The sequence below is a fragment of the Primulina huaijiensis genome, chromosome 15 (genome assembly GCF_012295235.1).
Source record: "Primulina huaijiensis isolate GDHJ02 chromosome 15, ASM1229523v2, whole genome shotgun sequence".
Lineage (NCBI taxonomy): Eukaryota > Viridiplantae > Streptophyta > Magnoliopsida > Lamiales > Gesneriaceae > Primulina > Primulina huaijiensis.
The window spans coordinates 24,948,070-25,002,911 of NC_133320.1; the positions used below are offsets into that span (position 1 = coordinate 24,948,070).

The following is a 54,842-nucleotide window of genomic DNA, read 5'->3' on the forward strand; positions in this document are numbered from 1 at the left end:
TATATATATTTTAAAACATTAGCCCATTCTGCAGGTTTTGGGGAAAAGAATCCATGACAGCAAATTTATGGGCAGCATGCATCGTCAACCTCAGGTGCTATATATTCTATTTTCGACTGGGGATAAATTTTTGTAAATTAAAATAATAAAAAAAGGTAATATTCTGTATAATTAATTATTCCCTAGTGCAATACATATATTCATCATGCTTGCATAAATGCAGACTCGAATTTATGTTAATAAGTATTTTATTTATTTATTTTGTGCTATGAAATACCTAAATTTTCTCCTTTTTGTTCTGATTATTATATTTTCGTGTGTGTTCCCTTCTTCTTTTTTTTCTCTCTTTTAACTCAATTTGACAAAATGAGGAGATGGCACTTGATTTTTATATTAAAAAACAATCAGATAATTATTATTATTGTAAATTATATATATGAAGATCCATAATTAGTATAGTTGTAGAGTAGTTGTCTCTTGGATTTATGCTTGATTTTGAAAATACAGTTAATTATTAATTTAATTGATTGAATTAAATGAATGAAAAACAGCAGCTATAATAATTATAAAATAATAATTAGAAAGGTCAATTTGAATGGGGTGCAATGTATATATCCCCCCCCCCCTCCCCCCCCCTTGAAAATCACATTTTTTGTTTAATGGTGATGATTTTGGTGTTCCAGTACTAAATATTTTTCTCAGTGAAAATCATGATTATGATGGTAACTTGAGTCACACAACAAGAAATACAAGTCCAAATACTTACGTTACTTCTTTTGTTTCATCACTAGGCATAAAAAAAATCGAGTTTTAGTGCGATTGGCTCTCGATAATAAATTTATTGCGATTCTAAATATTTATAGATTTTTCTATTTAAATAAATATAAACATTTTGAGTTGGTAGTCTGTCATAATTGCTAGAGCTGTCTGTTTCAATTTTTTTACTCTTTAGTTTAGATTTTGTATTCCTATCTCGAAATTGTTTTTAATGTACACAAAAAACTCATGTGAAACGGTTTCACGGGTCAATTTTGTGAAATAGATATTCTATATGGGATATCCACGAAAAAATAATACTTTTTATGTCGAATATATTAATCTTTATGGTAAATATGGACCTGAGTGATCCGTCTCACGAATAAAGATCCGTGAGATCGTCCTATGAAAGACCTACTATTTAATTTATATATGATTCACATGTGATGTATGATTTCATTGAACAAAGTCATAATGAATCTCATGTAACAGTTTAAACATTTATCAAGATTGAATTAAGGTTGTGGAAGACCCAATTCATTGAAGCCCAAAATTTCGAATACATATTTGTAAATATGGGCTAAAGCTTAGACCTCCAAATTTGAGTAGGCTCGACCCATTTAACTCAATTCTGTGTGTCTTGATATCAATTTCAAGTTGGTCAGAAACTCTTAATTTCGAGAATTAATTATAACAATCTCTCCTAAAAAAATCGAAATGTTCGTAAAAATATCAAAATAATATTTTGAAAAACTATATAAATATTCATAAAAATAATAAAAAGGAAAATTTAATATATCTTTACATAATATATATACATATATAAAGTTTTCTGTTAAATAAATGTTACATTATCGTCTAAAAATTTAGAAGTTTAAATTTTTTGAAATATTGATGAATTAGAGTAGTTGTTTATTATAATATGATATTGTTTATCACACGTGATAAATTTTTCACTCTGGGATTTGTTGATGATTAATTATTATTATTTTTTTAATAATAATTAATTTCCTTCGCCTTTCTTCCATAAATAAATAAATTAAAAAAACGTTCAGGTATTAGCCAGATCAAAATATATGCGCGGACACACGCACACAACCAAAGAAAGAATAAGCCCTGAAGCTCTTTCTTGAAGCAAGATCAGTCAAGCCTGCATAAAGAAAGACAGAGATGTCGGACGAGGAGCATCACTTCGAGTCGAAGGCGGACGCTGGTGCCTCCAAGACTTACCCTCAGCAAGCCGGAACCATACGTAAGAACGGCTATATAGTCATCAAAGCCAGGCCTTGTAAGGTTTTTATTTTTCTCTCTCAATTTTCGTCATAGATTCGATCATTTTGTCGAATTTGGTTCTGGGTATTTGTTAGTTTCTCCAGATCTTGATGGGTTGTTCGATTCTCAATCCAGGACGTGTATCGGGTTGTTTTCTCCTTTCTTCTTGTTTTCTCCTTTCTTCTCCTCTAGGTTAATTTTATTGTTATGTATGTTCGTTCCGTTCTTTTTCCAAATTTCTTGTTCAAATTTGTTTTTTTGAGTCGATAATGGATTGATATTTTGCTGAAAAATTGAAATCTTGATATAACTTCTTCGTAGATTTTGGAACTGATAAGTTTCATACTTTATTTGTTTAAGTTCATCTTAGTTAACGTTTTGTGTAACCTGATGTCAAAAATCATTGAAGTTCACAAGGAACAATTCAACATTGATGTATTAGTTATTGGATAATCGGTTGGGAAAAAAATTGGAAAAGAAAAGTGAATTTATGACGCATGGTCAGAACGTAACAGATTAAGGATTTATAAACCACGGATCCATATCCATTCTCTAGTGTTTTATTTCCTTTTCTGTGAGGCTTCCTTTTATATGTAAATCCAATTACTTGGAATGCCTTCTTCAATATGTTTAGACTCCGCTTCATACTTTTGTCGCTTGAATTTTTTTTCCTGATGTTTTGTTTCACCTTTATTTTGTGAGTGTCTGCTAGGACACATACCATGGGCTTAGACTTTCGCAAGGCGCATTAAAGTTCCTCTTGCTTATAGTAATATGTAAGCAGAAAAGTTTTGACAATCAGCATTACCGCTATATATCTCTAACTATTATAAAATCTCAAAAAAAAAAATTTGTTATGTATGCTGGCTGGAATTACATGGAAATGATCTTATACTTCTTTTTAATAAAATGAAATGTAGAGTAATAGTATGGACTTCTGCATAATGCTTTCTAACAAGATTCTCATTCATGTCAAGCTGTAGATATTTTTGTTCCTGGATGCAGATAAATTTTTTTTTGTCAATCAAATGTTTGTAGACACGGTGTCTTCCAAGATGCAATAATGCATGATATATGGTTCTTATGGAGTTTGTTCAAATGTATTTAGTTAATTTTTTAATTTATTCCAATTTCCATCAACACAATGAGTCTTCTCCTAGCATATTAATAATTAACTCTTCTTCGATCATGATGGCACATGAACTTGTCTTCGTGGCAAGAAATAGCATCACCATATCAGGTGAACTCTTCCCTCGGTTTGTGTTGGCATATATTGATAATATGGAAAACGAAAAACAATAAGTTGATATAAGAAATATTATTGGATTTTTCTGTCATATTCATCCAACCAACGTTGAAATCAAATAGTGGATAGCAAGCATCAGAACTTTTATCTTGATGTTTCGTATACAAAGAATGTAATATAAATAGAAATATTTATTCCACTGTCAAGGTAACTACAAATTCTAATGGATGTTGTATCCTAAATCTTTCTTATAATTTGCTTAAGGATTTAGTTTACTTGCCCTTACCTTTTTCTTAATTTCTCCCAGAAAACCTTGATGTTTGAATCTGATAATTTTGTCCCCATCATGTTTGATTAGGTCGTGGAGGTCTCGACTTCAAAAACTGGCAAGCATGGGCATGCAAAGTGTCACTTTGTGGCAATTGACATATTCAATGGCAAGAAGCTTGAGGATATTGTTCCATCCTCACACAACTGTGATGTAACGTGTCGTTGATTTATTTGTTTTATCCATGCCATGATTGTTTCTGACCTTTGATCAAAGCACTTTGCTGTTCTGTTCTATTACCATTAAATTTGACTTATTCTGCTCTTAAATGTTTTTTAGGTGCCTCATGTGAACCGTACTGATTATCAGCTTATTGACATTTCCGAAGATGGTTTTGTAAGTTGCTTCATTTTACACTATCCTATTCTGAAATAACTTGGCTTAACTATGGCAACACTGAAAAAATGTGGGTGATGCAAACTGGATGTTTACAATTGTTCAATACATTTGTCGACTATTTTCAATTATGCCTTTTTGAACCTTATCCCGCTATCAAAGTTTCTTGTCGGTATCCGAGCCTAGCATCCTACTGTCAGATTAGTTACTATATATTTCTTTTCTTTTTCTGCTTTTTATTTATTGCTTTCTCATTCCCATGGTAATTTATATTTTTGCTTTTTTATATTTAGTTTTAGTTCAGGTCATACAAATTTGTTTTATTAATGTGTTTCTGATAGTATTACTGTTGATATCATCTACTATATCCTTTTCTACTTTTATAAAGTACATCAATTTTGAATGAGAGAGATCCTTCAAATGCAACTCATGTTCTCAGTAATTTTTTTGACTAATTTTCTAGAGCTTAATTCCAAATCTGGTTGTTCGATGAGCCAAAATTGGAAACATCGTATATCTGTATACGGCATGTCAAGCGAGACACGTAGTTTACATCTCACATTTATTTTCAAGATTAGGCTTAGTTGGTATTTATCTAATGTTGAAATGCTTGAGCGGGTTGGTTTCCCTATCTTTTGATGTAGGTTTCCCTTCTGACTGAAAATGGAAACACAAAAGATGACTTGAAACTCCCTACCGATGAAAATCTGCTTGGCCAGGTTTGCTATTACTATCGACACGAACAATTTTCTATTATAAGCTAACGATATCAATTGCTTACATCAAGATTTGCTTGAAGTTGATCCTAAACGCATGATTTCCTATACTTTTTGAAAATTTCCGACGAAGTCTTTTTATTTTGGTGTTATATAATTTATAATGATGAATGATTGATTTTAAGACACGTTTAACTTTTAAAAAACACTGATTGTGGTTTTGATCGCATGTAGATTAAAGGTGGGTTCGAGGAAGGAAAAGATCTTGTGGTAACTGTCATGTCTGCAATGGGAGAAGAGCAGATTTGTGCTCTCAAAGACATTGGTCCTAAGAACTAAATGTCTTGTGACTGGCACTACTATTTATTGAGCAAGCTCAAAAATTCCATATCAATGGGTTTGCGCGTACTTCGTTTATTATTGTTTTTCGTTGGCTTGTCGATGATAAAACAGATATAGAACAGTGTTACCGTTGATCCCTCCTTTTTGGGAACTAAACTTTATTCGTGCTACTACATACACTTCACTGAATCGTTTCGTTTTAAATTCCAATTTGAGGTGTTTTTTCTTGAGATGGTAGTCGAGTTTATGTTTCTTTCATTTTTTTTTTAAAAAAAAACTTGGGGGTGGAAGGGACTCGATCCGAGTACTTACACTGGAAATGCCACCATTGGGCTACTGTCAGGTTTCTTGTTTTTTCGTTTGAACCATAGTACAATTGGGAGTGGAAATAGTCGAAGGAGAAATAAATTCCATATATCATGTTCATTGGTAAAACTAATAAATATGTAACATACAGTCCGATTATTCATCATCATATTTGCAATTAACAAAATTTGTATTGATTCAAACAAATCATGTATAATTAGATGTTTGGGCAAAGACATTATAAAAAAAAAAGTGCTTGTAAACAAATTCACAAAGTTTTATTATGAAAATATAGTCTCTACGTTTTATCTTAATTTAAAAACTATTTAATTAAATAATATTTTTTAGTAATCGGTCAACACATCACACCAATTTATCATTTATTTGACTGCAAAATCTCAGTCCAATAAATCAATCAGCATCGTTCACAATGGAAATCTAACGCAATCAAAGGTCCAGATCTTTTTTAGTCTGATCGCATCGAAAAACGAATATAATTATAATATATTATATATATAAAAAAATTAGTCCCCCTCCTCTCCGGTAGCGTTCGTACTTTGCTTACAGTTTCCTCTTCGTTCTTATTCGCGAACCGGCCGAACTGTCCCATCATCACACATCTTTGATCTTCGATTCGCCAGTGTTAACGTTAACTCATGGAGCTCGTGGGGAGGATGCCTCACGTGATTCGGCTTTGCGTCTGCTTCACCTTCTTCATCACCGTCGCTCGCGCCTTCTATCTCCCTGGCGTCGCTCCCAAAGATTTCTTCAAGGTATGAACCGATGATTGACGCACTTTTCACTGTGTATATGCTCCTCTGAGAGTTGACGATTAGAACTATTCGATGATTGTATGTTCGCTTGCTTGAGTTTTATTTTGAATTCTTCATCTTGCCTAATTGATATTTGACCAGGTATATGTATAAAGTAAATGGTGGGTTTTTGAAAGCTGGTGAAATACTGAGATTGAGTTAATTTTGTTACGAATTTGTTGGTTAAGGGCTTCACCATCAGATCTCTTGATTTTTCTTTCTTCTTTGAGTTATTGATAATGCATACCCGTTACTTTTATAGCAGATATACCATGACGAATTTTTATATAATCGAGAAATTTTTGGTTGATTTTGATTCCTATTTGTATAAGCACTGCCGCAACAATAATATGACCAGCCATGAAAAATTGCATTTCAAAATAGTAGTAAAACATTTTCTTGGCATGTTTTGTATTGTGAGTTTTGCAAGTTCCTTGTAAGATAGTAGCAGTTAGAAAATCAATGCAATAACATGGGAAAATTTCTATGTATCACCAAGCTAAATTTATTTGAAGCTTTGAAGTGAAGTTTTTTATTATTTGTGTGGAACTTTACACCTTAGTGCTTGAATCTAATTCAAAAAGACAAGCTTCTGCAAAGCATTTCTGATGTATATCTGATCTTCTATTTTTATAAAACTGCTTGCATTCTTCTTTTGACTACTTCCCCTGAGACACTCGGTAAGACCCAACGATCCTATCACCTACTTCAAATTTTAACCCAGTACTCTTCTAAACTTCCACTGAATGCATCATTTCTCATATCATGAGATCCCTGACACGAACCTGAAAGTTTTATTTCCTCATTAACTAAAAATCATCAAATTTTTACTTGTAACTGAATGACAAGTATTACGTTCGTTAGCTAAATACAGTTCTTGGTCAAATGAAAAGAAAGTTCTACGAGAAGTACCTTGTATCAAAAAGAAGTTATTTGAGAAGTAACTTTATTTTTTCACTCCAAAGTACTGACTCAAATGATTGTAGGCCTCTTAGATTTGGTAGCATCAAATAGTGCTTGTTTGTGTCATTTTTCTAACATTTTAAAATTTTTGGGCATGATGAAACATGTAGATTCAAATGGACCAGATTTATAATTAGTGACATAAATTTTTTAGATTTTTGCATGTGAATAGTATTTTAACAACGGTGCATGTTTTCCTTTGCAGTGTAATTTTTCTATGTTGATAACTCATTCTTTATTTTCTGTTCATTTTTAAGATTAATATAAGGAAGTGATGTGAATTTGTTTAGAAGATCAAAACTTCGTTATCCCTCAAATTTAAGTGATGTTCAAAGCTGCAATGTGAAGTAGGTGTTTATTTTGTTGGAAAAAACTGAAGAAGACATTTTAATGCTATGTAATAGACACTCTTTCTTTACCAAGTCGATGCTACAAACTATAATGTAGTGGAAATTCTTGTGAGTAAATAATATTCATGTTCACCTTCATCTTTCATAACCTAATTTTGAACAAATTGAATGTGTATTACACATCCATTACAATTGCATGTATACAGCTTCGGCTTTAATAATTTGGGTTTGCTATGACGATTCAATTTTCTGTTCTGTGTGGCAGGGTGATCCTCTGAAGGTGAAAGTACAGAAATTGGCGTCAGTGAAAACTCAACTTCCATATTCCTATTATTCTCTCCCTTATTGTACACCAAAGAAAATTGTGGACAGTGCGGAGAATCTAGGGGAAGTTCTTCGTGGGGATCGCATTGAGAACTCTCCCTATGAAGTATGTCTCTCTTTCAGTTCTCTTTCTTGTATTTGAATTTTCTAATCTCTTGGGCAATGAATGTTGTCTAATTTCTTTTTGCTTAATTTAAGATCAGTTATGCTGTCACCCAATTAAAATGTACTTCACAATACACTCCTTTTTGCAGTTTAAAATGCGAGAACCGCAAATGTGCACTGTTGTTTGCCATCATACCCTTAAAGCCAAAGATGTAAAGGAATTTAAAGAGAAGATCGATGATGAGTATCGGGTGAACATGTAAGCCACTTATTTGATGTATTTTATGCCTTTTAGACATTTTTCCGCACATTGCTCAATTTACTCGTATATTTTGACGCTTTGTTTGGCAGGATATTGGATAATCTCCCTCTAGTTATGCCCTACAAAAGATCTGATATGGATTCATTGGTGTATCAGCATGGTTTCCCTGTTGGAGTAAAAGTGCAGTATGGTGGAGTAAGTATTCCACCGACTGATCATTAAGAAGCCCCTTCGTATTGGGGAAGTCCATCAATTTAATCTATTTTTTGAATTATTTGTTCGCAGCAAAAGGAGCAAAAGTACTTTATCAACAACCATTTGGCATTCACTGTAAAGTATCACAAGGATGAAGAAACTGATGCTGCGAGAATCGTAGGATTTGAAGTCAAACCATTCAGGTAATATGCTGCTGCTGCTTGATGTTATACTTCAATTATCTCTTGGCCTATTATTGATCTTTGTTTTCACGGTGCTTACAGTGTTAAGCATGAATATGAGGGTAAATGGAATGATAACATAAGATTAACAAACTGTGATCCTCATGCAAAACGCATTGTAACTGGCAATGATTCCCCTCTAGAACTTGAAGATGATAAGGAAATTATTTTTACCTATGATGTGGAGTTTCAGGTACTGCTTTCTTTCTCATCGTTCATGTGAATATGTGATAAATATATGTTCAAAGGCATGATTGATGATGGTCGAGCTGCTGATTTAATTATTTTCCTTCTAGGAGAGTGAGATCAAATGGGCTTCTAGATGGGATACTTATCTTTATATGGCAGATGATCAAATCCATTGGTTCTCAATTGTCAACTCATTGATGATTGTTCTTTTCCTCTCGGGAATGGTGGCCATGATTATGCTGCGGACCCTCTACCGTGACATCTCCAAGTACAACCAATTGGAAACTCAAGAAGAAGCCCAAGAAGAAACTGGATGGAAATTAGTTCATGGGGATGTTTTCAGGCCTCCGATAAACTCAGATTTGCTGTGTGTTTATGTGGGCACTGGTGTTCAGTGTTTTGGGATGATTCTAGTGACGATGATCTTTGCTGCACTTGGATTTCTTTCTCCTTCAAACCGGGGGGGTTTGATGACAGCTTTGCTATTTCTTTGGGTTTTCATGGGCTTGTTTGCTGGCTACACCTCCGCTCGTCTCTACAAAATGTTCAAGGGAACGGAATGGAAGAAAATTACTCTTAAAACTGCTTTCCTGTTCCCTGGAGTGGTGTTTTCCGTATTCTTTGTCTTGAATGCTCTAATTTGGGGAGAGGAATCATCCGGAGCAGTCCCATTTGGGACCATGTTTGCATTAGTCCTCTTGTGGTTTTGTATCTCTGTCCCACTTGTTTTTGTTGGTAGTTATGTAGGGTTCAAGAAACCCGCTATCGAGGATCCGGTAAAAACCAACAAAATTCCAAGGCAAATACCTGATCAGGCATGGTTCATGAACCCAGTCTTCGCTATATTAATAGGAGGCATACTCCCATTTGGCGCAGTATTTATCGAGCTGTTCTTCATCCTCACGTCAATCTGGTTACATCAATTTTACTACATCTTCGGATTCCTCTTCCTGGTATTCATCATCCTTATTGTGACCTGTGCCGAGATCACTATAGTGCTTTGCTATTTCCAGCTCTGCAGCGAAGACTACTTGTGGTGGTGGAGATCGTACTTGACCTCAGGTTCATCTGCATTCTATCTCTTCCTTTATGCAGCATTCTACTTCTTCACAAAGCTCAACATCACAAAACCAGTATCAGGTGCTCTCTATTTCGGGTATATGCTCATTGGTTCATATGCATTTTTCGTGCTCACCGGTACGATTGGATTCTATGCATGTTTCTTGTTCACTAGGCTTATCTACTCATCTGTCAAGATTGACTGAAAAGTTGGAGCATTTGAAAGCCAGTTTGAAGTACCATTTACATCTCAAGGAACATGCAAATTACACTCTACAACAAGTTCGAGTTTATTTTCTGCAATGTACGAGTCATGGGAGTCTTTTTAAGTGATATTTTTAGTTTTTCTTGATTGATAAACAATGCATGGTGGCATCTAGGACTATTAGGGTGATATCTTATAAGTTACCAGAATCCATGTTAGAAATTTCAATGGCCAGACTACGAGCAGAAATATGTTTCCTGTTAGCCTTGTTCAGTACATTTGTTACGAATATAAATGCAGAATTATGAGAGGATATCTCATCAATTTGTGAAAGAATCGAGCTAGAGCCAAGACACGAGATACGACTAAGCACGACAATCAAACAGTACAGAAAGAAACAAACATAAATTTTTAGATGCTCAATCTCCCAGCCATGTCAATCAAGATCACCCACAATTACATTTCAAGCCTCATCGCAAAATGTCTACCAACTGCTGAAGGTGGTTAGATTCAGCAAACTTGGATATACTCTCTAACTTTATCTGTATGATTGGCGATATCACCAGTTCCTGCAATCACAGTTCTTGTTTCTTGAAGGTAAAAACACAACAATTCGGACCAATCATGTCAACTAAGCTTACTTCCAAATTGCAATTAAATTTCTTGCTTCACAGCAAAGCGAAACTGTGTCGTTTCCTAATATAGGCGGGTAAAAAATAATTTTCATCGATCCTGGATTCAATCTGCCTTCGAGTCCTGGAGGCATTATTTCACCCGTTCCAATAAGACTAATGGGACAATGGGTACTCCATCGTTTCCACAACACTGAATGCACCACCTTTCTTGCAAAACATATAAATCAAATGACATTAACACAAAATTTTACAATATCATTATTTGTTTAAGTTGATCAAATGATACTAAAAAATAACACAGATTTGTGTTAAAATTTGAATATTTATGTTCAATTTAGAATGTAAGTTTTATTCCTTACAAAATGTAATAACTCGAGAGGAGTTTCTGATATTTTATTGTTCTATTAGCGTAAAAAGATATATAATTTTTATTATAGTCTTATTTCTAGAAAATAGAATAGATTAGCATAAGCACACACATTGTATATGTATATCGTAATACATAAACATTATATTTTTATTTTTTTAATAATTGATTTAGATTTGATTTTTTTTACCTGATAAAGATTTCTAAGTACTCGATTTAGTGAAGATTTGTTTCTTTAAGATGGTGGAGCTAGTTAAGGGAAAAAAAAAAAAAGGAAATATAGTGAAAATATTGAATCATTAATGTCCTTTATTCCTCTATATATATATATATATATCCTTTATTCTTAATTTTCTTGAATCCAGAAGGGGTGCCCTCTTTTTACAAGGAACCGAGGCTACAACCCAAATCCCGGTTTTTGGAGAGAATCGGGGTTATGAACCCCGGCTCTTCGAGGGGCCGTTAAATTACCCTTATCCTTATCATTAGAACTCCATCGTCAACTTCAGAGAGGAAACAAGAAACTGAAGACAGGTGACAAATCTCTGATCAAGATTCTTCGTTCAGGTTCGTCGAATGTTTTTCAGTAATACTTATTTCGAATTATCCCTTCAATTTGAGCTGCCTTTTTTCCCCTCATTCGATTATGTGAGCAAATATTTGTACCGTGAACGTATGTAGTATCTTTTTGGCATTTATTGATGGGGATTTACTTGGCTGATTGGAAGGTGGGGATTTGTTAACCTCATATCTATTGAAGATTTCAGAATACACAATTTGAATTCTATTTGTTTCTGATTTCAGGTATGAGTTTTGGATATGTACATTTCCAGTTGAGTAGTCCTGCTCTTGTGCATTGTGAAGGGAGGAATGCACTTGAAAGAGTTGATATTCTAAAGCACAACTCACAGCAAGGCCTCAGTTTGCTCGAATCTTTGAAGGTACAGTTCGCTCCCTGTATGATCTAGTTAAACTGCTTATTAAACCTTTACTAAAATTCTATTTAACCATTTACTTTTTTATTTTTATATGTTAATTGTAAAGCATTTTGAAATGTTATTCACTTAAAGAATGGTTGTGCTTCACTGCTTCTCTTTGAATCTTCCCGTCTTTTTCAGCTTTTTAAGAATCCAAAATTTAGCCACTCGATCCCATTGACTTATAAAGTATGTGTCTGTCAAACATATTTCTTGAAGTCACTGTATGGTAATTGGGTGAAATCATGGGTTAGCTTTAATATGTTGCTTGCAGAACAGTTGCGGTGGACTTACTCTCCAATTCAAGCTTGGAATTTCCTCACGGCACCTGAATCATTTCCAAGCTGTGGTCACTAAATGCGATTATCCTCAAAATACAGATTTTCCTCGTTATTATTCCAAAAAAGAGAAGAAACCATTTCCTATTCCCATAATTGAGTTAAGACGAGCTGCTAGGCAGAGGTTTAAAAACAAGGACCAACGTAGTGGAATTCCTCCTCCCAAAAGAGGATTGGTGGTTCAAAGACTAATTCCTCTTGCTTACAGCGTCATGAATGCGAGAATAAAACTTATCAACAATCTCAAGAAGCTTTTGAAAGTGGTGCCTGTCCATGCTTGCAAGTATTCTTCATCCATTGCCATGCTATTTTATTACTTGTTAGAATTGCGTATGTTATTCTCCAACACCTTTTGGGTTTTCGTTTTCATGTATCTTGAACTAAATCCTACTCCTTCATTTGCCATTTTCCCTATATCATGCAAGTAACAAGCGACTGTAATTGTTGGTAAAATAACGATACCAAATATTCTAAGACCTATCAATTCTATGATCGATTTTGTGATGTAGCAATGCTTGCAGGTGGTGTGGTGAAATTCATGTGGGTGCTGTCGGGCATCCTTTCAAATCTTGTACAGGACCACAATCTTCTGCTCGTAAAGGGCATCATGAGTGGGGGGAAACAGTTCTTGAGGACATATTGATACCTGTTGATGCCTACCACTTGTATGATCGTCTTGGAAAGAGGATTCCTCACGAGGAAAGATTTTCTGTTCCAAGAATACCTGCAGTTGTGGAGCTCTGCATACAAGCAGGAGTCGACTTGCCCGAATATCCAACTAAAAGGAGAAGAAAACCTATCATACGCATTGGCAAAAAGGAATTCGTCGATGCAGATGAAAGTGAACTACCAGATCCCGACCCAGAAGTTCCAAAAACCCCAATAGTGGATGAAATACCAGACTCTGCGATCTTACCACCATCCAGCAAAGAAGAAACAATTTTGCTTGCGGTGGAAACTCTTCAAGCATGGGAAGAAATGAGGGAGGGAGCTAAGCGGCTAATGAAGATGTACCCAGTACGGGCATGTGGTTATTGTCCTGAAGTTCATGTTGGTCCGACGGGACACAAAGCACAGAACTGTGGTGCTCACAAGCACCAACAGCGTAATGGGCAACATGGATGGCAAGCATCAGTTCTTGATGATTTGATACCCCCCAAATTTGTTTGGCATGTTCCTGATGTTGAAAAACCACTGCAACGGGAGCTTAGAAACTTTTACGGACAGGCCCCTGCAGTGGTAGAAATTTGTGCACAGGCTGGTGCTGATGTGCCCGATCAGTACAAAGCTACAATGAGATTGGATATCGGGATTCCAACAGATGTTAGAGAAGCTGAAATGGTTGTTTAGTGTCCTTGTTCATTCCCTTTTCCATTGCTGAGGTTTTTGTAGGTAACTCTGGTGCTTTGAATTAGTTTATATTATACAAAAATCAATAGACAGAAGTAAGTCTTCAATTTGAATTTTTATATGGGAGATCCCTTTATAGTGGGATTTAAATCTTTGCACTTGAAGATCAGGCATCTCCAACTAATGACGGTCCGAATTTGGTGAAGTTAAATCTCAAAAGCATACACAGTACATAAAAATATCCAGGTATATAGGAAAATTTTCAAAAGAGGTTGAGGCCCGTGTTCATTTTGATAGCTCTACCTATAGTCTATGACATTGTGATTTGTGAATGAATTTGGACCCCAGTTTTGTCAGGCGCAAAATTTATGAGATAATAATGTGATCTAGAATGCCGATGATCAATGCAGGGTAGGGTGATATCATATATTTCGATTGAAGTTGTATAGTAACATAATTTTCATGTAATAGTTCAATTTTAGTATTTTAATGTAATTCCTTTTTAACTTCTTTCAAACCGTCACCATGAAATCTACCAGTGCAAATGCAAAAACAGATACATTCAATAAAAAGGCGGCCTCTTAATTAAATCTTTTCAAATAAATACAGATTTTGTCGCTGAGATATAAGAAAATATTTTCTCTTTACTTATATCATACATGGTATAAACGAATATATCTACTACAAATTGAATACTTTCATTATTTGTGAGCAAAAAGAACATGCTTTATAGGCATTATTAAAAGAGTTTTAAAGGATATAAAAATGATGTTCCATTATCCATAGTAATTCCTCCCATTCCCCTTAAAAATAGTGGGCAATGGAGTAATTTTTCGCATATCTTAACATTGGAAGTTAACATTAAATGACTGATCCAAATGTTAAGTTTGTATCATATTGTCGAGGATAAATAATCCACGTGTAAAATAGAAAAATCGAAAAAGTTGTTAACGACTATTCTTCTGTCTTATTAACAATATGATCTCTTTGGTGTGATCGATATCAAATTATATTTCAATTTTCTATTTTCAATAAAGAGAGAGAACCACCACCATTTATTAACTTCCAATTTTAAAAAGAAATGTTTCATCTTTGCACACATGCAATGCTCCTGCCTGCCACTGGCTGGGTAATGATTAAATTTACTCATTTTCAACACAAGGATACCATTTTTCTATTCAATGATGAAAATTTAAAAAAAGATGACTCTTTTATATGATATATCTGATCTATAATTATATTACAACGAAAGATATTATTTTTGACATTAAAAGATATTTTTCATAAATCGGATGAATCTGATATATTGTGAGACTCATATATATGAGTTTTTCTGATTTTGAATTTTGTGGAAACAATAATAATGAAAATAAACATTTCTTGAAATTTTATAATGAAACCATGAAAGTAAATATATTCCCATTATGTAAGCTGTGTGTGTGTGTGTGTATNACCAAAGCCGTGTTTTGGCCGACAAATTAGGGAATCCAAGTCATACCGCAACTTGACACTTAGGTTTTATAATTATAAATATCAAATTTTTTTATTTGTTATTACCATTTCCATATTCAAGGACAATTGACAAGAAGGTAATAAATCTTCTTCCTCTCTGTCGCATCAACGAGTTCGATCTCGGTTTTTATTTTTTTCTTTTTGAATTGTCGGACTTTTTTCCTCTTTATGTGCTGCGATTCTTGTATTCGATCTTACTATCCCGGTGGGATCTGTGCTTTACATTCATTCCGTTTAGGGTTCGAATTTTCAGATATGTTTGTCTTCCGAAGTATGTGTGTGTGAGGAATATGTTTAATTACCGGGAAAATCTTGATTTCTTTCTTGTATTGTCATCCTGATCGAGAAATTCCGTCCTCTTGGATTGGTTTTTGTTATTTGATGTCTATCGAGAAATTCTATTGTTATTTAATGTCTGTTGTTGAGATCATACGTATTGTTCTATGAGTATTTATTTCTTATTTCCTGTTTGCAGGTTATAATTTTGTTGCTTGTTAGAGATGTTAGAACAATTACTGATATTTACAAGAGGAGGTTTAATCCTCTGGACGTATAAAGAGTTTGGAAATGCTCTTAGAGGGTCACCCATTGACACCTTAATAAGATCCTGCCTTTTGGAGGAACGATCTGGAGTGGCATCATATAATTATGACGCACCTGGTGCCTCATACACCCTTAAGTGGGCATTTCACAATGAACTTGGGCTTGTATTTGTTGCTGTGTATCAAAGGATTCTCCACCTCTTGTATGTGGATGATTTGCTTTCTATGGTTAAACAAGAGTTCTCGGAGATTTATGATCCGAAACGAACTTCATACTATGACTTCGATGACGTATTTCAGCAGCTTAAGAAGGAAGCTGAGGCTCTTGCCGAGGAAATGAAGAAATCAAAGCAGGTTGGGAAGCCTGCTAATAATACTCTTGGTAAGAAGCAAGGACAGGTACAAAATGGCATTATTGGTGGAGGCAATAAAAAAAAGAATGGAGATGAATCTGGAAGTGATGGTGGAGATGGTGACAAGATCAAAGGTCGCCAATTGGAAAATGGAAACTCTAAAAAAAAACATGTTGGGAAAGGGGAAATACCAGCGAAGATTAATGCCACAGGTAAAGAAAATGGGACTTCCAACACGGGGGCTTTTGATGTAAATAAGTTGCAGAAGCTTAGGTCCAAAGGTGGAAAGAAAACAGATAATGTTGTAAGTAAGGGTTCCAAAATCGAACCAGCAAAGAAGATAACCAAAAAGAACAGAGTCTGGGATGATTCACCTCCCGAACCAAAGTTGGATTTTACAGATCCAGTGAGTGAGAATGGGGAAGAGATTGCATCTGCTGTAGCTACAGATCAAGGTGATAGCATGATGGACAAAGAAGAAATTTTCAGTAGTGACAGTGAGACCGAGGAGGAGGACACAGGGAAGGATAACAATGCTAAAATGGGAAAGAAAGGCTGGTTCTCATCCATGTTTCAGAGGTATATTCTCTATCTTGCATGCAAGCAAGGATAAAAATATCTATTTTCCTGAACTTTTACTGGTACATTACAAAGGAGAAATGTTGTCGGGGTCTTTTTTTGTACTTATTATCAATACAAATTCATTTAATTTAAAATGTGGATCTTTTTTCCTGTGTCATGTTGGTGCGCATATGGTGCACGCATGTAAGTGGTAATTGTACCTATGAAATTTAAACATTGAATATTTGGACTAAAGGTCTAGAAATTGATGTCATTTTTCTATCCGATGGCCATCGTTTCTTTGATGTGATGGCTTGGCCTATCAGCACCAGTTGTCAAATCAATGTCTCTGAACATTGACCTTGCAGAGAGCTGCTTAATTTAGCATAGGGAGGATTTTGTATTCGGGGCTTATTAATGATGTCTTCAGTCATTGCTGTCCTGTCTTGTGGCATTTTGTAATGTATCGCGAGTCACGACATTTACTGTTGCTTCATTGTGATGGGGTTGGCAAATATCATCTGAATATCTGTTGTGGGTTCAGTATTGCAGGAAAAGCAAATTTGGAGAAATCTGATCTGGAACCTGCTCTTAAGGCTCTCAAGGACAGGCTTATGACCAAGAATGTGGTATGTTAGATTTCTTGACCTGTCTAGTTGTCTCCCCTTATTTCTGGTCCTGGAAGGTTGAACCACTGCTCCATGAAAATGTTCTTGCTAATAATTTCCATTGCTCGACATAAATGCGTATCATTCTATTCATTTGCTTGAGTTCTCTTGTGTTCATAATGTGTTGTTTATTTTTCCTGTTTATTTAAAATGATTGCTTGAGCAGGCAGAGGAAATAGCTGAAAAACTTTGTGAATCGGTGGCTGCAAGCCTTGAGGGGAAGAAGCTAGCCTCTTTTACTAGAATTTCATCAACTGTGCAGGTACTTGAACAACCCTCATCCTCTACAAAATCCAAAAGTTGGTCATAAAGGAAACCATTTTCCTCAGGGAACAAATTTGGCTTCTAATTTTTTTAAGCTAAATTACCTTCTAACTTCGGAATCTGAACTTCAGATTCATGTTCCTTTAATAGCAAGTTTGCTATTTGAAAATCAACCTAATGATATTAATGATGTACACCAGGCAGCTATGGAAGAAGCCCTTGTTCGCATTTTAACTCCCAGGCGCTCCATAGACATTTTGAGAGATGTTCATGCTGCTAAGGAACGAGGGAAACCATATGTTGTCGTTTTTGTCGGGGTTAATGGAGTTGGAAAGTCCACCAATCTTGCGAAGGTTAGGCTTTTTATCAAAGAAATAAAATTAGTATCAGATGAGCTCCATGCATTTTTTCCATATTTTGATCAATATGCTTTTGTGCAGGTTGCATATTGGCTTCAGCAACATAAAATCAGTGTGATGATGGCTGCTTGTGACACATTCAGATCAGGAGCTGTTGAGCAGCTGCGTACACATGCTCGTAGGCTCCAGGTAGAACACAAGTGTTGGTGACCTACATTTGTTTGAGATGTTATTCTTGATGAAATAGCATTTACACGAAGACTAAATGATCTGCACTTAATCTTTCCAGATCCCAATATTCGAGAAGGGTTATGAGAAAGATCCTGCAATTGTTGCAAAAGAAGCAATTCAAGAGGCCCTACGAAATGGCTCAGATGTTGTTTTGGTGGATACAGCTGGAAGAATGCAGGTAAATAGCTCATTTGATGGTTATTATGTGCATCTTGTTACCTCCTCCTCTTGCATCGCTGTAACTTTTCGAAGCACGAACAAAGCTTGAGCACTGTTATAAATAGATATTTGTTACACTGGTTTTACATTGAGTGAAGGCCAGGAAATGTAATGGAGTCTAGTCTTCTGTGTCATATATGTGCCCTGCCAAATATGTGTTACTTGACGGTGTTATAATTAAAAAATGTCATGCAGGACAATGAACCATTAATGCGAGCATTGTCAAAGCTTATCTACGTTAACACTCCAGATCTCATTTTGTTTGTTGGTGAGGCACTTGTGGGGAACGATGCCGTTGATCAATTGACAAAGTTCAATCAGGTTGATTGGAATTCTACTCCCCCTTCAACCCTTGTCTTTTTTCTACTTGCATATAAATTATTTTTCTGATGGAACTTCAATTTCAGAAACTAGGGGACCTTTCACCCTCTCCTAATCCAAGATTGATCGATGGAATCCTCCTTACCAAGTTTGATACCATTGACGACAAGGTAGCAACCTTAATTTTACCCTTTTCATCTTCCCCCATTATTCCATTTTCCTTGGCCAACACTTCTTCGTGTTATACATAAAATAAAATTGCAATTTATCTAGTTCGTAAATTTTTATTATTGTTGGTTGTCATAAATGGTGCAAGGTGGGAGCTGCGCTGTCCATGGTTTACGTTTCTGGAGCACCTGTGATGTTTGTTGGGTGCGGTCAGTCGTATACCGACCTGAAGAAGCTGAATGTGAAGTCAATTGTGAAGACCCTTCTGAAATGACAAAGTTGTCCGATGCATTTTGTGTGAAGCTATTGAATTATGTTGCTCTGACTTGGTTTATTTTCACTTTCCCATCCATGATCTCACTACTTTGTTAGTAAAGGTGAATTATGTCGGTGCATGTGTAAGTCGGGGGGAGGTCCGGGTTCCCAAATACTATTCTATGTCGTGGTCAAATCTAACATACATATAAATATACCACTTCAATTGTGAATTTCCTTATATGTCTTTGTTCATTTAAGTTGGTCAATTAAATTATTAGGTTATTTTAAGGATTTTTTTTGTAATTCATTGTCCATCTTAAATGAATTTGAACATTATTACAAATTCTTCTTTCTTTTCTAATTTTATGCCAAAAAAATTATTTGTTTACATTTTTTTTATTTAAATTAGCAGATTAAATTAATATGTCTTTTTAAGGGTTTTTTTGTGATTCATTGTCCATCTTATATAGATTTGGACATTAATACACATTTTTTTTTCTTTTCTAAATTTTATGTAAAAAAGTATTTATTTACATTTCTTAGTCAATTTTTTGTGATTCATTGTCCATCTTAGATATATTTCTTAGTCAATTTTTGTGATTCATTGTCCACCTTAGATATATTTGGACATTAATACACATTCTTCTTTTTTTCCTAAATTTTATGTAAAAAAAATTATTTGTTTACATTTCTTAGTCAATTTTTTCACAAGTTGATTTGTAAATATGAACTAATAAAATTATATATTTTTAATATATCACTTATATTTCTTAATCAATTTTTTCACAAGTTGATTTGTAAATATGAACTAATAAAATCATATATTTCTAATATACCACTTCAATTGTGAATTTTCTTATATGTCCTTGTTCATTTAAGTTGGTCAATTAAATTATTAAGTTATCTTAAGGGTTTTTTTTTGTAATTCATTGTTCATCTTAAATGAATTTAGACATTAATATACATTTCTCTTTATTTCTTAAATTTTATGCCAAAAAAGTATTTTTTTACATTTTCTTGTTCATTTAAGTTAGCAAATTAAATTAATATGTCTTTTTAAGGTTTTTTTTTTTATTCATTGTCCATCTTAGATAGATTTGGACATTAACTCAAATTTTTTTTTATTTTCTAAATTTTATGTAAAAAAATTATTTATTTACATTTGTTAGTCAATTTTTGTAATTCATCGTCCATCTTAGATATATTTAAACATTAATACACATTCTTCTTCTTTTTTCCCTAAATTTTAAACTAAATTTATGATATAATCTTGAAAAAAAATTTAATCAATATAATCCTTATAATAAATATGAATTATATTGATAGTTTATTATCATTTGTTATATATTACAATTTTACATATAAAATTTTTCAACTGAGTATTACATATTATTTTATTTATATATGTTTTTTACTATATATATTTATTTGAGTGGTATTATGTTAAAATTTTATTTCTCTTAAATTATTAATCATCAATATTAATTTATAAATGATTGATTCTGATATAAAATTAATTATCTATAATATGTATTCTAAAAAAACATAGAAATTAAATAAAATCCGCAATGTGTTAAAAGCTAGCAAAAGCAAAAGTGATATTTACCTTAATAACAAGTTTAATGATGTTATTTTAACATTATTATGATAATTTAGTAAATTAAGAGAATTTTATTTGACGTTTGTCTATGTGTACTCTATTTAAGTAAATTTTAGTTTTGATTTTGGTAAAATTCACTGTTCTGTTAATTTTATTTTTATTGTTTTTTTCATTTTGAATGATATTTGAATGAAAAATATTTTTGTTGATTTATCATTTAAGAGAGTTGTATTATTATGTCGCGGATTGAAAAATATCATATAAATAAGTGAATATATATGATTTATTGTCATGATGTATTTTTATGTATTGTGTTTTGATATATTTAGATTGATAAATACTTATAAACATGATGGTATTCAAACGACTTTAAACATTATATAATTCTCGTGATTATATTTTTCATTATTAATCACCTACGTGCATCGCACGTGTACATTCCTAGTTTATTAAAATATGGCAGTGTCTGACCAAAATATGCTGAATAACTTCATTTCAATTTTGTTAATACTTCATACATGTTGAATGTATTTCATATAACTACATAAATAATGAAATCCTAACAAAAATATATTTTATTATTAAATGAATCTAATAATTTGAGTATGTTGAATTTATCATCTTAACATACCTTAATGATTGTTTCAAATAAAATTTTCTTATTAAAATTTCATTAATAATTTTGTTCTATGAATTATAATCGAAGGTTTTTTGGCATGGATGTATAAATTTCGAGGTAATAATGTGTTATCGTTTTAACACAAATAATCTCCTTTTTATAGCATTCAGCGTAATAACTACTATAAACTTATAACTTTTTGGTCAATTTTGTAACAGCCTAATAATACAGCTTCTCCCTAAAATAACCTACTACCAATCTTCAATAAATTTTTAAAAAATTTTCGTCATACACCCAGGATGGATCCAAATGGTATATCTTGGTCATGCACATTGACACTCGTCAATAAAAACTTTATTATACACACTTTTTGTTCACGGTGAATAAACCATTTAGGCATATGTTTTTTTAGTTGATACGGTGAACAAATAATTTAGCCATATGTTTTTTTAATTGGTAAAATCATGTGACAGTCCACTCATTCAGAGAACAGGGAAATCAACCCAATATATTTTAAAGCCATAAATACTCGCACGAAATATATCAAACCACCAAATCAAGCGAGGAATCAAAATTAGCGCATGAAATCTTCGGCATCATTTTCTACTCCATCCCCCACTACATTCATTCTTCTGCTGCCATTTTCTACTCCATCCCCCACTACATTCATTCTTCTGCTGCCATGTGTTTAATTAATTTCAATCATGAATTTAATTTAAATTTTTGGATGAATTGCATGCATGGCAACTTGGAAAGAATATAGGAAATAGAATAGAAAACGGAGAAGGTTAGACTGCATTAATTAGACCTCTCCATTGCTGTTTCTTACTCCTTTTACGAGCTCTGCGCCTTTTCTTCATAAGCTTTTCACATGCCAAAGATTCAGCTGCGGATTTGCATTTAGTGGCTCGACCAATCCTATGGTTTTCATTACCCTTCTGAGCTCTTCGCATTTTGGACTCCTCATTCTTGTGTTTTCTTCCCCCAAGGTGTTCATTTAACTGTCGTTCACTAAAGGTATTGACTTTACAAACAGCACAGCTCCACTCCACTTTAGCTTTCTTCTTCATGAAAGCATCCAATGTTTCAGCTTCTCTTTTTGATCCAGAAGTATTGACATCAGGTTTGGGCTACCACGAAAGAAAAAAACATCAGAAGCATAAAGACGACCTTTGATGGAGCAACTATCGAAACTCCAAGGAAACAAAAGTTTCCCATTTTCAAAAGCATATTATGCCTCCTAACACTTGCCCTTAAAATAAATTTCAATTTCACTAGGTCTCATAATCCTAGTTTGTACCATCTGATTCCAAAACCTATTGGGAAGCATTTCCCATTACCAGACAATAATGTGTTGAGGAACTTCTCACACATTCTGACCCCTTCTGTTTCAGGATTAACAAGTTCCAATCGTAAGTGTTAATTCAGGGCATGCTTGTGCATCTTACAACCCTATTTGCTTATAATGAATCGATTTTATAAATAAAACATTCACCTCAGAGACCAATAGTTGTCTCCGAGTACCCAAGTCATAGCTGATTGCTTTGTAGATATAGCTCATCAACAGAACTATACATGTGCCCGATCGGCACAGGACAAACCATAGTTCCCTAGTGCAAGTCCCACGGGCTATCCCTTTTGGGTCCTGCAATCACACCCCTCTTGATAGCCCATTGAGCCCACTCACATAAGACATAACTCCCCACTTCAAATAACAGCCCTCTTGATAGCCCATGGAGCCCAATCACAGACCCAAAAAAGGTAGGCATATGAGTCTTACACCTAGTTTCCAGTTGCTGATCAATTGCACCAGAATTGTACTTTTGTTTTTAATTTTCAATTCATAGTCAGCTTGGTCATCGCTCGTAATCACCTATCCACCTTTGAACTTTCGTTTCAGTAACACTTTCCTCTCACTAACATGGTTAGGGGTCTGTGAACACCCTGCCTATGCAAGGGCGTGATTTTAGGACAAAAGAAGAATAGTGCAAATGAAAAGCCGTTATAAAATAACTAACAGCAGTTAAACAGGAAAATGAAAATTAAAGCCTAAAGATCAACACAGCTGCTGATAGAGATTAATCCACACCATGCATGCTCCCAAAACTGAAACTATGTAGGTACATGACATGGTACTAAAAATAGATAATTTCCCAATAACAACTACTTTGTGGTTTTGGGACTGCCTCATATTGTCTCTCGATGATGCCAACGAGATTCAGACATCCGACATGCCAACTTACTTGTGGTGGAGCAGTAAGATGTCAGGGATTAGGCCAGGATAGAAGCACAGAGGGTGGGCGCACACACACACACACACATATAGGTAATTGTAAAAAGAAGAGATTCAGATCACATTCCAAGTAACATGTATCAGTTTGCATGGCATATGGAACATCCCTGGATTAGAATTGTGCACTGAGATGATTTGATATCTAATTAAGAGACTAAGAAAAGGTAAGAGACCATAGAAAATAAAAGGTCACAAGTGTCCTGGCGATAGCATTCAGCATCAATACATTTGTTAAACCAAATTCATTGTTTTGCCAGAGTATTGAAGTCAAATGAACTACAGTTTCAATTTAAGAAGCTGTTAATATCATAAACCTCTTTTAAAAAAAAAAATTTCCTGAACAGGGAGACCTTGTTCTTAAGAAAGTTGAAAGGAATAGATTGCAGTTATTTATGAGATCGATTCACTTGACATGGTAAGCTAAAACCTTGAAATTAAACCTCTTTTCCTCCAGGAACGTGGATTTAACACCCTCAAGATCAAAAAATCAGAATCTCATGACACACAAAACAAAACAGACATCAAGGAATACATACTGACCAGCAAAATAATTTTATCTTCTTTGTTATCCTCATGCAAGGCAGGCTTAACTTCTGAAACTTTCAAATATGAAGTTCCTCTCTGGAATGGCAAAGTATCTATTCTTCCAGTTTCACACATTCCATTCAACCTCTCTCTCTCCTCGAGTAACTTTGCAATCATATCCACTAAAACCCACCTTTCCTCTACTCTAGTCACAGAACAAGGAAGCCTCATCAGTGACTCAAACAATAAAGTCCGTAATGAGGAGAATGGAAATCCATTGCTGCCTCTTTGAAGAACAGACTCCTTCTCCATCATCAGCACCCTACTCACCTCAGCTTCTAGAACATGCCTTATTGCAATATCCGACCGGATCATCTCTTCTCTGATTCGTTCCTTTTCAATTTCTCTTTCAGTTATCACTCGCATGTCAAGATCGTGAGGTGGAGGGTGATGATATTGAAAGTGTTCCTGCTGACTCCAGCCTATTTCTGGTCTCAAATAACCAGCTGAAAATTTTCAAACAAAACATTGATAAACTAAATCCTGGATATGAGGCCGATGAAATCAATACCTGATTTCTAATTTACCAAGTGACATGAAACACAAAATAATCAAATACAATTAGAAATGCCAAATACAATCCTATTACAGAAACGAATGGAAAGTAAAAACTAATCACATCGCAAACCTAATGTATTAATAATTAATCCGTTGGTCTGAATGCGAGATTTGTGAAAAAACTTCAATACAAACTTATCATATCTGTAATAGTTTTGAAAAAGTATTATCATACCAACTCATAAAGATTCAAAAAATAGTCCCCATATTGATATGATCAAATCATAAGATTTCCCACCACGAATTTTGATCTATGTCTCAAGCACTCTATTCTAGCCATGAGATGTCCTTAGTTACATTCCATCCAATATGGAGGACCACTTTCAAGTTCCAAATTCCAATCATATCTAACAGAAATTGCCACAGTAATAGTACACCAAAGATCATCCTTATATCATTTAGTTAATTCAGATGGGGTGTGAAAGCAACAGTTGGAAAAATGGCACCCATGCCTTGTATTTTCATTAAATGAGGTTTCGCAAACTTGATTATCCAAAGCACATTATACTAATTTGCAAACCACTTCAAACTTATCCCAAGACAATTTTGAGAAATGATAATAACATTAAGGTAGGGTAAATAACACACCACATTCCCATAAGATTTGGCATGGTTACAAACAACCAAAAGTCTCGATAATTACTGAAACCATTCCCACAACAAACAGGTAAAAACAACAATAATTGAGAGTGGCCAGATATCACTTTATACTCACATTATCTACCAAGAAAATAAAGTTTATGCCAAACAAACTCAAAAAATCATTTAGACAAGTTCGAGCATGTAACTGGTTCTGTTCTACCCTATCTCCACCAATCTTCTGCCACGGTCCACCATAAACACAACAACACTGCCTCTAATGTCCAAGGTAAAGAAGGAAGTCCCACCCAAAGGTGAATTAGCTCACTCCACCACTACCGGAACAGAGTACCACAAATATGTGGCCATAGAAGTGGTGTTTGTTGCTCATGCTGAATCACCGAGGAAATAGTTGCAGAAGTGTGATAGATTGGGTGATGAGTAATTTTTGGTGTGATAATTAACAGCAGGTAATATAAATTCAGGACTTTGATGGTGCCATTTGTTAAGTGAGAGATTAGGAGGTCTTTTGCGGCAACATCAATTACCACTTAGCAAAGGGAATTTTGAGACAAAATGCCACAAAAAATTTACTGATGGTGGTACATTTTGTTGTTAATGGCAAGTTATAAAGGATAACTGTTGGACAGAAAAATAACTTGAGCAGTTGGGCCAATGAACTCATTCTTGATATTCATCTGTTTTTTTCAATTAAATTGTTTCAATTATACTTACACTTCTTCACATTCATTTGGAATCAGATGGAAAACCAGATGCAGTTTATGTATTTATCGTTTCTACTACTGCTACTTTACGACGATGTATATTTTTAGATAGCAGATTCTTTTATTTTTCTGATCTAGATTATCGAGATTTCATTTTTGGTATTTTGTGTTGTTAAGGAATCCGCTATGGCCGACAGATTTTTTTCTTCACTTTTATTTTCTTTCTTACCATAATAAGTGTTCTAGTTTGAGGCGCAATTTATGTCCTAGTTTAGAGCTGCTATCTATTTGTAAGTTTGTTCGATGCTACGTTTCGGGTGCTCTGCCCAAAGGATAGATCCAAGGGCCCCTTTTTTTTTGCAGCGAGATCATCACATGAAAATCTCAATCAAATTTTAAAAGAGGAAAATATATGACCTTCCTTAGGCACGCTTATTTTCTTCTACGCTTTGGAGCCTTTTTTCCTCTTAAAATTCCCACTCAGCCATACGCTTGGTGGCGCCTCTCGACTTAAGGATATGTAGTTTTATTCATTTAATGATTAATGATGAGCTAAATAACTATATCAGAAACTCCACCCGCTCCCACAATTTGTAAATTGACAGAAAGATCTTCATTAATTCAGTATAAAATCAAATAATTGATCTATACATCACTTCAAAAATAAAAAGCAGTAAAGATTGAGTATTGCGTAAGACAAAATAAAATTCAAATACAGATGACATGTGCACGGACCTTGAGGCTTAAGTTCTCCATAATAGCCGTAATTGGAGAACTGAGGAATGGACATCGTCTCTTGTTTACCAATCGCGGAATAATCTGCTCCTATGGTTGTTCCTGCAAAATCAAATTGGAGAAATATGAGATTTCATCCATCATTTGTGACTGAATAGGGTAATTTCGAATTAAACCGATTTTGTTAGAAAATTTAGTCATAACATCGTAGAAAAACCCAAAAAAAAAAAGGCAAATAAACGAATATGTTGAGAGTGTACGCACCTTGCAGCGCTAACTCAGTAACATGGCTGCGGTTGGAGTATCTTGGCGTGAGCCGAGATATATTTAGGCCGATTGGTGGAGGATAATTCGAATGCATCATCAATTATCGGAGATTCTGACGAAATCTATCAAAATATGAATTTGAGCGAGAGAGAATGTGAAAGGTTGACTCGCAAATAGGTATGGCAACTTTCCCACGAGTCTGGGGTCCTGCGAGAAAACTCGAAATAAAAATAAGGATATCCGATTTTTTCGGATTTGAGTTCGGACTTGGAGGTTTCTTCAAATCTCCGGTCTAGTTCGAGAAAGATATGAGATTATTATTTTCATTTTCGAAATTTCCGAATCTGTCTCGAAAATAATATCAATAATAAAATAATAATATTATTAGTATTAATAATAATATTTTTTTAAAATAATAAATAATAATATTATTATTAATATTGATTTTATATTAATATTAATATTATCTCTAATAATAATAGATAATAATAAGTTTTGATTTGAGAAAATCTCCGAATCCGTCGTCGTCTTGCCATATTAATATTTTTTAAACTGGGATGGGGGCGGGGATGAGAAGTTGATCCCCGCTTTTTCGGGTTCCGGGAATCCCCAACCCCGAACCCGAAAAAGCGGAGATGGGGGCGTGTATAGTAGGGATGGAATTCGGGGATGAGGACGAGAATGGCAAATCCGTCTCCGCCTCGACCCATTGTCATCCTTACTCGCAAATCGACGCAAACTGATAAGTAAATAAAAGTAAAATAAATAAATAAAACGATCTCTTTTCCTATTCGAAAAGATCGACGCGTAAATTCGTACTACACTTTTATTTCCACAAGTACTCTCGTTTTTTAGACTTTATCTTCAGAAACCAACTTGATAAAGTAAATATTCTTGTTGGTACGTTTCCGTTATTAATTTATTAAAAATTATCTAGATATAGATAATTACTCTTGTTGATTTGTTTCCATATGCGTGTTTCCTGAACAAAAATTTGTTAGTATTGATTATTTTATAACTTTTATTTGATTTTTTGTCCTTTTCTTATTTATTAGATATTATTTGGTTCCATTTATAGAAAATGCTTTACCTTTTTGACTTTTGCATTGTATGTGCATATGCACTCTTTACGGATTAATCATAAATAAAATTGACACCTTAAGTCCTCAACCATTATTTATTCATTTTAATTTCATTTATCCATGATTAAATTGAAAATGGTGCCGTATAATGTCGATCAAAATTTATTGATGAAAAAGTTGAAAATAGCTTCACAAAAATTTGAATATATATTTATTTTTATTAAACCCTGAAAATATTGTTTATACATACAATTTATGCAATCCTAACAAATTCAATGTTCAAATTTTATATTTTTCTCTAGCATGTATCCACCCAAAATTTTGACACCATATAATGTTTTTGGGAAAAAACACTCTTGCATTGAATTCGAGTTCGTATGCTATGATGTGACCCAAAATACGCTAGTCACATAAATATGAACATGAAATATTCTTATTTATTTTGAAAATTTTGTGGCCTACGCGTGTAGAGTGTAGCATTCAGCCAAACAACTTAGTAAGGACGTCTGGTTGTAGTTTAAGAACAGAAGAAATCCGACCCAGTTGTGGGGTTAAATCTCCCATGACCCAATCCATATATAGCATGTATAGTGCATTTCTGCCCTCTAACAGCTCCAACGCTTTTCGGGCATGGAAAATGGATGCAACCCAATCTTCTAAAATCCCTACCAACATCACACGAAGTCATTTTGGGAAAATATACTCGTTCCAAACAATCCGCCAGATGTTCCGTACCAAATGATGCATTCATATGTTATTCCATGTATTCAATTAAAAGACACATGGTAAATAAATTGACACATGCATGAGTTAACATATCATGATACTAGCAGTTGTGTGAAGAGAAGAATAAATCACTGAATATGATCAAATATATTGATGATTATAAAAATTGATTCAAGAAAACACTTACTTAAATCAAATTCTTGACCGGTTGACCAAAAAATTAAACAGTCTGAAATCAAAAATTCAATGAACTGGATCCTGCCATCCCCGTAATTTCTCATTAATGACACTCGAGAAATTTCGTTGGGAAATAGAAAACCATAAGTAGTCTACGACATGAAAAATGGTAAGTAAGCTACAAAAACATCAAATTCAAATGCTCTAATTTTACAGCATAGAAAGTCAAAAGAAAGATGTGCAGAAATTTATTCTAAGAAAGTTGTTCGAGTTCCAAATACAACCAAATCGTCCAAGTACCTTGGGGTCCTCTGAAATTTTTGTTGCTTGAGATATGGTCTGTACACTACAAACTATTATACAACAATAAAACAAAATCGATGTGTACAAGTAATATTAAGTGACTATTATGTTGCATGCCACTGAATATACAAAACATCATTTGAAGCATGTGCTATACTAAAAGCTAAGCACTGGTTTACACGTAGATGCAGCAGTTGTGCCTTGCTATGCTGTGAAACTAGGCATGTGCCTAGTGCACTTTAAATAACTATGTTTCTAATTGAACAACATGGTTTTCTTGCTGTCAAAAAACAGCATGTACTAAATAGAGGAAAAAAATTCTGGAGCTAAAGCAGCCATACGAGTTATCTATGCCGATACTCGTAAATACTATGTGAATTCTAACACTTACATTATGTACAGGCAATTATGCATTTTGGGGAAGGCACGATCAAATGGATCCATGAAGAGCAAAATTTCTGCAACTAGAGAAATTCTCTGAGAAACTGAAAGGATCAGGCGTTGGCCAACATAAGGATCGGTTCCAAGCTTACACAATAAATGCTGAATATAAAACTGGAGATTATTTTGACAATGACGGGACTCTGAAAAGGAAAAGAAAAACAATTTAAAACTGGAAATTAAGTTGAACTAACTCGCCAATAAAGATGCTCAAATTTGGGCATTACAGCATTCTTTTTAATTTCTTTTAGGAATACACAGCATCGAAGGCATGCTCAGAAGCCAAAGCCTAGTTCATTATGTTACTAACAGAGGTTGGTCAACGTTAAATAGCTGCAGACTAAAAAATCCTGATTAATTGAAGTAGATCTTGAAATACCATTCCTACAAATTCTTCTAAATATTCTGAGATTAAAGATGGATGGATGTGCTTATCAGCCAAATCTTAATTCTTGTGTTTTGCTTCATTTATTTTGTCTAGAACAGGCTTTTAGACCTGAAACTTTTGTTTTATAGAACTAACTTGCTTATCCCTTGTTCAAGATTCAGATGATTGACCGTCACAGCATCCCCAGACATTATAAAATATATTAGCTTGGCTAACTTCAGGTACATACAGCTGGATTCTTCTGAAGAAGAATGGAATCTCAAGTTGTTCTCAGCCGCTTGCCAATTAAGACAGAATGGCCCAGGCCTTGAAATTTCATATTCAAGCAGAACATTCAGGTTGTTTCAAGCTCGTTGAGTCTATAACTTGAACTAAGAAGTAGTTAAGCATATCTCTTGCCATAAAATACAGTAATTTTGGGCATAGACATGGTCTTAGAACTCTTTCTAGTGAATAAAATAAGTCGCGAGTCACAAAACATATATATGAGGAGTTATGAGGAAACAGTCTGCAGGAGGAGTATTTGTAAAAGTATGGAGCACCAGCATGTTTTGTGTGAAAGAGAATTGAGTAAAGTTGGAAACATCAGTGGAAAATACATCAAATTTATGGCCTACTTGTTTTTGAAACCCAAATCCACCAGTAAACTAAAGTCTAAAAGAAAATCAAAAGGTTATCAATGACACAACTCAATCCAATAAAGCAAAATATTTGCATAAATAACAATGAGCCAACATAGCAACGAAGGCAAGAAAAACTTCAAACAGACACACGATCAACCATTACCATCTCCTAGTGACCCATCGCACATCCTTCGTGTCAAACGCAGGATTAAGCTACTAACAATGCTATCAACAGTCTTGTCAATATTTCCTTTTGATGATAGAGCTTTAAGTGTGGCTTCATAGAACCAGAAAATAACATTAGACAAATTACAGGTTATAACAAATATTTTTCAACCGTTCTATCGAAGAAAAAAGATATTATAAGATCACATGCCATGAAAACTAAACTCACATGAGTTAGAAATGCCATTGAGCAAGCTGTTCCTCTCTAGGCAAGCAATGGTATCAGATTAACCTAGGCAAATAGTTATTTAGTCTTTCCACTGACATATTAATCGCTTGGTTTGAATTGGAAGTTAATGTTAGAATAGAGTGAAAACATTAAATTTAGATATTTTCCCAGAAATGTAGTATGGGTATCAAAAAACTGGTGAAAATTAATATACTTCAAATCACTGTGGTTTTGAGCAAGGATAGTTCATACTAACTAGAAAATGAAAAGTTTGTGGATGTTCCAAAATGAAAATTGGATTATTCTTTTTTAGAAAACTGTATAGTGGGTTTCTACATTCCTGTTAACTGTCGCATTTTCAAGATTTGGAAGAAAAGATGATGAACTTCTCTATGGTTTCTCAAGGATTGTTAATTTTATAAAACAAGAAGACATAAGTAAATAAAATGAAGTAGAATGTGATAATCTCCTCTAAAACTGATATGCCACCTTCTCATCCCAGAAACTACCTAATGCACAAAAAGAAACAGGTGTGACTATTGAGCACGTCTACTTCACATCCTTGGCACTTGGAATACCTTTTTCTTTTGCCAAATATAGGAAGGCCATTCACCAGCACTGCTGGTATTTTAAGTATAGCTTTGGCATGCTTATAGGAGGAAGGAAAATAATGAAAAATTGTACCAAGAATAAAGTCAACAGCTTGGCGAGACAAATTCTTAAAATTTCCCTCCTCTACCTGCAAAACATATGGAAGCCTGAATAAAACGTCAAAAGTGATGAACTATGAGTGGTGAAATAATAAATTTTATCAACTTTAATTTGATGAAACCATGGTGGGAAGAAAGGATAAAGCAACACACTCTGGCCACAGAGGAATTCTCACAAAGCTCCACAAGAAAATCTACTGAAGCTCTCAGTTGCTNATATTTTTTTAAAATAATAAATAATAATATTATTATTAATATTGATTTTATATTAATATTAATATTATCTCTAATAATAATAGATAATAATAAGTTTTGATTTGAGAAAATCTCCGAATCCGTCGTCGTCTTGCCATATTAATATTTTTTAAACTGGGATGGGGGCGGGGATGAGAAGTTGATCCCCGCTTTTTCGGGTTCCGGGAATCCCCAACCCCGAACCCGAAAAAGCGGAGATGGGGGCGTGTATAGTAGGGATGGAATTCGGGGATGAGGACGAGAATGGCAAATCCGTCTCCGCCTCGACCCATTGTCATCCTTACTCGCAAATCGACGCAAACTGATAAGTAAATAAAAGTAAAATAAATAAATAAAACGATCTCTTTTCCTATTCGAAAAGATCGACGCGTAAATTCGTACTACACTTTTATTTCCACAAGTACTCTCGTTTTTTAGACTTTATCTTCAGAAACCAACTTGATAAAGTAAATATTCTTGTTGGTACGTTTCCGTTATTAATTTATTAAAAATTATCTAGATATAGATAATTACTCTTGTTGATTTGTTTCCATATGCGTGTTTCCTGAACAAAAATTTGTTAGTATTGATTATTTTATAACTTTTATTTGATTTTTTGTCCTTTTCTTATTTATTAGATATTATTTGGTTCCATTTATAGAAAATGCTTTACCTTTTTGACTTTTGCATTGTATGTGCATATGCACTCTTTACGGATTAATCATAAATAAAATTGACACCTTAAGTCCTCAACCATTATTTATTCATTTTAATTTCATTTATCCATGATTAAATTGAAAATGGTGCCGTATAATGTCGATCAAAATTTATTGATGAAAAAGTTGAAAATAGCTTCACAAAAATTTGAATATATATTTATTTTTATTAAACCCTGAAAATATTGTTTATACATACAATTTATGCAATCCTAACAAATTCAATGTTCAAATTTTATATTTTTCTCTAGCATGTATCCACCCAAAATTTTGACACCATATAATGTTTTTGGGAAAAAACACTCTTGCATTGAATTCGAGTTCGTATGCTATGATGTGACCCAAAATACGCTAGTCACATAAATATGAACATGAAATATTCTTATTTATTTTGAAAATTTTGTGGCCTACGCGTGTAGAGTGTAGCATTCAGCCAAACAACTTAGTAAGGACGTCTGGTTGTAGTTTAAGAACAGAAGAAATCCGACCCAGTTGTGGGGTTAAATCTCCCATGACCCAATCCATATATAGCATGTATAGTGCATTTCTGCCCTCTAACAGCTCCAACGCTTTTCGGGCATGGAAAATGGATGCAACCCAATCTTCTAAAATCCCTACCAACATCACACGAAGTCATTTTGGGAAAATATACTCGTTCCAAACAATCCGCCAGATGTTCCGTACCAAATGATGCATTCATATGTTATTCCATGTATTCAATTAAAAGACACATGGTAAATAAATTGACACATGCATGAGTTAACATATCATGATACTAGCAGTTGTGTGAAGAGAAGAATAAATCACTGAATATGATCAAATATATTGATGATTATAAAAATTGATTCAAGAAAACACTTACTTAAATCAAATTCTTGACCGGTTGACCAAAAAATTAAACAGTCTGAAATCAAAAATTCAATGAACTGGATCCTGCCATCCCCGTAATTTCTCATTAATGACACTCGAGAAATTTCGTTGGGAAATAGAAAACCATAAGTAGTCTACGACATGAAAAATGGTAAGTAAGCTACAAAAACATCAAATTCAAATGCTCTAATTTTACAGCATAGAAAGTCAAAAGAAAGATGTGCAGAAATTTATTCTAAGAAAGTTGTTCGAGTTCCAAATACAACCAAATCGTCCAAGTACCTTGGGGTCCTCTGAAATTTTTGTTGCTTGAGATATGGTCTGTACACTACAAACTATTATACAACAATAAAACAAAATCGATGTGTACAAGTAATATTAAGTGACTATTATGTTGCATGCCACTGAATATACAAAACATCATTTGAAGCATGTGCTATACTAAAAGCTAAGCACTGGTTTACACGTAGATGCAGCAGTTGTGCCTTGCTATGCTGTGAAACTAGGCATGTGCCTAGTGCACTTTAAATAACTATGTTTCTAATTGAACAACATGGTTTTCTTGCTGTCAAAAAACAGCATGTACTAAATAGAGGAAAAAAATTCTGGAGCTAAAGCAGCCATACGAGTTATCTATGCCGATACTCGTAAATACTATGTGAATTCTAACACTTACATTATGTACAGGCAATTATGCATTTTGGGGAAGGCACGATCAAATGGATCCATGAAGAGCAAAATTTCTGCAACTAGAGAAATTCTCTGAGAAACTGAAAGGATCAGGCGTTGGCCAACATAAGGATCGGTTCCAAGCTTACACAATAAATGCTGAATATAAAACTGGAGATTATTTTGACAATGACGGGACTCTGAAAAGGAAAAGAAAAACAATTTAAAACTGGAAATTAAGTTGAACTAACTCGCCAATAAAGATGCTCAAATTTGGGCATTACAGCATTCTTTTTAATTTCTTTTAGGAATACACAGCATCGAAGGCATGCTCAGAAGCCAAAGCCTAGTTCATTATGTTACTAACAGAGGTTGGTCAACGTTAAATAGCTGCAGACTAAAAAATCCTGATTAATTGAAGTAGATCTTGAAATACCATTCCTACAAATTCTTCTAAATATTCTGAGATTAAAGATGGATGGATGTGCTTATCAGCCAAATCTTAATTCTTGTGTTTTGCTTCATTTATTTTGTCTAGAACAGGCTTTTAGACCTGAAACTTTTGTTTTATAGAACTAACTTGCTTATCCCTTGTTCAAGATTCAGATGATTGACCGTCACAGCATCCCCAGACATTATAAAATATATTAGCTTGGCTAACTTCAGGTACATACAGCTGGATTCTTCTGAAGAAGAATGGAATCTCAAGTTGTTCTCAGCCGCTTGCCAATTAAGACAGAATGGCCCAGGCCTTGAAATTTCATATTCAAGCAGAACATTCAGGTTGTTTCAAGCTCGTTGAGTCTATAACTTGAACTAAGAAGTAGTTAAGCATATCTCTTGCCATAAAATACAGTAATTTTGGGCATAGACATGGTCTTAGAACTCTTTCTAGTGAATAAAATAAGTCGCGAGTCACAAAACATATATATGAGGAGTTATGAGGAAACAGTCTGCAGGAGGAGTATTTGTAAAAGTATGGAGCACCAGCATGTTTTGTGTGAAAGAGAATTGAGTAAAGTTGGAAACATCAGTGGAAAATACATCAAATTTATGGCCTACTTGTTTTTGAAACCCAAATCCACCAGTAAACTAAAGTCTAAAAGAAAATCAAAAGGTTATCAATGACACAACTCAATCCAATAAAGCAAAATATTTGCATAAATAACAATGAGCCAACATAGCAACGAAGGCAAGAAAAACTTCAAACAGACACACGATCAACCATTACCATCTCCTAGTGACCCATCGCACATCCTTCGTGTCAAACGCAGGATTAAGCTACTAACAATGCTATCAACAGTCTTGTCAATATTTCCTTTTGATGATAGAGCTTTAAGTGTGGCTTCATAGAACCAGAAAATAACATTAGACAAATTACAGGTTATAACAAATATTTTTCAACCGTTCTATCGAAGAAAAAAGATATTATAAGATCACATGCCATGAAAACTAAACTCACATGAGTTAGAAATGCCATTGAGCAAGCTGTTCCTCTCTAGGCAAGCAATGGTATCAGATTAACCTAGGCAAATAGTTATTTAGTCTTTCCACTGACATATTAATCGCTTGGTTTGAATTGGAAGTTAATGTTAGAATAGAGTGAAAACATTAAATTTAGATATTTTCCCAGAAATGTAGTATGGGTATCAAAAAACTGGTGAAAATTAATATACTTCAAATCACTGTGGTTTTGAGCAAGGATAGTTCATACTAACTAGAAAATGAAAAGTTTGTGGATGTTCCAAAATGAAAATTGGATTATTCTTTTTTAGAAAACTGTATAGTGGGTTTCTACATTCCTGTTAACTGTCGCATTTTCAAGATTTGGAAGAAAAGATGATGAACTTCTCTATGGTTTCTCAAGGATTGTTAATTTTATAAAACAAGAAGACATAAGTAAATAAAATGAAGTAGAATGTGATAATCTCCTCTAAAACTGATATGCCACCTTCTCATCCCAGAAACTACCTAATGCACAAAAAGAAACAGGTGTGACTATTGAGCACGTCTACTTCACATCCTTGGCACTTGGAATACCTTTTTCTTTTGCCAAATATAGGAAGGCCATTCACCAGCACTGCTGGTATTTTAAGTATAGCTTTGGCATGCTTATAGGAGGAAGGAAAATAATGAAAAATTGTACCAAGAATAAAGTCAACAGCTTGGCGAGACAAATTCTTAAAATTTCCCTCCTCTACCTGCAAAACATATGGAAGCCTGAATAAAACGTCAAAAGTGATGAACTATGAGTGGTGAAATAATAAATTTTATCAACTTTAATTTGATGAAACCATGGTGGGAAGAAAGGATAAAGCAACACACTCTGGCCACAGAGGAATTCTCACAAAGCTCCACAAGAAAATCTACTGAAGCTCTCAGTTGCTCCATTTTATTTTCACTGAAAAAATCTGTCAAGGACAATAATCAAGCAGTAAGGCACAATAAACTCAAACTAGAAACAAAATTTCACCTGTGTCAAAGAAGAAAAACATCAACCAACTTGCACTTCCGTCACTATGATAAACCATGTTTTCCTTTTAATTCTTCCACACACCCACAGATGTCAGAGATATTTTACGTGCATCTCGACATGATCTTGGAGTTCAAACATATTTCTGAGAGCCACCTCAAATTTATGGACGTGAAATGTTTGGCCTGTTTACTGATGCTGATACATGGATATTCTAGTATGATTCGTACTGTATTTGGAAGCAACAAGAAACTTTTAGGTAAAAAAAATTATAGGAATGAGAATTACTCGTGTTGCACTTATTGTGCTAGTCTCATTCACAGCATCATGGAAAAACAAGCTTCTCCTATTTTTAGCCAAATTCACGTTTCTTTCATGAAATCTACGTTTAACTTTAACATACTTGTCTTAAGTCACCTGAGCGATTGCTCATTTTTAACTTCCCCTTTTCCAAAGGTGACCTTGATAATTAAATTAAAAAAGGTTCAAATCCAATTTATCAGCAATATTTCAATGGTCAAAACACAACTTAGTTCCGGTACTTGAATAAATTAATGAAGAAGTTTCACCTGAGATGCATGATATCTCTGATGAGCAATCATCTCTTTTCCTCTTCCGTTCACTTAATCTCACTGCAATTAGAACCCAAAATGAACTGTTTTTATAACTCTAAGAAATAAAATCGCTACCTGGTTAAAAAACAAGAATAAAGACAAACACTTCAAGGTTCTAGTTGAAAGGTTTCAAATCGATGGATTTGATGTAATTTATAAACAATAGGGGAGGAACAACCCTGTCTAAGAAATCTCCGCTGAAGTACAACACCGAATCTCTTCTGATCAGATCCAGCTCCATTTGTAGTATCCTTAGGACTACTATCCCCCAAATCATCGAAGAAATAGCATTTGCACATCATGTTTTCCGGAAAGACGTCATGATGCATCCAATCTAATGTTAAAAACTAATTTAGTGTTATGAAAGTATCGTCAACAAATAAAAAATCTCAGAACTCCATCATAATATTATTTTCTGCCTTCAAATGTTTCAGCATTCGTTTTATGAAAATTCAAAAATAGTAACACAAAAGTACATTAAGAGACATTTGAGAAGTATACATCATAAAACAACAAGAACACTGCTCGATTTTCACAGTCGCATATTATTCCTAGAGAGAGAGAAAGAGACAAATAGAGAGCTAACCTTCAGCAAGTTTGAGATCTTCCTTAAGCCTCATAATTTCCTCTTTCCACTGTTTAGACTAAACTTTTCCAAAAAGAAAAAAAGAGTGATCACTCGCACCACACATAAAGATAGTTTACAAAAAACAAAAAGAAAATTGAGAGTGGCAACCTTTCGTTTCCATTTGATTGCGTCTGATTCAGAGACATTGCTGCAAGAAGTTTGAGACTGAACTTTATTAGCAGTAGCAACAGAAGAAGGATGGCGCCGGGAATTGAGAATGGCGATTGCCATAGCGAGTTTCATACGGGGATTAAAATCGCATTTATCTTGCTTCGGCGGATTATCCATCTTCCTTACTGAGATGAGATAGTTCACATCGCGGGAATGATTTGAAAAAGTGGCGGCCAATAAATTTATATGCGAGCACGTGTTATGTTCAATGGGCCACATCAATGGCCCATAGAATTATTCATGGTGGCCCTTTGGGCTTCAAATGTTCTGTATCGGTGGGCGACTTAAATTTGAGAGGATGATCTTTTAAACAAATGTGGAGTAATTTAAGGCCTACAGGAAATAACCACGGTCAAATTGTCAATCCATGTACATTATCCTCCCTGTGTAAATCTTTTCAATCTATTTAATAATTTTTAAACAATTGAACAAGCGATTGAAATAAAAATTATTTGTCACATCTTTTTTTAATAAATTTAATTTAAATGTATAAATAAAGATGGAGAAATATGCTAGAAACTCAAAATAGAACATAGAAATGGAAAACCCGGTAGACATGAGTTGTAAAACATAGGAAAGAGTAGACGACAAATTTACCATAATTCCTGTAGTACGATGTTTTCATGTGTTCATTTTAAATGATAAAAAAAACAATTGATACTTGACATAAAATATAGACCGCGTGTATAAAAGACAGATAACTCCCAGCAATTAAATAGTCCTTACAAGAAAATGGAACAAACGTATCTCTCTCATATAAAATGGTGCAAAGTCGAATTATTATCCCGATTTACCGTCATTTAACAAGTCAAAAAACTAATTAAATAAACAACTAATGAAAAACAAAACAAAACAACTCGAGAGAACCAAAATCTATCATATTCCAAGTTTTCCCCACTAATGAACACACAACTATGGCCTGAATAAAAAGTACAGAGCCCATCACCCAACACCCATCACCTCATTCTCCATGGCTCCACACCAACTTGTCAAGAAATGACATTGTTGACACGCATAGCATGGCATAATTCACAGACCAAAAACCGCAGCAATGGAAGAGAAAAATGAGCACATTCATTTTACGAGGTTACAGATAACTCCTGCAGGATGAGTGAGCACTAAAATAGGCTCTCACACGCAGCAATAACAGGTGCCTGTGAATCCATTATCTTCGTACCAATCCGATCGGAGCTAACAGCCTTTATTGTAGCCATAAATATGGCTTTTTGGAAAAAATTATCACCAACCTTTGTGAGAATCTCTTTCAGCGATTTGAAGTCCAATCCGCCGGCTATAATTAGTTTCCCAATAATTTCACCAAAATTAGCCGGGGCTTTGGGTAAATCAATTGCGAGGTCATCCAGTAGAACCGCATATGCAAGACATCCAGTAGCAATATCGATCTCGTTGATAACCTTCTTTGCCAGCAAGTGTTCCAAAAGTTTTGAGACAAGTTCAACACAAGGTGGGCTTTTCTCCAAACCTTGGGAGATGGCCTCTCTGACTACCTCAGAATGATATGAAGGTGACTGCAATTCCTCCACACATTGCAAGGCTTCATCCAAAAGTTTGATGCTAAAATATTCCTCTAGAATCGAGGTTATTTTCCTCTTAAGCTCACCTGGATTCAACCTTGCAACCGGGGCCAATGGCTTGTCAGTAACTGGAACAGTAGTTGCCTTTGGAACCTGAGCCTGACCATATGAGGTAGGCACTTGAGAAGCTGATTCTGTGGAATATCCACTATAGTTGGCTGCCCGAGGAAGTGCACTACCGCTACCTTGCAAGAGGGCACTTGCTCTGCCACTCATTAAACCACCACCACCTTGAGGTAGAAACCGCTGGTTAACCGAAGGCGATTTACCTATTAGTGGCGGTTGAACACGACCAGCATTCTGAATGTTCGAACCATCACCTCTTGGCATAGATCGAGATCTCGAAACTTCCCAATTGTCATTATCCATGCCAGGCATTCCAGGCATTTTCCTTGTTCCAGGCATGCCAGGCATCATACCACCTGAACCAGGCAGGTTCATGGGGAAGCCACTGGGACTGATATTCCCTTGAGGGACAGAAGCAATTACCCGACTATTTCTAATGCTAGCAGTAGCACCTGGACGTAGCCCCAAATTCTTCTCAGCTTCTGTATGGATCTCCGTGATGGTTTTGACTTTCACCTAATAAGTCAGAACAGAAAACCAGATAACAATATTTCGAAGGATAAAACATGGAGAACGGTAGTAAAAATAAGATAATGGGTTACCTCTTCCCGCCTTGGAACCCAATTATTAGCCCGCAGATCTAGCACATTACGAACCATAAACCTCATTCTTGTAGCCAACCGAGGATTTGTTGACAGTTCCTTCAAGCGATTGAAATACATGTCATTGATACGCTTAGATTTAGGATTTTCATCAAGCTGATTACCAATGGTGTTAAAGAACTGACATATGGCTTCAACATTCTCCTCTTCTGGACAACTCTTGGTATCAGATCCCAAGAGTTCCTGTGAAAAAGCCCAAAGCTATCAGACCAAGTAGTTGCTGATAAAATACAAATAAATTGAAGCACAAAAGAAATATAGAGGTAAAAGAGATGATATACAATAACATAGGTAAATGGGTAAAAATTAATAGAAAATCATGGAAACATATATAAAGATATGAAGTGATGCATAGACACAGAAAGAGGGAAGAGGGGGGGTGTTCACACACACACACACACACACACAGAGAGAGAGAGAGAACCAGAACAATATGATGAACAATCTTCTCAGGGATCATCTTCTGCTTTAAAAGTTCACCAATTAGACGGATGTTTCCAAGGGTTCGAAGTTTGATTAACCTTTCTTTATCTCTTCGCTCTAGCTCCTGTTCAGGAGAAGTCATCTGCTGGAGTTCTTCCCTTAATTTGTCAGCACCTTCGAATGCCTCCTGGCAGATATTTAAGAGAACTCGCTTAAATGTAATTTCTCTACCACCAGGCTCGTCTGATGGAAATGGAGGAAGCTTTTCATTCAGATCCGAGCACAACAATGCATACATAGGGCAAAATGTGGGCTCCAGCACAGCCTTGTCAAATATCAAGGAGATAACTCCCTGCAGTAGAAAAAAGAATATAGGCTGAAAAGTGTGAAAATGAATAAAATTTGAGATAGGGAGTAGAGCACTTGTACCAAGAAAACTAGAATATTTTTATAAAACCTACTTCTATATTAAATTTGCAACGTCGTGTACCTTCAAAATATCAGCTGTTGTAATCCCAGAATCAATCAGTTGGCCCTTCAGAACATCGAACTTCTCGGGCGTCAACTTGTTCAGTATGCTGCAAGAAACTCATGACATTAAGCAGCATGTTTTGAAGTACTCTATATTGGAACTCAGGTGCAGAAAGATATCACCAGTGCAACTATCCAGTCACCAATAAATCACAAAATTTCTGCCACTTTCACCATGTGAACATAATATAATGCCAGTGGCGGTAGCAGAAATTTGAAACCCTAAATACAATAATGTCGAGTGATGCACACACAACAGTAAACACACCAGTAAATATTAAGGACGTGAAGAACTAAAACCAGCACAAGCCTCCAAATAAAAAAAAAAATAAAAAAACTAATATAATACTCAAATATAGTCACTTTGTTTGAATCAAAATTTAGCGGAAGTGAACAGTAGTACCCCTTCGCTGTTTTCAAAACAGTGTCCTTTTCAGAAAGATTCCCTCTTCGAACAGACCAAGGTACCTCAGCCTTAACTAAAGTAGGTGCAACCTGTTACACAGCACAATCATTTTTAGTAGCAAAAACAACATGATGATGAGTCAATAACCACAAGCTATTATAAACAATGGCAAATCACCAAATATGCACAATTTCGAAACTCTTACAAGGCTAGATAGCTAGGGCAATCAGAATTTTAGGTTGTAGATTGGATTTTACACTCACATGCACCTTGAACCTTAACACACATGAAACAGTGAAAGAATAGCCTATCATAATTGAAATAGGTTCTCAAAACAGACATAATGATATATCATGCAGGACAAAACCAAAACAAAAAAAAAATGGATTACCCCTTGGTTGGAAGAAATTTGTAATGTTCCAAACTGCATGCTCAGCTGCTCTTGCTTATTGTATAGGTTTATATCCTGTAGCCTAGGGTCAATCTGTCCAAATTCTCTGTCTCTTATTGCTTCCCGAGATCTCTCCTCTGTAGGCACAGTAGATTTTGCAGAACGATCACGCCAGTCACGAGTGTCCGGCTTAGAATAGTTACTCTGAACCATATTTTGAAGCTACAAAAGGAAGGTACTTCCTGTTACATTGTTATTAAAATAAGACAAAACCCCAAAGACAAAATATTGAACAGTTGATGGCCTAAATCAACTCTAACCTTAATCAACTCTAACAACCTGTACACCGTTCTAGATACATTAATGTCCAACCGATAGGGTAACAGGATGTATAGAGTCAACTAAAGTGAGAAATAAATTATCACGTTTTCAGTAAGACATGAACTTACATAAAATATTGAACAGTTGATGGCCTAAATCAGCTCTAACCTTAATCAACTCAAACAAACTATACACCATTCTAGATACATTAATGTCCAACCGATAGGGTAACAGGACGTATAGAGTCAACTTTACTAAAGTGAGAAATAAACTACCATGTTTATGGTAAGACATGAACTTACATTGTTTTCTCCATGACCCCAGCTTGGCTCTATACCAAAAAATTCGGTTTCAACCTCTTGTTTGACTCTTAAAATATCTGCAGGGATGTCGACCACCTACGAAAAGGTAATCAAGTCATGGCAAATTGACGCAGTGACGGCCAACAGCCAGGAAAGTATAAGAGAGAATTCAAAAGGCCGGATGACTTCAATGCAACGCACATGACAAGGGCGGGCAATTCGAACTAGCTGGTTTCAAATCGGTAAAATAGGTGATAACTCAAAAAATATAATATAATTACAGTATAACCTCTATAAATTAATTGCATACGGACATTCTAAGTACTTCTAACTTAAAAATCGTTGATTAATGGATAAATTGCCAATTCATTATGTTATCTGAGTAAACTTACCATATAACAAAGTATCTGTAGATTCAGCTAAGAAATCATTTATATTTCACTAAATAAATCAAAAAACATGAACTAACCCACTAAAGAGTTATAAAGCTATAAAAAAAATTGTGAGTAAACCAAAATATTTACAGATAAAATAACAAAATTAATAGATTTTTTGTCAGTAAAAGAACAAGGCACAAAAACCTAAATACGCAAGATAATATGACAAAAAATCACTAGAAGTGAAAAGCAGATTACCTCCCTTAGCTGCAACAGCTGGTCTCTGGTGTAGCGGATACGCTCACGGCCTTCAAACTGAGACTCGCCAGTCTTAGTGGTCGATTGCACAAAAGCAAGCAAAAAACAACTTAAAAAATGGATTAATGATTTAAATTAAAATCAGATTTCACTGGAATCGTTGAAATCTTCGAATTTAGGCAGAGATTTGCTCAAAAAGTATTTTCACAAATACCAAAAGACTACAGAAATACAAGGACTGTAAATTATTCTAAAACCGAACTATGATTATTGGGGATAATTTAAACTCTTCCAATACCTGAGATAATGACCCATATAATCATGCACATATATAGTTAAAAGGGTGATTTTATACAAATTATAATCACCATAGATTACAAAAAGCCAAACAAAAGACTGGATATCTTGTAAATACAGTATTCATATTATCATGGTATGATGCCAATTATATGCAGGTTCTTGATAGACATCATGATGCTAATTGGATGTCCACCTAAATCCTACATAATTTGCTTTCCGTCCATATTTACAGCAACTGCACACCTTACGCGCGCTGCCAAGAATTAGGACGTCCACATCAACGGACTCAAATTAAGAACCCCGCCTTTATACTTGGATGCAACAAGATGAATGTACAGATCTTGATTTTGTCAAAAGGCAGCTTTAGGATCTTTGCTCAAATATATATGAGTCGAAAAAAGAGAAGGGCTACACACAAACACTGGACAATTACATATAGCATATTTCTTTCCCCGAGAAAACTTCTGGAAAAGGTTAGCTCAAACTATCAGAATTGGCATATATTCGAGAACAAAATAGATCAACAACTTCATGACATTTTTAGTTTTTAGTTACACTTAGATTCTATATATATATATACGTGTCTGAAATCACATGCATCAATGCACATTTTTTTTTTTTTGCAAAATACACAACACAGAGCCAAAAATGACATACATATAAAGACATAATACCAAGTGAATCGATTTATTCACCTTCAATAACCCGCTTTCATGAATTTCACATAAGAATGACAAATAACTCATATTGGACTTCAAAATTGCTCTGCATATACATAGCACAAGGAATACAAAACATGATAAACAAATCAATACACACCCAATCCAAACAATCCAGACACGAGGACAAATCAATAATATTTTCAAAAAGAAACATCCATGACAAGTAGAAAACCCAAGATCTGAAAAAGAATCGTAACAAAATCCAACCTTGTAAGAAGAGAGTGAAGATGCAGCGGTACCACCATGCGGACGCAGCGGTAGGAGATCAGAACTCGGTGCCGTCGATGAATCGAAGCGCGAGACAAATGCCCTGCCGCGTGTGCCACCACCTGGTCTCAAGCTCAAAACAGTCTGATCAGCCTGCATAACTCGGAAATCGGAAATCTTCGCCGTCCAATCAACCACAAACTGAAAATCGCAAATCTTCCTAGTTATCTAGAAGATAGAACAAATCGGAGATAAGGAAAAAATTGGAGAGAAAAGGAGAGAAATTTATGTTTCCTCTCTCTACAAGAGGAGGAGACGAATTGCGAACGTGGGGAAGGAGTGTACTTATATGTAAGGCGAGCCGATAAAGAGAGAAAAACCCTTATTTATGGGGGTGAAGAATGATCGGGCTAAAATTTGGGGGCCTCAACTTCAATTATAAATAGTTTCGGACTTCAGATAATTTCATCTTTTGGGGGTCTCCAGTGCTAATTTCATCTCCAGTTAGGAAAATTTTGGGCCAGAATAGAGTTGCCATTTATATTAATGTCCGAATCCTTCAGACATCATTATAATGCACGTTATATTTTTTGAAATAAAAATACGTACTTTTTATTGTGAAATGTTTTATAGGATAATTGTGGTTATTAATAAAATGGCAAAAAATTTATCAGTTAACTTTGAATCCAATATCTAAACCTTTATTCCCAGTTTTCTTATGAATTATAATTGCACGTTTGTGCTTTAGGCTTTTAGCATATCTTGTAGCCTGCCTGAGTCCCAAATAATGTCAATGGAGTTCCCATTTGACCTATAAGAGGGTGTATTTTTAGTAAAATGTTTGTACATAGATATTACTATTACTATTAATGAAAGGAGATGACTTAGATAAACTAATTTTTGTGTGTTTTGTGAAGAATTTTTTTTTTTTTTTGTTTTTAACCAATTTTAATTTTGATAAATTTTAAATACATTCACATGTCGTTATTTAAAATAAATTTATCTAATATTTCTTCGGATCAAATCCAAGTTTAAATTTCAACTCCTTATTAAATTTAAGAAATTGATCATTATCGGATATGTACGTGCCCTTCAATATTTTGTCCATAATATCAAGAATAAAATGTCATTTTAATTGAAAGTTAAACCAAAGATATTTTTCTATATGTATATTGTGAAATGTTTTTCGCATACACTGAGATAATGTTTGTAATAGTTTATTTTAATTGCTTCCAAGTTTTTAGTTAATTAAATATTTGAAAATTATATGTAGACTCAGAACTCAAATTCCTTCAACTAGAGCAAGCAGGTAATCTCATATCAGGTAGCAGCTTGACATGAAATCTCTTCAAAGATGGTCCAACACTCTAACCTAAAGCTGACCCCTAGTTCCATAGCCTTTTTCCAGACTCCTACATTGGCGAGTCTTTCTGAAGCCCAACCTCAAAGTCCTCTCCTCTTGTTGCTGGTACCCATTTTGTCATGTCTAAGCTTATGTGCACAACAATTCTTATGTTTTTTCCTCACATTTTTTCATTTTACTTAGTTAAGGTTTAATTGATCAAGAGAGTCCAGAATTACAAAGCTTCAGTCCTTGTGGTACGCTCTCTGGAAAGGGGGATTCATGGCCCGAGATGAATTAAAGTTATATATTATAATAAGGAAAGAAAGAGCTTTGATTGATTGCTCGTGACAACTTATCGATCCTCTTTAGCGGTGAATATGAATTCAGTGATTGCAAACACTACTAAGTCTAGTCCAACCCAGTTTTAAATCGGTGGTCTTGATCCCATGAGAAGAAACGAAGGAGGACAATACTCATCTATTAAGCTAAGTGCGAGAAAATCCTTTTCAACTAAAACAATTGCTCGAAAATGGTACTGATAGAATTGCACTAACAGGGCATGTAGGAGTTAAATGTCATTAGTGTACACACAATGAATAGATATAGGAAGTGTAAATCATACAAACATATCACCTTCTGGTCTCCATACACGAACGAGCCGATCATAGAACAAGCAAGTTGCAACTGCTGAACCCTTACTTTTCCTATCAACAAATAAATCCCCGCTTTGCCAGTCTGCTCCATAAGCAAGAGAACCATGCTTCTCATAAGTTTCAACCACTTGGGCTTGAGCGTCTTTGATTTTCAAAATCGCAAATCCATTGCGCATGCAGGCCGCCAAAACCAGGTCGGATATAGAAGGATGGTGCTTGATTCTCCAGACTCCTCCACCTAGGCCTATCGAAGAATCGCTTATCGCTTTTGATGTTGATCTAACATCCCATATCCTAAGTTGTTCATCATAACTACCGGTAAGAAGAATATTAGAGTCAGTAGAGCTTTTGGCGATACAACAAATATCCATTTTGTGAACTTCGGTGTTCTGGAAAACTATTTTTGAAGGGTCATTTCTTAAATCCCAACAGCTAAACGTGCAGTCATCCCAACCTCTGTACACCAACATTGGTTGGTGGATATCAAAAGAAGCGGCCCACAGTTCAAATTCATGAGCTTTCCATTTTTGTAAGATGTTAAAGTTCAGAATCCTAGAGGGAGATTATAAAGACCGACCCATTGCAAAGGCCAACTACTATGGATGTTGCAGAGGAATTCCAGTCAACGCACAGATACATGGAGAACTGATGCATTTGCCACACATTTCTTTTCAGATGAATCCCTGTATCAGCTGAAGCTTCCCGGCATCGGCATCAACATCAAAAAGTGTTACGGAAACTGATCGACTAGGCCGACCACCCTCTTGACGAACATAGGTGGAGGCCGCAAGCACGTTGTACAACGACCCGTGGCGACAAAACTCTACAGCATCTGCGTTTCTATCTAACAAGCAATGCCCGATTTCCATGTATGCACCTAACACGTGTAGACACACATGATAAAACCCAAAAATAAAAGTTGCATACTCTGGTCGTTCAACCATTTTATCGAACATGTCACGGATCCAAATAAACACCATTGAAGGAAACATCGAACAGCACCAACCTCGGACGCAATTTCGACCACAATTTCTTCCAACTTAAACAACTGATTTCAGTCCCTTAGAACTTAGAAGGGAGTAGAAAAGAGAATATATATGGTGATTATTAAAATAATTGAATAAAATATCATTTTATGTATACTTGCCATCAAATTAAAGTAAAGTAAAGAGTCATATTGGTGAAGTACAAATGAAAATCACAATTATATCATCATCTATACATACAATATATTAACAATATTAAGGGATTTAGAGTATTAATTTATTTATAATTTATTTATAAACACAATATTTTGTCTACTTTTTTTTATTTTTGAAATTTACTAAATATTATTTTATTTTTATCTAAACATTTTATTATTAATTCATCATGAAAATTAATTTAGAGGGAAAAAATTATATATATGCACAGATCAAAAAGTGTTCGAAGTTTTGGACAATCATCATCAATCTATAATCACCATCTTAGAATTCCTATTTCATTTTAAATCTCAAACTTCCTTTTTTTTTGGACATTGTCTCATCATTCTTCAAATTATTTTTTGGAGTCAACCATTATATGGAATGTATATACCAGCCAGCAAAGGGAATCGGTAAATATGGTCCATTTACAGCACAAGTACAACCAGATCCTCTGAAATCTGCGGATAAACATACAAATTTTTGAAGACACGATATTCTAGTGCTCTCAATATTGCAGGATTCTTCATCAAACTTAATTTCCAAATCCCACAACTGCAGAATATCACTAAAAAACTAGTACCAAATCACGAATTTCTACTCAGAAGGGAAAACCAAAACCGTCTAGTTTTGAATCAGACAACTGATAGCGAAAGAACGACCATCAAGTAGCTTGATATTCATCATCTTCTGAAATACCAACTAAGAACTTGGGAAGAGAAGCAATATGCGGAAGATGGAGAAGGAAGTCATTTAACGAGTCTTTTCTTGAAATGGAAGGCCCTTGATTAATATCAACACCGTTCCCTTCAAAAGCAAGCTTACATTTAGCATCCTCGTGTACAGAATTATTCATAAGCTCAGAGGAGATGTCTTTCCCATGATCAATATCTTCATGACGGCTCTCTTGAACTTGTGCATTGGAAGCTGTGACAGGATCCTGCAATAGGCAGCAGAGAGAGTTCACCTTTTTCATAAGCGATTTTTCATCCAAGCCCATAGCATGTTGAGTGTCGCTCAGTAACATTTGGGAAATGTTTTCCAGCATGTCCTGGCATTCTGATGCCTTATTTGAAGGTAAATTTCCACAGATCACTTGCTCTGAAATACAATTTCCAATGTGATTCACAAGATCACTCATGGACAGAGAGTGGGGAAGTCCCTGCACCCTTGGCGGTTCCCAAATTTTGGGTACAACAGAAACGGTCTCGCCAAATTTGATGTCCCCTTCATTTACTTGTGGATCCATCACTGGCAGTATTAAGATGATGATAAATAGGAAAAAATAATGAATTCAAATAAAAACAAATCATGTAGTCAAGAGAATAATGACAGTTTGCACGTATTTTGGAAAAGGAGGTAATGAAATAGTTACATAAATATGGTACAATAGGTAATAATAGCTCAAGCAAAGCAATGTCCCATTTCAAAAAAAGGTAAACATTCATGGAGAACCATTCACATGAAAGATTATGGTTAAGATAAGTGTTCGAGAGCAAAACAAATTCACAATTTTGACCACAAAATGTAGTAGGTGTGGGCAACATAGTAAAGATCATTTGATCGAAAAAGAGTCTCATCTCCAGATTGTGGATACCACGGACACACACATAAACAGTATACATGGATCATTTTATTCTTTTTTCACTTATTGAAGCCATAACCAAGAAACAAAGGTGTCCCTAAGGTTTTAGGCCCAGGAATTAAGCATAAGATTCAAGCCCGTCAAAACGCATGATTAGAATATGAACAAACCTGAGATAGGTGATGGAGCTTCTTTAGACACATGCTGAGCGACCAAAGGATTCTGTCCAAAATTGAAGGAAGCTAATGGTGCAGCAGCTGCTGGTGCCACATCCTGGAACACAGAGGGAGATCCTTCAACAACAGTTGGCGTGTCATTACATACTTCACTTTTACATTCTTCTGAGTTTTCGAGACCAGAAACTTGTGAATCAAAATATGGTGAGTCCATGACTATCTCAGGCTGTTGGCTCAAAATACAAAGACGTGCGTCACATTGGATAAGCTTTTCATAATGCTTGTTTAACACACCTGGAGAGCACTGTAGATAATGCTGCCTATTCAAACAGTAAAAAACATTGGCCACGTTTATTATAGTTCCAAGTCTACAAAATCATGGTAAAAAGTAAAAACTTTCCGATTTGCGTCGGTCAATAAAATATTTATTCCCACCATAGTAAGGTGACTTATACATATATCAAATTTGTCAAGGAAAGAAGGGGACAGGTTCATTCATGTAGCACAAAATGAAATCAATCCTGACACAAAATTTAGAAGTATGTAGAAAAAATTGGAAGCCATGAGCGGTACTGAAACAAAATTTAGTACTGTCTAGAAATGTTTCAGGGAAAGTGGTTAGATTTTGGCAGTTGATTGGGTATAACAGATTGTCACACAAAATTTAGACGTATCTAGAAATTGGAAGCCACAAGCGGCAATGAAACAAAATTTAGTACTGTCCAGAAATGTTTTAGGGAAATGGTTAGATTTTGGTAGTTGATTGAGTATAACAGATTGTTAACACCAACAATAAGTGATGGTAATGATTTTCTCTACCGATTGTTCAAAGTGCAAGGAGCAGAGGAAATTGAAGTTTGCATGACAAAAGCCTCAATATTCTCCAGAAATGTGTATCAATGCAAAGGCATACCACCCCAACCCCCACCCCAAAAAAAAAAAACAGAACATTCATATTAATAGCTTATAGTTTGTTCATAAGATCAATTTGCATGCATAAATACAAAATACTCCGAGCTTGTTCCTTCAAACTTGAAAGAAGAAAATGTCCCCTTGAAATTACATACAATCGATTTTCATGATCGAGATTTTGAGTGACTGCTCAATAATAGCAGCAATCCAAAATTTTCGACGACATTCAATCAATAAAATGACAAATAATGGAACACACAAACTAATTTTGAAAGTCTTACCTATATTTTTCAGCCTGCCCATCCGTAAAGTCGGCACTTGCCTGCCAGAGTGTGTGTTTTCTGGGTTGTGGATTGGTTTCCCGGTAAAAGGTGGGCTGTCGAGCCAACTGGATCACACACACGAAAATAATATGCTGAGTAATAAAGCAACAAATGGAATCACCTATTTTTACTTAAAAAATGAATAAGAAATCTGTCTTTGGGTGGTTCAGAAAAAATATTGAGAGCATAAAGTGAGAGAAACTAATTACCATAATTGTCAAAGAGTTGGGACCATTATCAGGACATTCAGCTTTCAGAGCCGTGATATCAGACCACTGTATCTCTATCTTACTCTTGAGACCGCCTTCAAGAACTTCCCAAACAAGTTTATGCTTTGCAAAATAACACTTAGCAACCAGATCACCTTCATATCTTGACTCATACTGCCAAAAGATGATTGGTCAGCAAAAAAATTAAAGAATTTACTCTTTAGAAGATGCCGAAGAACACTACAAATAAAATAAAATTTTCTGGAAAAACTTATTTGTTAGAGCAAGAACGTGAATTGACCAGTTATATCTTGGTTTCGTAGCTTAGTTCTGTATGACCAGAAACAGTGCAAATAACTAGACCTTCAAAAAGTATTTCTTTCATCAAGTCATTCCAAGAAACAAACTTCTGTCTGGAATAAATACAACTGAAAAGATTTGGCTAGAATTAGGGTAACTGGAATATAAATTCTCTTCTTTTAATCCAAAACAGTTTCATTAAACATTGCTTCAACTTGAATGCCTAAGCTCTATTTATACATAACATCATAATACTCCAGATTCTTACATGTGGAGAGCTGGTGAAAGAACGGGTATTATGGCACCCAATTGTCACCAACTTGACTGCCACGATAGTGATATCAAATTACTCTTCAAATTTAAAGCAAAACAGACAGAGTTCTTTCTCAAACAAAAAGAAATTTTGGTAAGAACATTGTAGGCAAAAGTTCAGAATATTACCTCCCACGTGCCAATTCTCAATAACAAAGCTGGAAAATTTGAAGCCTTCAGCTTGTCATTCACGCACGAAGCAACAGTTCCCTTCACATCGGTTTTGGTAAGGGAGTGTGCATTTCCACCAGGCTGCAACATAGTAGGAGCAGTGGTCCCTTGTGAGAGTCTCATTTGGATCAAGTCTATCAAAGATGGACTCTTTCTAAGCCTCAAACCTAAAGGACTCGGTTCGTCAAGAGGGTTGTATTCCGATGGCGAAACAGGAAGCTGGTGATTTCTTGAGCTCCACTGTTAATTAAAAAACAAATCATTGCAAGAGGAATCAAAAGCTGTAGAACGAGTGGGAAAACATGCCAGGGAAACTCGGATAAAGTAAAACACCTACAAGCGCACTATAAAGTAAACAACAAACAACTGCAACAATAATCAGTGCATCAATAAACAAAGATATATGTGTAACGATAGTTCATCTCATTACTTCTTTACATCGAAATTCACCAAGCTTTATAAATATACAAATCAAAGATAACTACTGTTGAGAAATTCGTTTTCCCCATGCTATTCAACGATTATTATTATAAAACACGATAACAATAAACCAAAAAATGGAAAATTAAATACATCAGGAAACTACACGCGATAGGATCCCGACTAATCACGGAGACAAAAAAACAAATCAAAGCAAAAAACATAAACCCTAAACCCGGAATCGGCAATAAAATATGATCATTAAAACTCTAGCAATCAGCTATAGTTTAAAAACCTGGTTAGTTTGAGAAGCGGATGAGCGAGATCGTTTGGCAAGAGGCCCATACTCCTCCGAAAAATCTTCAACCCCCTCGACATGCGGCGATCCCATCAGCTGAACCATCCAATCACAATATCCAAAAATCCAAGAATATTGGAATTCCCTAACCAAATTCGAAATGGAGAATCGGGAATTCCAACTTTATGCGGAGTAAAATGAGAATTACCTCCCTGTTACAAATTAAGAATTATCCACCTTCTCCTTAATAATTTGTGCGTGTTATTGAGGAGAACAAGATATAGAGGAGAAGGCAGAATGTATTACGGTGACATCGCATTCGATCAATATTTGATGGCATGAATTCATGTAACGAGGTTTCTATTTTAAAGACGATTATACCCCTGCAGGTATATAGACTGTCAATACCTTCGAGTGTTATGTTTGCTCCAATTTCCAACCGAATTAATTTTGTATCAATGTCATGATAAATGTGATTAACGTAATTTTTTTTATATTTATTTGATTGTGGAAAACTGGAAATTATGAAGTAAATATCATTTAGAATAAAATAATCGTATCGAATTAGATACATAAATTCGCTGATAGATAAATTTAAAATTATTAAATCTAGTTATAGTTTCGGATGAGTCAATAATTATGTCATGTGATCATATTAAGCACGAATCTTGTTGTGTTAGATTGTGAGACACATCGTGTCAGAGCCTTATTTAATTTTGTCAAGGCATGAGTCTTATCTTATCACGATATGGTTTAACCTTTAATTTTAAGGCCAATTTCTTAGAATTTCTTGCAAAGAAAACACCTATAAATACATCATTTTGGTGAGAAAATATGATATTGAAATGTTACATTTCATTCTCTAATTATTCTTTTCGTCCAAAAAATATGTATTGTCTTTACCCAATTTTTTCGGACATCATAGTAGATAAAAACAGTTTATAATAATCATCGACAAATCACAAAATAATCACATGGTCACTAATTTTAAAAATCCAAAAAATATTATATTTGTCATATATCTCGAACATAACAAAAATTTATTCAAATCAGTTATAAAAGCGTATTTCAAAGTTGTTAATGTAAATGTGATATCTATATTTACAACTAAAGTAGTTCTTAACATAAAAAAATTAGTGTAAGAAAAAAATTTGTGCACACGACATTATTTAGTATATAATTATCCAACCAAATATCGAGCCACGGACAGTGGGGGAATTTAGGTGGAGTCTCACAACTACATCCTTGCGTTGCGCGTGCCTGAGTCGGGTCCTGATTCGTTTTCCGCACGTGTTTTCCCTGTCCTTGTGGCACAGAACAGCTGGCCCACATGTAGGGGGGAAGTTTTAAAAGGAAAGCATTTAAATAATTTTTTTTTATTTTTATGTATATAAAACGAGGATTTATTTAAATTTAACTTTGAGTAACTAATGATAAAAAATTAAAATAAAAAATATATTTGATAAAAAAATTCAAATAACTAACTATCACATGCAATCGATCATATTTGAGCAGTGGTCTTAGAACCATTTATTTATTATTTTAGAAAGGGATAAAAAGTGAGTTTGTGATTTGTTTATATAACACAGAAAAAAATATGAGAAAAACATAAACACCAAAAACTCACATGAGAACATATTAGAAGTTAATTTTGTGCTGCGAATCTTCGCCTCGACCCGAACCAATCCATTGAATTTATTATTTCTTATGTCAAGATTATTATTTTCGATGCAGATATGAATTAGATCGAATCGTCTCACGAATCATCTGTCCAGAAATCAAAGTATTCATACATTTACATTATTCCAATCCAGATACACAACCATGAATAAATGTATGTTTAGACGCAAATGATAATGACTACAAAAATCTGATAAATCAATTATTGGTCAATAATAAATTTATTACCAAAACATTTTCTTTTTTTTTTTCAGTATGAAGGGTTAAACAAATCTCGTGATCCAACAATAAAAAAAGGTTATGAAAAAGAAGAATTAAAGTCGTGAGCTGTATCCATCTTTCTTTTTACAAAGAAGGTTTGGGTATATCTGTTCAGGCATCGATATTACACTTAGTCGGCCGTAG

At 34.7% G+C, this 54,842-nt stretch overlaps 9 protein-coding genes, 1 long non-coding RNA gene, 1 other non-coding gene and 1 pseudogene across 17 annotated transcripts; 5 read left to right on the forward strand and 7 right to left on the reverse strand.

The window, feature by feature from the left end:
* The first annotated feature begins 1,826 nt into the window (after positions 1-1,826).
* LOC140960121 (eukaryotic translation initiation factor 5A-1/2-like) lies at positions 1,827-5,226 on the forward strand. The gene is made up of 5 exons (XM_073418271.1): positions 1,827-2,049; positions 3,633-3,755; positions 3,882-3,938; positions 4,583-4,657; positions 4,889-5,226. Exons 1-5 carry the CDS (start codon positions 1,927-1,929, stop codon positions 4,991-4,993), a joined length of 483 nt encoding a protein of 160 aa, XP_073274372.1. The 5' UTR covers positions 1,827-1,926; the 3' UTR covers positions 4,994-5,226.
* Positions 5,227-5,823: 597 nt separating this feature from the next.
* Positions 5,824-10,156, forward strand: LOC140959064 (transmembrane 9 superfamily member 9-like). The gene is made up of 7 exons (XM_073416792.1): positions 5,824-6,075; positions 7,693-7,857; positions 8,006-8,115; positions 8,208-8,313; positions 8,404-8,516; positions 8,598-8,748; positions 8,852-10,156. The coding sequence occupies exons 1-7, from the start codon at positions 5,959-5,961 to the stop codon at positions 10,007-10,009; spliced, it is 1,920 nt and encodes a 639-aa protein (XP_073272893.1). The 5' UTR covers positions 5,824-5,958; the 3' UTR covers positions 10,010-10,156.
* Positions 10,157-11,396: 1,240 nt separating this feature from the next.
* On the forward strand, positions 11,397-13,880 carry LOC140960136 (APO protein 2, chloroplastic-like). 3 transcript variants are annotated; one of them, XM_073418284.1, is made up of 5 exons: positions 11,397-11,577; positions 11,815-11,951; positions 12,262-12,608; positions 12,847-13,717; positions 13,841-13,880. In XM_073418284.1, exons 2-4 carry the CDS (start codon positions 11,817-11,819, stop codon positions 13,673-13,675), a joined length of 1,311 nt encoding a protein of 436 aa, XP_073274385.1. In that variant the 5' UTR covers positions 11,397-11,577; positions 11,815-11,816; the 3' UTR covers positions 13,676-13,717; positions 13,841-13,880. The 3 variants fall into 3 exon arrangements, with proteins under 3 accessions (XP_073274385.1, XP_073274386.1, XP_073274383.1); XM_073418285.1 differs by having other exon boundaries at positions 13,846-13,880; XM_073418282.1 differs by having other exon boundaries at positions 12,847-13,880.
* A 1,243-nt stretch (positions 13,881-15,123) lies between these two features.
* LOC140959209 (uncharacterized) lies at positions 15,124-19,476 on the forward strand. 2 transcript variants are annotated; one of them, XM_073417050.1, is made up of 10 exons: positions 15,124-15,264; positions 15,663-16,661; positions 17,188-17,272; positions 17,478-17,573; positions 17,776-17,928; positions 18,016-18,123; positions 18,224-18,343; positions 18,580-18,705; positions 18,792-18,875; positions 19,022-19,476. In XM_073417050.1, exons 2-10 carry the CDS (start codon positions 15,688-15,690, stop codon positions 19,145-19,147), a joined length of 1,872 nt encoding a protein of 623 aa, XP_073273151.1. In that variant the 5' UTR covers positions 15,124-15,264; positions 15,663-15,687; the 3' UTR covers positions 19,148-19,476. The 2 variants fall into 2 exon arrangements, with proteins under 2 accessions (XP_073273151.1, XP_073273150.1); XM_073417049.1 differs by lacking the exon at positions 15,124-15,264 and adding an exon at positions 15,291-15,458.
* Positions 19,477-21,771: 2,295 nt separating this feature from the next.
* Positions 21,772-27,288, reverse strand: LOC140958902 (uncharacterized). Its single transcript, XM_073416493.1, has 4 exons — positions 27,090-27,288; positions 26,826-26,927; positions 24,184-24,674; positions 21,772-22,480 (listed from the first exon to the last, which is right to left on the reverse strand). The coding sequence occupies exons 1-4, from the start codon at positions 27,187-27,189 to the stop codon at positions 22,139-22,141; spliced, it is 1,035 nt and encodes a 344-aa protein (XP_073272594.1). The 5' UTR covers positions 27,190-27,288; the 3' UTR covers positions 21,772-22,138.
* Positions 27,289-28,459: 1,171 nt separating this feature from the next.
* On the reverse strand, positions 28,460-32,469 carry LOC140959452 (protein MULTIPOLAR SPINDLE 1-like). The gene is made up of 7 exons (XM_073417278.1): positions 32,375-32,469; positions 32,090-32,222; positions 31,911-31,965; positions 30,996-31,109; positions 29,772-29,964; positions 29,088-29,158; positions 28,460-28,839 (listed from the first exon to the last, which is right to left on the reverse strand). Exons 1-7 carry the CDS (start codon positions 32,467-32,469, stop codon positions 28,655-28,657), a joined length of 846 nt encoding a protein of 281 aa, XP_073273379.1. The 3' UTR covers positions 28,460-28,654.
* Positions 32,470-33,137: 668 nt separating this feature from the next.
* Positions 33,138-38,635, reverse strand: LOC140958247 (protein MULTIPOLAR SPINDLE 1-like). 4 transcript variants are annotated; one of them, XM_073415630.1, is made up of 10 exons: positions 38,249-38,635; positions 38,099-38,156; positions 37,691-37,846; positions 37,468-37,530; positions 36,751-36,836; positions 36,572-36,626; positions 35,657-35,770; positions 34,433-34,526; positions 33,749-33,819; positions 33,138-33,500 (listed from the first exon to the last, which is right to left on the reverse strand). In XM_073415630.1, the coding sequence occupies exons 1-10, from the start codon at positions 38,528-38,530 to the stop codon at positions 33,316-33,318; spliced, it is 1,164 nt and encodes a 387-aa protein (XP_073271731.1). In that variant the 5' UTR covers positions 38,531-38,635; the 3' UTR covers positions 33,138-33,315. The 4 variants fall into 4 exon arrangements, with proteins under 4 accessions (XP_073271731.1, XP_073271730.1, XP_073271732.1 ...); XM_073415629.1 differs by having other exon boundaries at positions 34,433-34,625; positions 38,249-38,630; XM_073415631.1 differs by lacking the exon at positions 35,657-35,770 and having other exon boundaries at positions 34,433-34,625; positions 38,249-38,633.
* LOC140958248 (uncharacterized) lies at positions 34,533-35,522 on the forward strand. Its single transcript, XR_012171759.1, has 2 exons — positions 34,533-35,133; positions 35,209-35,522. It is a non-coding gene; the product is annotated as an uncharacterized lncRNA (long non-coding RNA).
* Positions 38,636-39,044: 409 nt separating the features above from the next.
* Positions 39,045-45,226, reverse strand: LOC140958449 (eukaryotic translation initiation factor-like). Its single transcript, XM_073415890.1, has 9 exons — positions 44,873-45,226; positions 43,644-43,715; positions 43,009-43,104; positions 42,386-42,607; positions 41,992-42,083; positions 41,548-41,635; positions 41,059-41,409; positions 40,575-40,817; positions 39,045-40,488 (listed from the first exon to the last, which is right to left on the reverse strand). Exons 1-9 carry the CDS (start codon positions 45,029-45,031, stop codon positions 39,430-39,432), a joined length of 2,382 nt encoding a protein of 793 aa, XP_073271991.1. The 5' UTR covers positions 45,032-45,226; the 3' UTR covers positions 39,045-39,429.
* On the reverse strand, positions 44,087-44,193 carry LOC140960595 (small nucleolar RNA snoR103). Its single transcript, XR_012172199.1, has one exon. It is a non-coding gene; the product is annotated as a small nucleolar RNA snoR103 (small nucleolar RNA).
* Positions 45,227-46,289: 1,063 nt separating the features above from the next.
* Positions 46,290-48,066, reverse strand: LOC140960182 (uncharacterized; annotated as a pseudogene).
* Positions 48,067-48,461: 395 nt separating this feature from the next.
* On the reverse strand, positions 48,462-53,078 carry LOC140959792 (uncharacterized). The gene is made up of 6 exons (XM_073417806.1): positions 52,755-53,078; positions 51,998-52,279; positions 51,257-51,430; positions 51,006-51,112; positions 49,807-50,132; positions 48,462-49,302 (listed from the first exon to the last, which is right to left on the reverse strand). Exons 1-6 carry the CDS (start codon positions 52,860-52,862, stop codon positions 48,716-48,718), a joined length of 1,584 nt encoding a protein of 527 aa, XP_073273907.1. The 5' UTR covers positions 52,863-53,078; the 3' UTR covers positions 48,462-48,715.
* Positions 53,079-54,842: the final 1,764 nt, after the last annotated feature.

Coding starts and splice junctions, on each gene's coding strand:
- LOC140958247 (XM_073415629.1), bottom strand. CDS start 38,530: ATGTGGCCCATTGAACATAACACGTGCTCGCATATAAATTTATTGGCC. Junction 38,157..38,248: donor CAATCAAATGGAAACGAAAG/GTTGCCACTCTC, acceptor GGAAAAGTTTAG/TCTAAACAGTGGAAAGAGGA. Junction 36,837..37,467: donor AGAGATATCATGCATCTCAG/GTGAAACTTCTT, acceptor TGTCCTTGACAG/ATTTTTTCAGTGAAAATAAA.
- LOC140960121 (XM_073418271.1), top strand. CDS start 1,927: ATGTCGGACGAGGAGCATCACTTCGAGTCGAAGGCGGACGCTGGTGCC. Junction 3,939..4,582: donor ACATTTCCGAAGATGGTTTT/GTAAGTTGCTTC, acceptor CTTTTGATGTAG/GTTTCCCTTCTGACTGAAAA. Junction 4,658..4,888: donor ATGAAAATCTGCTTGGCCAG/GTTTGCTATTAC, acceptor GATCGCATGTAG/ATTAAAGGTGGGTTCGAGGA.
- LOC140960136 (XM_073418282.1), top strand. CDS start 11,817: ATGAGTTTTGGATATGTACATTTCCAGTTGAGTAGTCCTGCTCTTGTG. Junction 11,952..12,261: donor GTTTGCTCGAATCTTTGAAG/GTACAGTTCGCT, acceptor TGTTGCTTGCAG/AACAGTTGCGGTGGACTTAC. Junction 12,609..12,846: donor GTGCCTGTCCATGCTTGCAA/GTATTCTTCATC, acceptor CAATGCTTGCAG/GTGGTGTGGTGAAATTCATG.
- LOC140958902 (XM_073416493.1), bottom strand. CDS start 27,189: ATGATGCATTCGAATTATCCTCCACCAATCGGCCTAAATATATCTCGG. Junction 26,928..27,089: donor TACTGAGTTAGCGCTGCAAG/GTGCGTACACTC, acceptor TTGATTTTGCAG/GAACAACCATAGGAGCAGAT. Junction 24,675..26,825: donor TGGAGAACTTAAGCCTCAAG/GTCCGTGCACAT, acceptor GAAAATTTTCAG/CTGGTTATTTGAGACCAGAA.
- LOC140959209 (XM_073417050.1), top strand. CDS start 15,688: ATGTTAGAACAATTACTGATATTTACAAGAGGAGGTTTAATCCTCTGG. Junction 17,574..17,775: donor GAATTTCATCAACTGTGCAG/GTACTTGAACAA, acceptor GATGTACACCAG/GCAGCTATGGAAGAAGCCCT. Junction 18,876..19,021: donor TTGATACCATTGACGACAAG/GTAGCAACCTTA, acceptor AAATGGTGCAAG/GTGGGAGCTGCGCTGTCCAT.
- LOC140959792 (XM_073417806.1), bottom strand. CDS start 52,862: ATGGTTCAGCTGATGGGATCGCCGCATGTCGAGGGGGTTGAAGATTTT. Junction 52,280..52,754: donor CCGCTTCTCAAACTAACCAG/GTTTTTAAACTA, acceptor TTTAATTAACAG/TGGAGCTCAAGAAATCACCA. Junction 50,133..51,005: donor GGGCAGGCTGAAAAATATAG/GTAAGACTTTCA, acceptor CTGTTTGAATAG/GCAGCATTATCTACAGTGCT.
- LOC140959064 (XM_073416792.1), top strand. CDS start 5,959: ATGGAGCTCGTGGGGAGGATGCCTCACGTGATTCGGCTTTGCGTCTGC. Junction 8,116..8,207: donor GATGAGTATCGGGTGAACAT/GTAAGCCACTTA, acceptor TTTGTTTGGCAG/GATATTGGATAATCTCCCTC. Junction 8,314..8,403: donor TAAAAGTGCAGTATGGTGGA/GTAAGTATTCCA, acceptor ATTTGTTCGCAG/CAAAAGGAGCAAAAGTACTT.
- LOC140958449 (XM_073415890.1), bottom strand. CDS start 45,031: ATGCAGGCTGATCAGACTGTTTTGAGCTTGAGACCAGGTGGTGGCACA. Junction 43,716..44,872: donor CTTCACTCTCTTCTTACAAG/GTTGGATTTTGT, acceptor TCGACCACTAAG/ACTGGCGAGTCTCAGTTTGA. Junction 41,410..41,547: donor CAACAGCTGATATTTTGAAG/GTACACGACGTT, acceptor TTTCTACTGCAG/GGAGTTATCTCCTTGATATT.